Source organism: Physella acuta, unplaced genomic scaffold (genome assembly GCF_028476545.2).
Source record: "Physella acuta isolate Inbredline_101_S28 unplaced genomic scaffold, ASM2847654v3 ptg000229l, whole genome shotgun sequence".
NCBI classification, from domain to species: Eukaryota; Metazoa; Mollusca; class Gastropoda; family Physidae; genus Physella; species Physella acuta.
Genome location: NW_026731748.1, coordinates 2556 through 74644, shown reverse-complemented (window position 1 = coordinate 74644; position 72089 = coordinate 2556). Strand labels below are relative to the sequence as shown.

The window sequence follows — 72089 nt, the reverse complement described above, 5'->3', positions numbered from 1 at the left end:
TATTTATAAGTACCAATATCTGTTTGGACCATTAAAAATGTATGAAACGAAATTTCCTTCGACGTATGCTTTAAATGTGCCAAAAGCAATAGGATAACACATTGTTTAAGAAAAAAATTCATTCAGAACTTAATTCCATAAATAAAGGGTTAAAACATCGATATTTTTCCAAAATCTTGTCTAAACTATTACAATTTATTAAAACAGTTATCTAAAACGCGAAATAACTTCTAAAATTCGTTTTCTTACATTGCTTTTTTATAATGCAAAAATGTGACGTCGCAACATCTGAACCCCCCCCCCCCTCATCACACATCGTCACAAAATTACGGACCCCCCCCCCCCTCCCCCCTACGAGTGTGATGTCATTTATGGATGACCCCTAATGTGTAAAGAACAAAATCAATCTAAATTCTATATCCTTTGACAATACTTTTAATTTTTTTCGAAAAAAGTCTACAAATTACGTCACTTTGTACCAATTATTTCCAAAGATAAATGACTTACATAACAAACAAATAAAGCAGAAAAATAGTTGTTTTGATGCTTGATAAAAAAAGCAATTATCTAATTAGCATGGTTTGAAAAAGTGCCATAAAGTGCATTCTGGTAGGTAAAACACAGATATTTTAAATACTACCTTTTATTTATTTCATACACTGAATGTACTGTTTAATAATTATAATATTTGATCAACAACACTCAGTTTAGAAGCAGGGGCGGAACTACAGTGCCGCCAGACCCCGCAATGCGGGGGGGGGGGGGCCCAGACCGATTGGGGGCCCAAAAATCCTGGCTAAATTATTTTTAAAAAAAAGGAAAAAAAAAATTAGGTGGAGGTCGAGTTATCTTTCTTCTACAGTTACAAACAAACACGATAGTCGGCAAACGTCTTTGATAAAAATGCACAGACTATATAGCTCGAGAGACCGCCAGACATAAAGTCAACTTCAAAGACGCAGCCTACCGTTCTTTTTAGTGGCGTCGATTAGGAGAACAAAAAAGCATTGTTATATTGTTTACATTATTAAAATACATATCTATGATTGTGTGTTTAAACTACTGGCCTGAATTCTACAAAAAATATAATTATTTATTTCGATCTCGTACATTTATAATTGCGTTCATTTTTACTTTAACAACTGTATCAATAAACTTGTAAAAGTTTAAGTTATCTCCCTTCAGCGAAGCATCTGAAATTTGACTGTGCCGGTACACTTTGAAATCGGGCTGGGGAAATGTTGCGGCGACTATCCTGGTCTTCTAGACGACCGGAAAAAGTCGGCACTATTGATGTAGATGTTCATCGGCGCTTTCTTGTCCCCTTCCAATGAACCTTTCCAACTCTCTCCCCTGCCCCCTCTCACCCCTACCCCTCACCTCTACCCCTCACCACACCCTTACTCTTACAATAAGATGTAATGCATAGATTAACGAACCGTCTATGAACTACTGGGTGGCCGGAAAGAACCGCAACGGAAAAAAGCGCAACGGAAAAAAGCGCAAATCAAAAAGCGCAACGGAAATAAGCGCACACGGAAAAAAGCGCAAAGAGAAAAAAGCGCACACAGAAAAAAGCGCAAAGAGAAAAAAGCGCAAACGGAAAAAAGCGCAAAGAGAAAAAAGCGCACACAGAAAAAAGCGCAAACAGAAAAAAGCGCAAACGGAAAAAAGCGCAAAGAGAAAAAAGCGCAAACAGAAAAAAGCGCAAAGAGAAAAAAGCGCACACAGAAAAAAGCGCAAACAGAAAAAAGCGCAAACGGAAAAAAGCGCAAAGAGAAAAAAGCGCAAACGGAAAAAAGCGCAAACAGAAAAAAGCGCACACGGAAAAAAGCGCAAACGGAAAAAAGCGCAAACGGAAAAAAGCGCAAACAGAAAAAAGCGCAAACGGAAAAAAGCGCAAACAGAAAAAAGCGCACACAGAAAAAAGCGCAAACAGAAAAAAGCGCAAACGGAAAAAAGCGCAAACAGAAAAAAGCGCACACAGAAAAAAGCGCAAACGGAAAAAAGCGCAAACAGAAACAGAAAAATGCGCAACCAGAAAAAACACAAAGAAAAATGTGCAAAAGAGAAATTTAGCACAAAGACCATATGGACTAGATGACACATTTATACATGACTGTTAGGGCTGCTGTGAGAGTGTCGTGTTTGATCACGTGATCTACTACCATTTAAAGCGTACCACTACCATCTGCATTCCCATCACCACGATACAGGCGATAATCACTTTACACAATGCCTATTATTTTCTTGGTCAATAATTATTCAACTACTATTCTCGTATAAATAAACATCAAAATATCATTGATATCGACATTACATGAAGTATCTCTCAATTATCTATTTAATATTATCATGACGCACCTACCTACGCACCTTCCCACCTACCCATTTACCCACCTACCCACTTACCCACCTACCCACTTACTTACTTACCCACTTACCCACCTACCCACTTACCCACCTACCCGCCTACCCACCTACCCACCTAAAAAGTATCGACGAAGTTCGTTAGTTTCGTAAACTGCACTAGACATATTTTTTAAATGAAATTCATTGACATATTATGTTACATATATGTTATATTTTGCGACAACCTTAATTAGTGCGTTGGGCTAGTGTGAACACTCACTTCGAATTAACTCAATTACATGCTATTTATTTTAACATTACACGGTAAGCGTCACCCAACTGTTGTGATGTGAGGTGAGGACAGGTTCGACAATAAACCAACACGAAAGTACGAAAGAGACATAGATTGCCTATTAGAGAATGGACCCCTTAACTTTCCTAACCCCACCATATATATATATATATATATATATATATATATATATATATATATATATATATATATATATATATATATATATATATATATATATATATATATATATATATACCGAGGGGTCTATGGGGGGGGCGTTATGACCCCCCATAAACCCCCCCCCCCCTGCCTACGCCACTGCATATAAGTATTCGCATAGATTTAGAGTAGCGTCCCTTTTGTTTACATGTTTTCATTACCCTTCAAACAAAAGTCTATTTTAGTTATATTGAGATTAAAGAATGTAAATAAATAGTATACACAATTCTGTAGAATAGGAACGATTGGGAGGGAAGTGACATTTAGCGCAGTAAATTTAGAGGTTAGGTAGGGTATAATAAATGGTGGGGTTAGGAAAGTTAAGGGGTCCATTCTCTAATAGGCAATCTATGTCTCTTTCGTACTTTCGTGTTGGTTTATTGTCGAACCTGTCCTCACCTCACATCACAACAGTTGGGTGACGCTTACCGTGTAATGTTAAAATAAATAGCATGTAATTGAGTTAGTTCGAAGTGAGTTTTCATACAAGCCCAACGCACTAATTAAGGTTGTCGCAAAATGTAACATATATGTAACATATGTCAATGATGTCAATGAATTTTCATTTAAAAAAAAAGATGTCTAGTACAGTTTACGAAACTTACGAACTTCGCCGATACTTTTTTGGTGGGTAGTTTGGTAAGTATGTAGGCGGGTAGGTGGGTAGGTGGGTAGGTGGGTAAGTGGGTAAGTGGGTAAGTGGGTAGGTGGGTAGTTAGGTAGGTAGGTAGGTAGGTGGGTAGGTGGGTAGTAGGTAGGTAGGTAGGTGCGTCATGATGTGAAAAAATATTAAATACAAAATTGTTATTTAGGTGCGAATGAATGTTGTTACGAGAGATATGACGAATGCATGTTTGATGACGCGGATGAAAGAGAGTGAAGTTTTGCCATAGGAACGGGTTGTTATAGTATGCAAGCTAGGTAGTTCGGACTAGGGAGAATGTGAAAGATACTTCGTGTAATGTCGATAGTTTTATGTTTATACGAGAATAGTAGTTGAATAATTATTGACCAAGAAAATAATAGGCATTGTGTAAAGTGATTATCGCCTGTATCGTGGTGATGGGAATGCAGATGGTAGTGGTACGCTTTAAATGGTAGTAGATCACGTGATCAAACACGACACTCTCACAGCAGCCCTAACAGTCATGTATAAATGTGTCATCTAGTCCATATGGTCTTTGTGCTAAATTTCTCTTTTGCACATTTTTCTTTGTGTTTTTTCTGGTTGCGCATTTTTCTGTTTCTGTTTGCGCTTTTTTCCGTTTGCGCTTTTTTCTGTGTGCGCTTTTTTCTGTTTGCGCTTTTTTCCGTTTGCGCTTTTTTCTGTTTGCGCTTTTTTCTGTGTGCGCTTTTTTCTGTTTGCGCTTTTTTCCGTTTGCGCTTTTTTCTGTTTGCGCTTTTTTCCGTTTGCGCTTTTTTCCGTTTGCGCTTTTTTCCGTGTGCGCTTTTTTCTGTTTGCGCTTTTTTCCGTTTGCGCTTTTTTCTCTTTGCGCTTTTTTCCGTTTGCGCTTTTTTCTGTTTGCGCTTTTTTCTGTGTGCGCTTTTTTCTCTTTGCGCTTTTTTCTGTTTGCGCTTTTTTCTCTTTGCGCTTTTTTCCGTGTGCGCTTTTTTCTCTTTGCGCTTTTTTCCGTTTGCGCTTTTTTCTGTTTGCGCTTTTTTCTGTGTGCGCTTTTTTCTCTTTGCGCTTTTTTCCGTTTGCGCTTTTTTCACTTTGCGCTTTTTTCTGTGTGCGCTTTTTTCTCTTTGCGTTTTTTTTCCGTGTGCGCTTATTTCCGTTGCGCTTTTTGATTTGCGCTTTTTTCCGTTGCGCTTTTTTCCGTTGCGGTTCTTTCTGGGAACCGAACTACTGAACTGTAAACTGACCACTCCTGCACATTTTGTTAAAGACACTAGTCAGTAGTTGTTCATTTACCTGATGAACAGGGGCGGAACTACAGTCCCGCCAGTCCCCGCAATGCGCGGGGGGGGGGGGGGGGGGCAGGCCGTTTAGGGGCCCACCCACGGCTGACCAAAATTAATATTTTTTTAAATTTTGAATTTAATTTTCGTGCATTTTTGCCTTAATATTTGGTTTGTAAAAGAAAAACACTAGCTGCGGTACGATTATCTTTATTTTACAGTCACTATACCACGCTCTTCCGCAACTGATAAAATCCATTACACAAACTACAGTGTAAAATTTGAATGACTTCTTTGACTCGTTGCCCCCCACCTCTTTAATAGCTAAATAGAGGACACGTAACTGTTTGACCGATCCTCCAAAGTGTACTGTCGCGGATTAAGCAGGGGATGGGGACCAAAAAGGGGGTTCAAAAATTGTCGAATTTTTTTTACATATTTTAAACAGTTATTTATAGTTGTATTTTTTAACCATTGTCAAGGCCGAGTTCTATTTCCCTACAATCAAACACACGCTGTCGTCGGCAAAATTCTTTTTAAAAAACAACAAAGTCCATAGCACGAAAAGCCGCTACATATGAAGTGGGCTTTCGTCTTTGCGGCATTGGTAAGGGACCCGAAATCCATTGTACATTTTTCAATGTTAATGTGTTTGTGATAGTGGTTGAATTTGTATCTTGCATCCTACAAATAATAAAAAAAATAATATAATACTATACTAGAAACTTCAGTTTTATATACGGTTACTTGTTTTTGCTTTTACGAGAAATATCATAGTAAACTTTTAAAGTCTATACTTGGAATAATCTCCCCTGAGTAAGTTTTACAATGGGCGATGCTGACGTACATAGATCAAGGCGTTTTGTTGTCGCTTTCAAGTTTTTTTCCCGACCCGACCCCTATCCCACCCCTCTTTCTCAACCTCACAAGTATCGAGGAGATAAATGTATTGTTTATGAACTACTTCCTAACCGTACGATTCAACACTTCAGCACATTTTGTCAGACACTAGACAGCACTAGAATCTAGATCTAGATCTAGTCAACAGATATTAATTTACTTTCATAGTATTAGGCACACCTAATTCACAAAACAGGGCAGGTAAGATTATTTTTATATAATTATTTAGAAATTAATTACGTTTAGAATTAATTGAACATTATTAATAGTCAATTACTATTTATAAATGACGTCATTGAGGTGGGGGTGTGTGAGGGTCTGGCTTTTTGTTAGTCCCCCCCCCCCCTAAATCAGAAGGTTATCCAACGCGTGACCTGGCCACATACAGTTGTACATGTGAAAAACATTTTTCTGTCTATTTTGCATTACTGCATCATTCACCCAATCGCCATGAAAACTTGGGAAGCTGTTGAGTACAGCCCCGCAAAAGTTTCTGTCATAGGCCTAACATTTGTACATATTGGAGTGGGGACTCCTAACGGAAATATGTGATTTAGCGCCCCGTGATCCTGCATAAACGGATGAGGTTACTACTTGAATACAACCGGCGGCAGTGGCATCCTGAGCGCATCACATATGAGCAAGTTGGCCCCCCACAGACAGTCGTTTAAAAGTTCCCACAACACTAGGAATAAGTCTCGCTACAACACTCGATGACTAAATCTAATTAGGTGTCGCACCAATGTTTCTTCCTGAGTAGACTGTTTTCGGAGTAGGGGTGGGGGAGGGGGAGCTCTGCCGGAAGAAACAATGTGTTGCACCCAACACCCGTGCAGTAATGTAACCGGTAGCTCCAAGAGCCCCGTGACTCCCCTGACACCTGGGTCGTCGCCGAGGGACTTACAGCATGCCTTGGCGTGTCTAGTTGGTAGTGTGGACAAACCCGCGCCCTAAGATCCAAGAAATGAACTACCGACATTGTTAACATTTAATTCAACTTCTGGAAAACAGGGTACACGGTTGGTAACGTTTTGATGAAAGCCTCATAAAAACCGGCGTCAGTTTGGAGTGTTGGACTAGATTTAGAGAGTCCGTGCTTCTCACATGGAAAACTGAATGGGGCCAGCTCGTGTGTTGGAAAACCTCTGATTTATACCGGGTAAATTTTTTTTTTAAATTTAGTGCTGTAATAGATTGAAATAATTGTGAGGTCAAGGGAACTCACTCTTCTGTATTAGTTATATTTATAATATTGTTATCTTGAGTGATGTCCCTTGGGTTCCTTCCTCCCGTCCTCTCTGTGTGTTACCATCGTGGTAGTTAGACCCATTAAATGTGTTATATACAACCACAGGCTTCTGTCGTCAATCTATTATAACTGGCGACGAAGGATAAACATCTACTAGAAAGAGCACCTACTTACGCAAAAAAGAGGTTTGCTAGAGCTTATTAGCTAATTATTTCTAGAATTATGGCGCTGTATGGCCAAATAAAAGAATTTGATGCGAATGATGAAATCATTCAAGATTACCTAGAGAGGTTAAGCTTTTACCTAGAAGCAAACAACGTGACGATAGAAGCCAAAAAGAGAGCTGTTTTGTTAACAGTCATAGGGCCTCAACAATTTAGGCTACTAAAAGACTGATGCGCACCAGCCAGTCTAACTACCAAGAGCTTTAACGAGCTGAGCAAATTGCTAACAGACCACCATGCGCCTACCCCATCAAAGTTTCTATGTCGAGCTAGATTTGACAGTAGGACTCGTCAGCCAAACGAGTCAATAACAGAATATGTTGCTGCTTTACGTCATTTAAGTGAATTTTGTGAATTCGGAGACACGCTGTCTGACAGACTATGTGAAAAGTTTGTGACAGGTGTAAACAGCCCTGATATTCAAAGAAAGTTGCTGCTCGAGTCAGATCTAAAATTGGAAAAAGCAATACAACTTGCAATGTCATTCCAGCAGTCATCAGATGCGGCGAGATCTTTAGCACCTTCAGAGATCCATGCAGTAAACAGCATGTTAGTCAATAAATATCAACCCCATCAGAGCATTCCAACTTATGCTAAACAGCCTGCTCGTTCAAATCCTAGATCTAAATCTAGTAATAATTATCAAAAATGTCATCGATGCAAAGGTCCCCATGCATCTCATCGGTGCAAGTTCAAGTTAGCAACTTGTTATAAGTGCGGTAAGCAAGGTCACATTGCCAAGGCCTGCTTCGCAAAGTCTTCGTCTGTTGCTAAATCTAGCCAGTCAAGACAGTACCGCAACCAAAAGCAGCACTATGTTAACTCTCACCAAGACTACCTAACCCAACCAATGAACCACTCTACCTGTGAAAATGCTCAAACTGATTCGCAGCCGGATTTCAACCTATTCTCTGTGAAATCAATAAGTCATGCTCCCATCAATGTACTAGTTAATATCAACGGTAAGAGCATCAGCTTCCAACTTGACACTGGAGCATCTCTAACAGTCATAACAAAGAAAGAGTTTGACGCTGTCACAGGAGGATCAGTGCCTCTACAGCCGTGTCACAAGTGTCTAACAACATACACTGGTGACAATGTTCCGGTAATAGGAGAGTGTATGGTTCATGTAAGTTATAATGGTCAAAGTGTTAAACTTCCTCTTCTTGTGGTTGAAGGAAATGGACCGCCATTACTAGGTAGGAACTGGTTAAGTGATCTTAAGTTAAATTGGGAGAGTATTTGTTCATTGAAGAATGTAAAAGAATCTAGTCTTACTTCACTAGATAAAGTAATATCTGAAAATAAATGTGTTTTTGGTAACTCTGGATTACTAAATGATAGAACAGTGAAGTTAAGCATTAAAGACACAAATCCAAGATACTGCAAAGCTAGAGTTCCACCTTATGCAATGAGGAATAAAATTGAAAATGAGCTAAGTAGATTGGAATCTAATGGCATTATAAAGAAGGTAGACTATTCCGATTGGGCGACACCCATTGTGCCAGTGTTAAAGAAGGATGGTTCTATAAGAATTTGTGGAGATTATAAAACTACACTGAATAAGCAAATAGAGCTAAATAGGTACCCTATACCTAACATTGAGGAAATTTCTTTGAATTTGGCAGGAGGAGACAAATTCACTGAATTAGACTTTAGTCATGCTTACACTCAACTAGAACTGCATCCAGATTCAAAAGTCTATATGACAATAAACACACATAAAGGACTCTACCAATATGAAAGACTATGTTTTGGCATATCATCTAGCCCTGGAATTTTCCAAGCGGTCATGGACAGTATTTTTAAGGATATTCCAAATGTTTGTGTGTACTTTGACAATGTGTACATAACTGGTAAGAATGACACTGAACATCTTAAAACACTTGATAAAGTATTGAAAATTGTTGGTGAAAAAGGTTTAAAGATAAACAAAGATAAATGTCAATTCATGCTGACAGAAATTAGTTTTCTTGGTTATATATTAAGCAAACAAGGCATCAGACCTCAACCTGAGAAAACAAAAGCCATTAAAGAAGCACCCAAACCTGAAAATACCCAACAACTAAGAGCTTTTTTGGGCTTGATAAATTACTATGCAAAGTTCATAGGGAATCTGTCTGGTAAACTATCACCACTGTACAAGCTGCTACAGAAAAATGCAACTTGGCACTGGGGTAAACAACAAGAAGCTGCTTTTAATACAGCAAAAGAGGCTTTGTCTGCTGACACCTTACTAACTCACTATGACCCAGGGAAAAGACTTATATTAACATGTGATGCTTCACCAGATGGTGTAGGAGCAGTCTTGTCCCACATGGATGAGAAGGGTGACAGACCCATTGCTTTTGCCAGTAGATCTTTGAACCAGGCTGAGAAAAATTATTCTCAGTTAGATAGGGAAGGCTTAGGCATCATTTTTGGTGTTAAGAAATTTCATAAGTTTCTGTTTGGTAGGAAGTTCACCATCTTTACAGATCATAAACCATTGCTAGGTTTATTTGGAGAAAACAAAACCCTACCTGAGCATGCCTCACCAAGAATTCAAAGATGGGCTATCACACTAACTGCATACAATTATGAATTGAAATACAAACCTGGATCTGAGAATAGTGCAGATAGTCTTAGTAGATTACCTTTAAAAAACCAAAGCCTGAGCTATGTACCAGAAGATGTTTTTGTTCTCTTCACTATCATGGATAACTCCAATATAAATGTGAATGATATTAAGAGAGAAACACAAAAAGATGAGTGCTTAATAAAAGTATATGAGTACTGTAAGAATGGTTGGCCTGAAGAGTCAGTGAATGAGGACTTAAAGCCATATAAAATAAGAAAAACAGAGTTAAGTCTAGAAGATGGATGTATACTATGGGGGTCAAGAGTAATTATCCCCAAAATGTTACAAAAAGAAGTTTTAAGAACTTTACATGATACTCATCTTGGTTCTTCCAAAATGAAGAGTCTAGCAAGATCATGGTTCTGGTGGCCACATATGGATGCTGATATTGAAAAATATGTAAAACTTTGTTCAAGCTGTGCACAACATTCAAATCAACCAGCTACAGCACCTTTGCAAAACTGGGACTGGCCAATTGAACCATGGAAACGTATACATATAGATTTCGCAGGACCTTTCATGAACAAAATGTTCTTAATTGTTATTGATTCACATTCTAAATGGTTAGAAGTTAAAATCATGAACACAATCACTGCAAATGATACCATTATAGAACTTAAGGAAATATTTTCAACTCATGGATTACCAGATCAAATTGTTTCAGATAATGGGCCTAGTTTCACAGCTCATGAGTTTAAACTGTTTTGTGTGGCAAATGGTATTGAGCATATAACCACATCCCCCTATCATCCTGCTGGGAATGGTTTAGCTGAAAGAGCGGTAGGCATATTCAAAACCGCTATGGTAAAAATGAATACCGGTAACAAGTTTTCTCTTAGAGAAAGAATAAACAGGTTCTTAACCAAATACCGCACAACTCCTCATATAACAACAGGTGTTGCACCATGTGAATTGCTATGTGGTAGGAAAATTAAAACTCATCTTGACCTACTACATCCAACTGTTCAAAGGTCTGTTTCCCAACATCAACATACACAAAAAGTAAATCATGACAAATCATCCATTGAAAGAGAATTTGCAGTTAATGATAATGTGTATCTAAGAAATTATGGGAGAAAGGAAAAATGGATTCCAGGTCAAATTGTTCAATGTACAGGACCTGTGTCTTATAAAGTAAAAACAAATGATGGACTTATTGTCCGTAGACATGCAGACCAGTTAAAAATAACTTGTGCAGATAATAAGTGTGAATCTGTCAATCCCACCAAGTCTGATCAGTTCACACCAACTCAGTTTGTTCCACAACCAAGTTCTGTTGATATGAGTGAATCAAGTTGTCTAGAGTCAGAAAATGTAAATTCTGGAGTTAATGATTTAAATCCTAGACCTCCTGAGATAGAGAATCCAGATGGTCAGAATCTTGAGTCACCAAATCAGAAGCCACTGAGAAGGTCAAGCAGGACAATCAAAGTCCCAAATAAGTTAGACCTATGATTTTAAAGGTCAAAAGGACTTTGACATCATTGTTTTGTATTTTGATTATGTTGTAGCATATTGTGCATTGTTTGTAAGGATGTAATCTACCATAGTGTTCATGTTACAATATAATTGGTGATTTTAGGATACTATCAATTGTTCTATTGAGAGATGTGTTATTGTGTTCTAAGGGTAAAGGGATGTAATAGATTGAAATAATTGTGAGGTCAAGGGAACTCACTCTTCTGTATTAGTTATATTTATAATATTGTTATCTTGAGTGATGTCCCTTGGGTTCCTTCCTCCCGTCCTCTCTGTGTGTTACCATCGTGGTAGTTAGACCCATTAAATGTGTTATATACAACCACAGGCTTCTGTCGTCAATCTATTATAAGTGCGACCTTTGTTTTCCATATATATATATATATATATATATATATATATATATATATATATATATATATATATATATATATATATATATATATATATATATATATATATAGGGGCCCAAAAAAAAATTCTGCGGGGGGGGGGGGGGGGGGGGGGCCTTTTTTTTCTAGTTCCGCCACTGTTTAGAAGCCGGTTCAAAAATGTTTACGTTGATGTTTCTATTTGCGTTATTGTTTGCGTTTATGTTTTCGTTTGCTTTTGTGGTTGTGTTTGCGTTATTGCTTGTGCTTGTGCTTTTGTGTTTATGTTACGTTTGTGTTTTTTGGTTTTGGTTGGGGTCGGTTGTGCTTAGAGTTAGGTTTAGGGTTATGTGTTATGTGTTATTTTCTCAAACATTCATATTTGTATATAGAGATTTAATTGAAAATGTTATATATTTCCTAAACCCGGTCAATGCCGGGTATAGATCTATACTGCTTAATAAACACAGACATAAGTCACGGCCCTTTACAGATAGGTTTTTCACAGAGGCCAGTACAGGACGTAGATCTATAAAATAACGAAGTGTCTATTCACAGTCGACTGTGAATAGCCGTATTGGGGCTATTCACAGTCGTATTCACGTGACCATTTTTGATAGATTTAATGTTAAAAATACCTAACTAGGCATGAAGATGTGTGGTCGAGAGGTCATTGGGAGTGGCTGCCGTGCCAGAAGGAGTGGGTTCAAATCCATCAGATGACCTATTTCTATGTATCTTAATGTACGCCTCTCAATCGTAATATCAAAATATTTTTTCAGTTACTTAAGTTACTCATCGAAGGGTTACTTTTGTTAATTTTTGTGTGATTTTTTTTGTGACGTAATTGTTGGCATATTAGCAAAAAAAAAAAAAAAAAAAAGAGAGAGAGAATACACAAAAGTGTGATGGAAACTGAATTATAGCTGATAAAAAAGGACATCCTATTTCACCTGATATTTATTCTATGTGATAATGTGAATTTTTAATGATAATTGATAAGTGAATAGCAATGTGAACAACCAACTAAACTTTTCGATTTGCACCCCCGCTCAAGATTTCCATTTGCACCCCCCCCCTCCCTCAAACTTTCCATTTGCACCCCCATTTTGCCCCCCCCCCCCCCCCTTACGCTACTGCCTATGACCTACGTAGCCTGTAGCAGATATGTCTGATATGAGCCTAAAAGCTAAACTAAACTTTAATTGTAGGCTAATAACTCTTTTATAACAAAATAAAAATAGCACTGCTCTCTTAATGTATACCTCATTCCCCAGTCACAATAAATGCTTTTATTATTTAAAGATATTATTCACAGTCGTATTTAGCATGAAATGACAGCCGACTGTGAATAGCCGTATTGGGGCTATTCACAGTCGACTGGGAATAGCCCCAATACGGCTATTCCCAACCGGCTGGGAATAGCCTTGGCCTAAAATAAAGTTATGGGGGGATAGCTGCACTTTTTTTTTTTCTCATATGGGCGTTAGGCTTAATTAAAATTAATTTTATCTGGCAAGACGAAAGATAAACTTCCGTTTCAGCTGACATGTAGAGTTGATGACAGGTGATGCAGAACACAAATAAAAACAATACGTAGACATTTATTATTATTTGAAAGAATAGTTTTATTAAGTTATCTAGATTAATAGATTCAAAATGTGAATATTTTGAACTTACAATTATAATCAAATAATATTATCAAAATATTTTGTTTTAACAAAGAAGTTCATAAGATGTCCATTCCAAATCCACAAGCTATGGTAACGCCCACTGGTGATTGGGAATTTGACAGATTTGACGATGGTTCACTAAGTAAGTTGTGAAAGCAGTGTAAGATAAACCCAAGCAATTTTATGGGATTATATCTCTAGATCTAGATTTCTCTAGACCTACATTAAACATTTAATTGGGAGAATGTTTTCACCGGTCTTCAGTCTTCGATAATGATCATAATGATAATGGAATCTTCTTTAAAAAAAGGGGTGACTGGTGGTGGTTAACTGAATACACTATTCACACATGGTTAGCTAATTTCAATGCAAACCCGAACCCCAACCCTGGTCCTACCATATGCCTAACCCTAATTTATAACCATAAAATTAGTCGAGATTACAGTACTACTAACAACTCAACACCCCTTTTTTAAAGAAGATTCCATTATCGGACACCGGTATCTATAATCATCCATTTAATTTTGTTTGTTTGAAATCAATAATCAGGTATTAGTTATTAGGGCCCAATCTTCTTATTAAAGGAGTGTTGGGTTAGTGTAGGGTTCGATTCACAGCTTCAGGGTTTGTTGTTTTCGTGGCCTCTCATGGCCCATGCGCTTACTAAATACAGCGACCAGTTTTGCTGTACGTGGTAGTAACGTCAAACTAATGATTATGAAGCTATCATCAATTTTAGAAATAGGAACTATCCGTTTCTATTTAAGTATGTTATTTAAGAATTGTCAGGTGTACTTTTGACCTAATTTATTTGTTTGTCTCGCAATCGGCGCCTTAGCGAAACTAGCTCTATTTTCTTCTTGTCTTTTAAATCAAATAACTGTAAAATACCGCTCCTATTTTAAACCAGATTATGTCTATTTAAAACTTGAAAGCATTAATTTTACACACATTACAATTAATTGGTAATAATTTATGGTCTTTATGAGATGAGGTTGGCGAAAATGATAACCCCTCAATAATGCCGTTATATTATAATCTCTCTTTTGGTGAAAACGAGGTGCGGGAAAAAGTGTGCCACACAAGAATCCAATCATTTGGCTAGATTTATGACTGTTTTTTTTTTATGGCATACCAAAAAATAGAATGTTTACGCTTTCTTCATTGATGATCGTTTTTATTATTTTTTAAACTGAAAGTATGAATTGTTAGTTAGATTGCAGGTTTTATAACTTGGTAGGTATATATTACCCTTTTTCAATTTAAAAAGCATAGAATGCTGATTGTGTACAAATATACTCATAAAACACTGAAATATAAAAGTTCCAATTGCGATGTGCCACACCCCCTTAGGAAAGCACATGTTTATTAAGCTGTTTATCTCACTGTACAGCAGTAATTAAAATTAATTTTCAAATTTTTATTACTTATTTGGGTAAGATTAAGCACAATTTTACTTATAGTAAAAAAAAACAAAAGTAAATTCTGTTTAAATGAAGGTCACAGGTCAGATATTATTTCCTTCAGTCAAGTTCAGTGGAGGGTGCCACAGGCCAACCTGACTTTGGAATTTTTTTCAGTAATAATGACTTTGCACAGAAAGTTAAAATATGCTAAATTGGCTTAGTTTATTAGTGTGCTAGCTCTTATTAATACTTTTTTAAATTAAAAAATCGTTTTGAAATGTTCAACAAAATGCCTAGTTAGTGGTAGTTAAATTAAAATTATAAGCCGTTTGGTTGACAGCTTCCAGGTTTGTTTATATTATCTCAAGTCCCAAGCTCTCAAAGCATTTTATACGATGGCGGTGCGATTTCATTTTCAATAAGTGATAGAAAAATAAAACCAATGAATTTGAAGCCATCGTCAATTTAGTAATCAGAAATACCTGTTCTAAATCTAATTAAGCCTGTTTTTAGTGAAAGTAGCTCTGTTTATTCTTGTGTAACGTGAACTTAAAATCAAATGACTTCTTAACTACGCTTCTAATGTTAGCCAGCATATGGTAAGGCAACTGTTCAGAGTCTTAGCTTTGTATACATGACAAAATCCTCTCATAATTCTCATGTCCTTATGTGTGGTCACTATGCTAGAAATATCACTCCCCCCATAATGCCATTTTATTATAATCTTTTTGCCGAAAACAAAGCGTCAGTAGATCTCACATCCTAACGGAGTTGAAAGTGTAACTTTATATTAAATTAGGCGAGAGGTGGAGGGTGCAGTCATTTAAACGATGGAGCTAAATTTCTAGTAGAAGAATATGGGGAAATCATAGTTTGAAGCCGGCATTTCATTATTTTCATTGTTATTGAGTACAGCCCTTTAACTTTATTCTAGTTTAATGCACGATTAGGGTACTTGCTACAATATCTCAAAAATGTTTTTGTGCTACCATGCAGTAAATGATCTCATTAGTTTTTAAACCAGCAAATTAATTCATTCATTAAATAAATAAGCTATATCTAATTATAATGAAGGGAGATAGTTTGTTTTGATTAAGGCACGACACACAACACTATTCGTGTGTGGTATGTGGCCTGACCGACTGAAAGTAGATTGTTTATATTGTTTTGTGTTTATATTTAAATCAATGCAACTATATTTAAATCAATGCAACGAGCCCGCCGGTTGGTTGAGGCCACACCGGGAGGTGGGGGGGGGGGGGGGATTGATGAACTGTTTGGGATTCAAAGGGTCGATTCTAAATATCATCCCACAACTTTAGAATCAACACATGTACCCAATACACAGTTTTTTATTTAATAATCTTCAAAAGCCATTCCTCTAGGGTCATTATTTTCATGAAAACGTCGTTTTCCAATTCGTTGTCAAGATACTGGTAGTTAGTTCACGAGAACTCGAAACAGCCCTTTTTTAAATTAATTCTTTGAAAAAATGGCTGTCCATTTTTAAAAAGGGTCATTTTAGGACCCATTTTAAAAAACGTAAAAAAAATTGTAACTACACGGAGAAAAAATTTACCTAGTAGGGCATGCTGAAATAATAGGCTGACCATGGCATTGGAATTTTTTTTCAGTAAAAATGACTTTGCACAATAAGTTAATATATGCACTTTATTTGACTTATTTTACTAGTACGCCATCTTTAATCTTTAACCCTAAGGTTTTTATCAAAATGCCTATAACTTAAGTTAACTAAATACACATATGACTTGCTAATTTCAATGCTAAGATTGGGTTAGGATTGGGATGTGTGCAGTAGCGTACGCAGGGGGGGAGCAGGGGGAGTGGCCGCTCCCCCTCTGGCCATTTTCAGCAAAGTGGCGCCTTTTTGGAAACTTTTTAAACTCAAAGTTTTAAACAATGATATTTGTTAAAAAAATATTTTTGGTCGGCACATCTTTGTAAATCACAAGATTTCTTTTCATGCAGCAATTAAGCATTATTGTACTAGTCTAGTAGTGTCTACGTTTACAACACGTATTAACAGCTGCATCAGTTTGCCATTCTAAAAATAACCATTACGATGCATTGCAATGTTTAAAAAACCTCTACGGGTAGTACCACTTGGCAAGAGGGGTGTTAAGCTTAAGGCAACTGTATAATGTATTTGCTTACGAATAATTGAATTAGAAAATGTTATACATAAAACTTCACACATAATTACTTTATATATACAGTTTGAATCGTGTGATTAATTTTTAAAAAAATTACAATACAGAAACAAATACAACTGATGTGGCACCTCTATTTAAATTTACTGATGAGCAAACTGCGTAGTGGTGGGGAAATTTTGACAAGGTCAACAACGTCAACACTATGAAGTAGTAGTATTCTTACAGTTTGCGCGATAGTGATTACGATTACAAATTATATGAAACAGTTACAACCCCCCTCCCCCATGGACCCCTCTGTAAAAAAATATTGTCATAATACCACTGCTACTTATTTAAATCTATTTCTGTAATATATATTTGTGTAATATATATGTGTATGTTTAGAACAGTCATCTAAAAACTGACTCTATGTTCACTCTGAGTTGGTTATCTCCCCCCCCCCCCCCCCCTCACACACACACACACACCTCACCACCACAATTGTGTAGAGCGACATTAATGTCACACCTAGGTATACACTGGGTTGGATAATTGACCTAAAGTGACCGGACAGTGGTGAATGAAGTTGAACCCACCCTCCCACCCCGAACTGATCTGTTAAGCACATGTAGAAAAACGCGTAGTGATGTACCAAAGTACCATGCCGCCAAAAAAAAAATAGCTTTTTAAACGTAAAACTCTGTGAATATTGTTTTTGCAATTACCAGTAAAAAGGTGTGTGATCAATACAGTGATCTAACCCTTACCTATCACTATGTTAAAAAATGATCTTTAAAGAACACAAAGAAGCAGTAGTTAATTAAAATATATGATCTGAACTAAAAGACTGACATTTAGTTAAATGTAGGCTTTTATTCCGAATGTTTTCTATTATATCGAAAAGCGTGGTTTTATACCCACTTTGATTTTAAAAACATTAATTATGCTGTAATACTTTAGCATTTATGATGACAATATATTGAATTATGATTATAGACAAAAACATTTTGTAAACACGAATAGTGTTAAACAATTTGATTATATTCTAAAGTAATTATTTATTTGTTTTGATATTTATAATTAAATGTGTAGATATATACAGATTTATATTAAGAGAGTGATTATTTCCCCTATTTCACTTGTCTTAAATAATTTCCCAGGAATTATGATGTAAGAAATTTGTTTACAAGAATTACAAAACAGATTGTGTTACGTTCATTGTTTTTGGTTGTAGTGTGTGTAGATTTTTTTTTTTTTGTTTTTATACAATTTTTCCCACGTTTTCTTTAACTTGCTTTCGCCTCTGTTTGTTTGTTTGTTTGTTTTTCCAATCAAATCTTGCGATCGAAATTTCGGGCACTTCCCAGTTAGCTAGCGCGCTGAAATTTTCAGGGAAGCTTTGTTTCGGATGACAATAGAATATTCAACTGTTATTATTACTAAATTGATCCATGGAAACATTTTATTGATCATTTTATACCCCTATATAATTGTACAAAAAACGTGGGGGGAAAAGGGACATAACCCAGTAACTGTAATTTGATGAAAACAAGGTTCGGTACTCTCCCTCTTTTTGCTTACTGAGTAGTTATCACGCGGTGTTTGTCTACAAACAACCAGAACGTAACAACTGGTGGCCAGTATGGGGGAGACGATATGGTCGAGTGGTTGGGCACACGATTGCTAACCCACTCGACACGGGTTCAAATCTATGTGTTCTAGTCAGTAACGTATTCACACAACGTGTTTTTTACGAGTTGTCTTTTTACGAGTTGTCTTCGTTTACCCAAAAAAAAAGTGAAAAGATAAAATCGATAGCAAGATTTCAATGCAAACAAACAGACAAAGACTAAAAAGTAGAAAATAACAATCATTAAAAAAGTTTAAAAAAAAACCCACGTTTTCTGATTGAACTAAAAAGTAGAAAATAAATGCTATACATCACAATAATGCAAGCGATCACTCTACTATAAGCGATGAAAAACGTGGGGCGCCGTGATTTTCTTACAGTTTCTAATACTGTTGACTCTCTACAAGCTCCCTAATAAAAGTCAATAGTATTATCTAATCAATAGTAATATAACTTTTACTTCGGTGCCCCACGTTTTTCATCGCTTATAGTAGAGTGATCGCTTGCATTATTGTGATGTATAGCATTTATTTTCTACTTTTTAGTTCAATCAGAAAACGTGGGTTTTTTAAAACTTTTTTAATGATTATTATTGTTTTGTCGGCCTACATTGTGTTTTTTTTTTTCTTATTTCTTCAGAGTGCTACTTTCAATTTATTTTACATCATAGCGAAGTAATGACATACAGCTAATAATATATATATATATATATATATATATATATATATATATATATATATATATATATATATATATATATATAATACACGTATATATATAATACATGTATATATATATATATATATATATATATATATATATATATATATATATATATATATATATATATATATATATATATATATAATACACGTATATAGAATGCGTTAAAAATCGGCACCTTTTTTTGCTCTTTTTGCTTCCCCTACAGCGAAAACCTGGATACGCCTCTGGATGTGTGGTTTAGGGGGGGGGGGGTTGTGTAAGGGTGTTGTGGGGTTTGGTTTGTGGTTCATGGTGTTTCCTTTTCTGTTTTTCTCTCCCCTTAATTTTCTTTTATATCTGGTTTTGTTAATTACATTTTTGAGAGTATTTCAATGTATCTTCTGGTTTTATGAAGGGCCATTATCAAATTGGGTCAGGGTTAGGGACTCAGGTGAGCATCTAGAGTTTAAAAAATTGATTACTTTGATAACCTAGTGTTCATTACTTAAGATATTGGTTAGTGTTTAGATTATCTATGGTTCATTAGTTAAGAATTTTCATTTGTGTTTTTAGATTATAAATTGTTCATTACTTCATTATGTCCAATTATATAATTACGATTGTTTCAAAAAGTTACAAAAAATGTAATCTTGTCTTTTGCATTTCTTTACTACTGTGCAGAAATAGTTGGTGAGCTACAGTTAAAGAAATACGGAAATTTCCTTGAAGAGTATGCAACTCAGTTGAAGGAAATAGAAGATGCTCTTGATGACACCATTGGAGATGCGTGGGACATGTCACTTGATCCGATCTCCATGCAGGTAATATGTTATATGGGATCTCAGTGTAGGTAATATTTTATATGGGATCTCAGTGTAGGTAATATGTTATATGGGATCTCAGTGTAGGTAATATTTTATATGGGATCTCAGTGTAGGTAATATTTTTTATGGGATCTCAGTGTAGGTAATATTTTATATGGGATCTCAGTGTAGGTAATATGTTATATGGGATCTCAGTGTAGGTAATATTTTATATGGGATCTCAGTGTAGGTAATATTTTATATGGGATCTCAGTGTAGGTAATATTTTATATGGGATCTCAGTGTAGGTAATATTTTTTATGGGATCTCAGTGTAGGTAATATTTTTTATGGGATCTCAGTGTAGGTAATATTTTATATGGGATCTCAGTGTAGGTAATATTTTATATGGGATCTCAGTGTAGGTAATATTTTTTATGGGATCTCAGTGTAGGTAATATTTTATATGGGATCTCAGTGTAGGTAATTGTGATGGTACGAAATGATCTTTGTTTGAAGTTCTTCTAGTTGCACCAGTTGTGAGGGTGGGGATTTTTAGAAGGCGGAACGAATGAATCCAATAACACACAGTTCAGTTCCAAATACAAAGTTCTTTATTAAAATTATAAAAATCAAGTTTCTATCTAACTAGCCTGTTAAATAATATCTATTACCACTACTATTACTAACTCTACTAACACGCCCTTCCATGACCAATCCTACCACTATCTACATTCTAACTGTTCTCTACATAACTACGTCTGCTCCATTCTACAACCTAACACCTTCTGCCCTCGCTAGCTAATCATCATCTCCCGGCCTAACAGTGGTCAGCTGACCGTCCCACGTGACCGGTCAGCCCTGTGCGCCCATTGGCCTCTCTAACCAACCAACTAGGCCTATAGTCTGTTTCTGCTAACCTATATCTGCTAAACATGTCTGACGTAATCTTGCGTCATCACAGTAATATTTTATATGGGATCTCAGTGTAGGTAATATTTTTTATGGGATCTCAGTGTAGGTAATATTTTTTATGGGATCTCAGTGTAGGTAATATGTTATATGGGATCTCAGTGTAGGTAATATTTTATATGGGATCTCAGTGTAGGTAATATTTTATATGGGATCTCAGTGTAGGTAATATTTTTTATGGGATCTCAGTGTAGGTAATATTTTATATGGGATCTCAGTGTAGGTAATATTTTTTATGGGATCTCAGTGTAGGTAATATTTTATATGGGATCTCAGTGTAGGTAATATTTTTTATGGGATCTCAGTGTATGTAATTATTTTTGTTTTATAATAAATGCGATCTCAGTGTAGGTAATATTTTTTATGGGTTAGGGTTGTGAGTGGTGGTGTGGAGTGTGTACAAAGACAAAAGCCGCATGTATAAATATATAAATGTTTATTTGTACAGTGACACACATGCACACAACACGTCGTTAGAGTCATTCGTCCCCGGGCTTCCCATCCCCTGTCATATATAGTCTGTCTTGGCCTTGGGGGTCAGGCCATGGTCAACCTAAGGTGTCAGCATCTTGTGGCTGCAAACCACGGTCATCTTCCTGCGCTATTAACAGTCCGGTCTGTCCAGGTCATATTGACCTGTGGGGTTTTCCCTCTGGTCCGTCCTGGTCTGTCATTTGATACCAGTGGTACTGTCGAGGTCACAACAGTAGGTGCTAGTACTGTTCTATATTTAGGTATTAGTTTTGATCTTTTTGGGATCTTAAACCAGGTAGCCTATTCATATTCCAATGAAATGAAAGCATTTTTTGTGAATTTCATTCTCCTGCTTCTGCGTTCTTACGTTTAGTGTTGGAAGGTATCCCACCCAACACAATTAGGTATACGTGTCAACTTGTTTTGCGCCATATAGATCTAGGCCGTTGACTACAATTTCAGCCTGCTTTCCTTTTTGGATTTGCTTCCATAGTTTTTGTCCAACAGAGAGCAAACAACAAGGCAGCAGTTGTTTGATTTTAGAGTTGTCACTTTTAGAAGAGTTGCTGTCCCCAGCTGTCCATCCTCATCTGCACAAGTGTTTGAACCTGAATTTTTTGGTTTACCAACCAGGAGCTCTACTGACTCAACCAGTTTCTTATAGAAAATTTGTTATTAAATCATCAAACATCACAATATTTTATTTGAATGTATGGTGAATGCTTGATACAGTTTTTATTTTGTAAAAGTGACTGTAGTGTATTTAAAAAAAAACTAATAGTGAAATTGTTATTTTGTATAGATTCTGCCATATGAACAGACAACTCTACTTCAGTTGATTCGTACAGACAATAAAATTCTCAACAAGGTTTTGACTGTCCTGGCTGCTCTCTGCGCTGAAATAGATGCCTTGAGACATGAAGCTAGAAGCAAATTTTATAATGCATTACTCTTATATGGTGAAGGGGGTAAGCACATTTTGTTATGTATTACACTTGTTTAGGTTGCCACTTGACCTACATTTTTAAGCTGTTGCCTTGGTATGGCTGCCATAAAAGACCTATCCACCTATTAGTTTTTTTTACAAAGTTGAGCAGTGATTTTAAAATTGTTTATTGCTTTTAGTTTTATCAAGCAAATTCTACAACAAAACTGATTAGATTATAATAATGCATGTTTAGTGTATCCCTTTAAATTATAATGTAGTCTAGTTAGTCCCAATTTTTGTGATTGTAATATTTTCAAGATTGTTCTTCTATGTAGAGCCTGACACTGGACTAGAAGAGGGAGAGGCACAAATTCAAATAGGGAGAATGTTTTCGTTGTTGCAGGTGATTCATTTTAAATGCAATTCAAAGTTCCATCATTTGGTTTTCTTTTTTCTTTATTTATAGTTTTTCGGCTCCATGATTATAACTGTCTATGTAGAATCAAATGTCGAATTTTAAGCTCTTTAGAATAAAGCGGCGATAAACACTTGAATTAGTTTGTTGCTTCCGTATTTCATCATATAATTCAAATCCCATAATTGGATTTTGCAGTTGTTTTGTCTGACTTCAGGTCTATTCAATTGTCTTGTAACCTTGCGGAAGTTGTGTAGAGGCTGTTCGAATTAGTCTCTAACTCTAATATAAACCATGTATTGACTGTTTAGGTTAGTCTCTAATATAAAGCTGTGTATTGACTGTTTAGGTTAGTCTCTAATATAAATCTATGTATTGACTGTTTAGGCTAGTCTCTAATATAAAGCTGTGTATTGACTGTTTAGGCTAGTCTCTAATATAAAGCTATGTATTGACTGTTTAGGCTAGTCTCTAATATAAAGCTGTGTATTGACTGTTTAGGCTAGTCTCTAATATAAAGCTATGTATTGACTGTTTAGGCTAGTCTCTAATATAAAGCTGTGTATTGACTGTTTAGGTTAGTCTCTAATATAAAGCTGTGTATTGACTGTTTAGGCTAGTCTCTAATATAAAGCTGTGTATTGACTGTTTAGGCTAGTCTCTAATATAAAGCTGTGTATTGACTGTTTAGGTTAGTCTCTAATATAAAGCTGTGTATTGACTGTTTAGGTTAGTCTCTAATATAAAGCTGTGTATTGACTGTTTAGGCTAGTCTCTAATATAAAGCTGTGTATTGACTGTTTAGGTTAGTCTCTAATATAAAGCTATGTATTGACTGTTTAGGTTAGTCTCTAATATAAAGCTATGTATTGACTGTTTAGGCTAGTCTCTAATATAAAGCTGTGTATTGACTGTTTAGGCTAGTCTCTAATATAAAGCTGTGTATTGACTGTTTAGGCTAGTCTCTAATATAAAGCTGTGTATTGACTGTTTAGGCTAGTCTCTAATATAAAGCTATGTATTGACTGTTTAGGTTAGTCTCTAATATAAAGCTGTGTATTGACTGTTTAGGTTAGTCTCTAATATAAAGCTATGTATTGACTGTCATGCAGGAGCTGTCCTGTTTTGTCTCAAGATGTTACGAAGTTACAAAATTTGTTTTGAAACAACTTTCTTGTCTCTATACAAACAAGTAAGTTATTCCATTTCTTAATCCCACATAATTCTCCCTTTCCTAACAATATTTTCTGTAATTCCTATAAAATATTGAATTTGATAATTGAATTTATTAGAATGTTAATTATTTCAGACCAGGGCCAAAAATGATTGATGTTAAAGATGTTCATTTTCAAGTATGTATTGAACAATTATGTTCATCGTAGTGTACATATTTTATGTCTCTAATTATTACATTTACTATTATTGTATGAAAGTGTTATAGCTCTAATTATTACATTAATTATATGGTTATGAAAGTGGTGAAAACTATTCCATTATGTCACTGGTCAAAACTTTATTGGCAGTGGTCTAAAACATTATTGGCGTTGGTCAAAACATTATTGGCGTTGGTCAAGACATTAGTTGCGTTGGTCAAGACATTAGTGGCAGTGGTCAAAACATTATTGGCAGTGGTCAAAACATTAGTGGCAGTGGTCAAAACATTAGTGGCAGTGGTCAAAACATTAGTGGCACTGGTCAAGACATTAGTGGCAGTGGTCAAAACATTAGTGGCAGTGGTCAAAACATTAGTGGCAGTGGTCAAAACATTAGTGGCACTGGTCAAGACATTAGTGGCAGTGGTCAAAACATTAGTGGCACTGGTCAAGACATTAGTGGCAGTGGTCAAAACATTAGTGGCAGTGGTCAAAACATTAGTGGCACTGGTCAAGACATTAGTGGCACTGGTCAAGACATTAGTGGCACTGGTCAAAACATTAGTGGCAGTGGTCAAAACATTAGTGGCACTGGTCAAAACATTAGTGGCAGTGGTCAAAACATTAGTGGCAGTGGTCAAAACATTAGTGGCACTGGTCAAGACATTAGTGGCACTGGTCAAAACATTAGTGGCAGTGGTCAAAACATTAGTGGCACTGGTCAAGACATTAGTGGCACTGGTCAAGACATTAGTGGCACTGGTCAAAACATTAGTGGCAGTGGTCAAAACATTAGTGGCAGTGGTCAAAACATTAGTGGCAGTGGTCAAAACATTAGTGGCAGTGGTCAAAACATTAGTGGCACTGGTCTAAACATTAGTGGCAGTGGTCAAAACATTAGTGGCAGTGGTCAAAACATTATTGGCGTTGGTCAAGACATTAGTTGCGTTGGTCAAGACATTAGTGGCAGTGGTCAAAACATTAGTGGCACTGGTCAAGACATTAGTGGCAGTGGTCAAAACATTATTGGCAGTGGTCAAAACATTAGTGGCACTGGTCAAGACATTAGTGGCACGGGTCAAAACATTAGTGGCACTGGTCAAGACATTAGTGGCACTGGTCAAAACATTAGTGGCAGTGGTCAAAACATTAGTGGCACTGGTCAAGACATTAGTGGCACTGGTCAAGACATTAGTGGCACTGGTCAAAACATTAGTGGCAGTGGTCAAAACATTAGTGGCACTGGTCAAGACATTAGTGGCACTGGTCAAGACATTAGTGGCAGTGGTCAAAACATTAGTGGCAGTGGTCAAAACATTAGTGGCAGTGGTCAAAACATTAGTGGCAGTGGTCAAAACATTAGTGGCAGTGGTCAAAACATTAGTGGCAGTGGTCAAAACATTAGTGGCACTGGTCAAGACATTAGTGGCACTGGTCAAAACATTAGTGGCACTGGTCAAAACATTAGTGGCAGTGGTCAAAACATTAGTGGCACTGGTCAAGACATTAGTGGCACTGGTCAAAACATTAGTGGCAGTGGTCAAAACATTAGTGGCAGTGGTCAAAACATTAGTGGCAGTGGTCAAAACATTAGTGGCAGTGGTCAAAACATTAGTGGCACTGGTCAAGACATTAGTGGCACTGGTCAAAACATTAGTGGCACTGGTCAAAACATTAGTGGCAGTGGTCAAAACATTAGTGGCACTGGTCAAGACATTAGTGGCACTGGTCAAAACATTAGTGGCAGTGGTCAAAACATTAGTGGCACTGGTCAAGACATTAGTGGCACTGGTTAAAACATTAGTGGCACTGGTCAAAACATTAGTGGCAGTGGTCAAGACATTAGTGGCACTGGTCAAGACATTAGTGGCACTGGTCAAAACATTAGTGGCAGTGGTCTATACCAGGGGTCTCCAAACCGCATCCGGCCCGTGAAGTCCTCTCATCCGGCCCGCGGAGATTTTTTTGTCTGAGGAAAAATCGTTTGTTGGTGATGGCTGAGGAACTTTGCCCAGAAAAATCAAAGACATACCTGGAAGAAACTGGCCCCCGAACTGAAATTTGACAGTTAATGCGGCCCTCGGACTAAAAAGTTTGGAGACCCCTGGTCTAAACATTGGTGGTGGTTGTCATCTAGGCTCCTCAATTCCCTAGATTTGGGCGTGCACGTACCTACTTGGCAAAAAATGTCATACCTGTCACACACACACACACACACAGACACATATGCTTTTTTATCCATACCTATGTTATGTATTTGAATGGTATAGATATTTATGATTTCTTTTGATTGATGTAGGTAGTGTTTGAACATTTGGGAGATTTATTGACTGTTCTCATTACCTTGGATCACATCATAGATTTTCATCCAACACTTAAAGATCATTGGACACTTTACAAAAGGTAAGTAATAAAAGCAACATGCTTAGTTGTATGTGGTGGAGTTTTGGATGAAGCTTTGATATCTTGATAAGTGGTAACTATGTATTGCTGAATGTATGGGTGAGTGTTGCATTTAGTAGTTGGATGTTTGCTGTATGTATGGATGGCTGGTGGTAGAAGGGTTAGGCTGGGTGGAAGTACGCTCAACTTCTAAGGAAGGATCTTGGACTCAAATCTTTAGGGGTGTATGACATAAGGCCGACAAGACAAAAGTCCGACAGCCAAAAGACAGACAGGACATAAGGCCAACAGACCATAAGGCTGTCAAACCATAAGGCCGACAAGCATAAAAAATACTAATATCGCAAAAGTTGTGTTACTGCATAGCTCCTATATTGACAATCATCAAAATGAGGCATGAAAAAAGGTAAAACGTTAAAGAGAAGAGACGGTGCTAGTTGCAATCCTTATAAGGTGAACCATCGGGTCAAGCGACTGGAGATTACGAGTGTGTCTTAAATACAAAGGATCTTCTTCTTCGTTCTTAATTTTTAGTGTTGGAAGGGATCGAGCCTTATCTGCCAGAGGGTTTGAACTCGAGACTTTTTGTATTTATCAAACATGAGCTTTTTGCCGACTTGACCACGCCTCCATCACAATTAAGGATACGTGTCAACTGGTTATGCGCCATTCAGGCCATTGACTCCGATTTCAGCCTGTTTTTCTTTTTGGATTTGCTTCCATAGCCTTTGTCCAACCAAGAACAAACTACAAGGCAGTAGTTGTTTAATTTTGGAGTTGTTTCTCCTAGAAGAGTGGCTGTCCATAGCTAACAAGCCTCATCTACCCGAAGGTTCGAACTCGAGGCTTTTCGGTTTAGCAACCATGAGCTTTATAATCGAGGTAAGATAATCATCAAAGAACCAAGTCAAAAGCCGCCGGCATCATCGCCCACATGCAACAAGGCGGAACGCCAAGAGACAATGCTAGTTGCGATCCTTATAAGGTGAACTATGGGGTCCATGCCACTTGAGATGACAGGAGTGTACAAAGAATAAACAGACAGGTGGCGTTAATTACCACTATATTTTGCAAAGAAATCAAAGAAACCGAATGAAGTAGGACAATCGTTTGCCTTGACTAGACTACATTCGTCCATTGCGAATTGCATGAAAAAAAGTGTATATTTTATAGGTTGGATTAAATAAATTCTGTTGTGATTATGATACAAGTGTGCCAAAATTGGTGCGTTATTTTTGTTTTTTACAAGCTTTTATTTAACTCACTTCCTCTGTCTGTCGTCAGTCGACAGTCTGTCGTCAGTCTAGATCGAAACGAAGGAGTGAAAATTCGGAAACTTCTACTTGACCGATACGATTCACATTTGGCACGTGGGTCAAGACATGAAGACAATGCAATCTGAAACTAAATTTGACTTAACTGGATGCCTAATTAATTTTTTATGAATTAATTAAAATTTGGACCGAATCAATAGGCATGTCTATCCAACCACACCACATGCATCATCACGTTCAATCGCTGCGCCATCACCTTCAGTAGACGCGCAATGGTTTTTAGTCATGTAACACTATTGTAAATAATACATGTAAAGTACTGAAAAAAAAATTCATAAAAAACGTTTTAATAACAAGCTTTTATGTAATGATGCACTAAAAAGTAGAAAATAAATTATACACTACTATTTAAATTACTATAAAGAAAAGCGTGGGTCTCTTCTCAAATATTAGTAAAGGTATCCAATAGGTACTAAAGTACTAAAGTGACCCACGCTTTTCTTTATAGTAATTTAAATAGTAGTGTATAATTTATTTTCTACTTTTTAGTGCATCATTACATAAAAGCTTGTTATTAAAACGTTTTTTAGGAATTTTTTTGTGTAAGCTTACCCCTATGATTTCCCTAAATATGTACCAATATATCAGCAACAAATAATTGGTTACATCATGTGTTTTATTTTACCCTATTGTATGTACCTAAGAATATTTATTAGAAACTTAAAAAGTCGTATATAATTACATATTTTAGATATTAAACAAGGCTGTAATTGTAGTTTGTATTTATAAAACTTGTCGGCCTGTTGTCTTGTCTGCCTTTTAGGTGTCTGCCTTTTGGATGTCAGCCTTTTATCTTGTCGGCATTTTGTTTGTCGGCATTTTGTTTGTCGGCATTTTGTTTGTCGGCCTTTTGTCTTGTCGGCCTTTAGTCTTGTCGGCCTTTTGTCCGGATCCCAATCTTTAGGACATCCCTGAGTCCAGCCATCTCTGTGGGACCTCTCTGTGTCCACCCATCTCTGTAGTACACCCAACTAATATTAGAGCCTCTATGGTCACAGCTACTCCACCTGCCCATTTTACCATAAGTTCATAAAATGTAACTCTGACTATTGTATGCATGAGTGATGAATGTGTGGTTGAGAAAAGGTTGGATGGTGGCTGGTTCAGTGGTGGTGTGGTTAAATGATGGGTGGATGTATTTGTAAATTAAATGATGGGTGGATGTATTTGTAAATTAAATGATGGGTGGATGTATTTGTAAATTAAATGGTGTGTAGTTACATGATGGGTGGATGCATGTGTAAATGGTGGATGTTTGTTGGGTGGCCACCCTAACCCTTACACTACATATGTTGTGTGCATGTTAAATAGGATGGTCAAGTCAGTGCATCATGACCCAAGCAAGTTTGGTATTGCTCAAGAGAAAGTGCGACCTTTTGAAAAATTAATGATGATGATAGAAGGCAAACTGCTAGATGGGATGATATTCCAGGTATTGAAATCTATTGATGCATTCCTTTCTTGTGTTTCATATAGGAGCTACGTGCTTTATTACACATATTTCAAAACAATATTACCATTTTAATGCCACAGGGTCTAAACCACAGTTGTCACAGTTTTCTACTTTTGAGAAAAATTAGATTTTGTGTTTGAGATCCTTTGTGGTTTTCATTTGTATTCTTACTTGGATTAAAATACAATCAAATGTTCTGTGTACATCACTAGGAAAGAGTTAATTTACTTGATTATATGTTAATCTTAAATAGTAAAATAGGTAGCTTGAAACTGAGCTAATTTTATGACTTGGATGTTATAGAACTGTGTGGAGCAGCTGTTTGATGATGAGAAAGTGAATGTTTCAAAGAATGGAATCTTTGCAGAGGAGTTTGCTGTCAATATAAGGGACTGGCTGATAGAGCTGGATGCAAGGATTGGTGAGTGACATTAGGTTTGCACTGAGTGACATTAGGTTTGCACTGAGTGACATTAATTGTGCACTGAGTGACATTAGGTGTGCACTGAGTGACATTAGGTGTTCACTGAGTGACATTAGGTTTGCACGGAGTGACATTAATTGTGCACTGAGTGACATTAGGTTTGCACTGAGTGACATTAGGTTTGCACTGAGTGACATTAATTGTGCACTGAGTGACATTAGGTGTGCACTGAGTGACATTAGGTGTGCACTGAGTGACATTAGGTGTGCACTGAGTGACATTAGGTGTGCACTGAGTGACATTAGGTGTGCACTGAGTGACATTAGGTGTGCACTGAGTGACATTAGGTGTGCACTGAGTGACATTAGGTGTGCACTGAGTGACATTAGGTGTGCACTGAGTGACATTAGGTGTGCACTGAGTGACATTAGGTGTGCACTGAGTGACATTAGGTGTGCACTGAGTGACATTAGGTGTGCACTGAGTGACATTAGGTGTGCACTGAGTGACATTAGGTGTGCACTGAGTGACATTAGGTATGCACTGAGTGACATTAGGTGTGCACTGAGTGACATTAGGTGTGCACTGAGTGACATTAGGTGTGCACTGAGTGACATTAGGTGTGCACTGAGTGACATTAGGTATGCACTGAGTGACATTAGGTATGCACTGAGTGACATTAGGTGTGCACTGAGTGACATTAGGTGTGCACTGAGTGACATTAGGTATGCACTGAGTGACATTAGGTGTGCACTGAGTGACATTAGGTGTGCACTGAGTGACATTAGGTGTGCACTGAGTGACATTAGGTATGCACTGAGTGACATTAGGTGTGCACTGAGTGACATTAGGTGTGCACTGAGTGACATTAGGTGTGCACTGAGTGACATTAGGTGTGCACTGAGTGACATTAGGTATGCACTGAGTGACATTAGGTATGCACTGAGTGACATTAGGTGTGCACTGAGTGACATTAGGTGTGCACTGAGTGACATTAGGTGTGCACTGACCATGACCCTACAACTGTGTCATGTTTGTGGGAGAAAAAAACAAGGATCTACATTATTTTGAATTATAGTCAATAACTATGTAGCTCAGCTAGGCTACTTCAGATAGTTTTTTTATTTTTTTATTTAGAGTAACTTCTTGTATTTAAAATATTAGCTCTATTAAACTATTAATAAGTACAATAAATAATAGTGTGACACTGCTTTAACTATGATGCAACTTAAAGTTTCGTTCCCAAATAATTTCCTATTTTTTCAAAGTTAGGTCATATCTCTGTTATTTGCAGCCAACATACCACATAATATATGCATTGTGCAGCCAATAGATCACTTACTAGTTTTATCTTAGGTGAAAGTAATGAAACTGAGCATCGATACAAGTATGTTGGTGCAATTGGGCTATTCATCATTCATTTCCAAATTTTCCGTGTTTTGGATAAACGCATTTTCAAGCTGATATGGGATATGTATCGCAAGGTTTGATATAAAAATATATATATGCTAATCAAATATATTACTTACGTGCTGTTTTACAGATTAGATATTTGGTTAAATGATCATATAACTGAGTTAAATATTCTCTTTACAAGTATTTTTCTTCTTTTCAGATTCCTTGTGTTCACCTGATTGGGAATGTTGTATTTTCTCCCAATGAATTTGTCCTTCTAAGGTTGCCCAATGCCAGTCAACTTCTAGAACGTAAGGCTGTACAGGCTGCCTCACAGCAAAGTCAGGCTTGGCTCACTGCTCGTAACCAGATGTTAACCAGGTCAGAACTTGATGGGTAGAGTTAGGCTATTCTAACAGCTTGGTTGGGTTAGGCTATTTTAACAGCTTGGTAGGGTTAGGCTATTCTAACAGCTTGGTTGGGTTAGGGTATTCTAACAGCTTGGTAGGGTTAGGCTATTCTAACAGCTTGGTTGGGTTAGGGTATTTTAACAGCTTGGTAGGGTTAGGCTATTCTAACAGCTTGGTTGTGTTAGGGTATTTTAACAGCTTGGTAGGGTTAGGCTATTTTAACAGCTTGGTAGGGTTAGGCTATTCTAACAGCTTGGTTGGGTTAGGGTATTTTAACAGCTTGGTAGGGTTAGGCTATTCTAACAGCTTGGTTGGGTTAGGGTATTCTAACAGCTTGGTAGGGTTAGGCTATTCTAACAGCTTGGTTGGGTTAGGGTATTTTAACAGCTTGGTAGGGTTAGGCTATTCTAACAGCTTGGTTGGGTTAGGGTATTTTAACAGCTTGGTAGGGTTAGGCTATTCTAACAGCTTGGTTGGGTTAGGGTATTTTAACAGCTTGGTAGGGTTAGGCTATTCTAACAGCTTGGTAGGGTTAGGGTATTCTAACAGCTTGGTAGAGTTAGGGTATTTGAACAGCTTGGTAGGGTTAGGGTATTCTAACAGCTTGGTAAGTTTAGGGTTAGGGTATTCTTACAGCTTGTTTCCAATTATTGAGAAGACTTGAACATTCTTAATAGAGTTAGTTAAGCTAACAGTTTAACTTAAAATGTTTAGTACTTTTTTCTTTTGAATCATACAATTTTAACACCCTCATTACCATAATATACTCAAATTGTAGGAATTTGGAATTAATATTATTAAAAAACAAATTGTGATTAAAAAAACATTCACAATACCATCAAGTCATTCACAACACCACATAATCATTCACAATACCACATCATCATTCACAATACCACATCATTATTCACAATTTCACATCATCATTCACACAATCACAATATCATTCACAGTACCACATCATTGTTGTATGCATGAATGTGTGTCATGTTTGTATACTGCATGTGTTTTTTCCCATGCATGTGTCTTATGCTTGTATATTGTATGTGTTTGTGTCATGCTTGTATACTGCATGTGAGCATTTCTCAGGGTGTATTCACAAAGATATTCACATATTCTATTTTGGTTTGAGAAAGGTATTTTGTGTGTTTAAAATGGATTATTCTAGCTTAATCTTGAACAGAGCTTGATGTTAGTTCACTTCTTGATTTTTTCCAAGAGATGTACAGACCTTAAGTACATCAGTAGCTGCATGGATGGTGCGCATGGAAACTACATTTGAAAAAGGAGGTACACTAATGGAGGACTTAAATAACAGATGCATTGTCTTTATTCAGGTCAGTCTTATTTTTTAGATGTTTGTCTTTATTCAGGTCAATTTTGTCTTTTAGCTGTGTGTGATGTAGATGATTTTTTAAATATCACTGTAATGTATATATGTGTAAGGTTAGGGGATCTACCCTTCTAATGCAGTATGATATGAACACAATTCTAAGTTGTACTACCAAACAATCTACTCAACTCTAACCCCCTAACTAATTCACTGCTCTACTGATTTCTAACACTTAACTTTGTCCCACTTTTTCTAACTGCTGCTTAACTCTGACCAATTGCAAACTCCTGACTCTTAGAGTTAGGACAGTCTCACATCTCATTTCTCATTGGTTCTCATCTGCTAGCTCACCCTAACAGAGCCTCGGTACAAGTCCAATTAAAAAAACATTTACATAACTTTACATTTCACCCTAATAGAGCCTCACTACAACAAGCCTAACTTTACATTTCACCCTAATAGAGCCTCACTACAACAAGCTTAACTTTACATTTCACCCTAACAGAGCCTCACTACAACAAGCCTAACTTTACATTTCACCCTAACAGAGCCTCACTACAACAAGCCTAACTTTACATTTCACCCTAATAGAGCCTCACTACAACAAGCCTAACTTTACATTTCACCCTAACAGGGTTTGCTTCATGCGTACAACATAAGTCATCTGATACGGACTGTGATGAACCTGCATGTCATCTTAAGCAAACCAATGACCAAAGCAGCCGTTCTTTCATTGTGTAGACTTGTTGAGTTGCTAAAGGTATTGACTTGTCTGTTTGTACCCCAAACCTAACCGATGACTTAAGCTTTTTTTTCTACAAAAATTTAGTTGTCCCTTGTGACTATAGCCAGTGGTCATGTTATGGGAATCAAACAGTGATCAGTTTTTCTGAAATGCGACATGTTATATGTTATCAAATGCACAGAGTATCATTATAAATTAATAGATCTATAATGATGAGAAGTGCAGGGCAAAAAGTAATGGGTGTAAGATGTTCCAAAAATAGGTGAACTCTGCTGCATCTGCTATTTGACAGTCTACTCAAAAGGGTGTTTCTTATCTTGTGGTAATTTAATTTAAAATATTTAAAAACTGAGCTGAGAGGCCATGATTGGATGGTAGAGCGTATGACTGCCTATCAGAAAGTCTCAATTGTTCAGATCCTTGGCTTGAGTCTGTAGGACATCCCTGAGTCTACCCAGCTCTGATGGGTACCCCGCTCATATAAGAAAAGTAAATACATCTGGGCATAGTGCTGACCCCGCTATCTCTTCATATGCTGTGGCTATAGAAGCAGGTGTTACTTCATATGCCATATGGACCGACAAGTCCAAAATTGTAATTGTACTTGTTTTTATTTTAAACAGCTAAATGAATTATAAGTTTTATTAAAAAAAGACTACTCAAATTTTATTTTAGTATTGAAATGACTATATTATTTTTAAAAATCTATTTTAGCATATTTATATAGCATTCACACTCATATTTCAATCATTCTTTGTTGAATACACTGTTATTATACTTATATATACCTAAGTCTATAGAATACATGTTTGTTATACTTGTATTTATCCTAGTCTATTGAATACACATTTCATCGGAGGACTATGCTTGTGACAGAATCTATCAATCACATTATCCAGTATCTTAGCTTCAAGGCTCTTAGTGCAATTGGCACAGCCAAGGTAATGCTCAACATGCCAAATTATCACACATATCAATACATTTCACATATCACATTCTTAACAAAAATGTGTTTAATCATCTTTAAATGTTGTATCATTGCATGTTGAGTTATTATAATTATTGTGTCCATCTATTACTTGTTTAATTATAATGTCCATCTATTACTTGTTTAATTATAATGTCCATCTATTACTTGTTTAATTATAATGTCCATCTATTACTTGTTTAATTATAATGTCCATCTATTACTTGTTTAATTATAATGTCCATCTATTACTTGTTTAATTATAATGTCCATCTATTACTTGTTTAATTATAATGTCCATCTATTACTTGTTTAATTATAATGTCCATCTATTACTTGTTTAATTATAATGTCCATCTATTACTTGTTTAATTATAATGTCCATCTATTACTTGTTTAATTATAATGTCCATCTATTACTTGTTTAATTATAATGTCCATCTATTACTTGTTTAATTATAATGTCCATCTATTACTTGTTTAATTATAATGTCCATCTATTACTTGTTTAATTATAATGTCCATCTATTACTTGTTTAATTATAATGTCCATCTATTACTTGTTTAATTATAATGTCCATCTATTACTTGTTTAATTATAATGTCCATCTATAACTTGTAATTATAATGTCCATCTATAACTTGTTTAATTATAATGTCCATCTATAACTTGTTTAATTATAATGTCCATCTATTACTTGTTTAATTATAATGTCCATCTATTACTTGTTTAATTATAATGTCCATCTATTACTTGTTTAATTATCACCTCTCAGATAAACTTGAGTGAAATAATGTCAAACTCGCATTTTTTTTATGTCCATACAGTTTTCTTCTCACCATAAATTTTGCTTCCTAAAGTCTACTTTTACCATTTGATCATCTCCATCCATTTTAAACCACTCCCTGTATACAAGTGAAGGTGTGTGTGTTTGTCTTTTATGCATAACTACACATAGCATCTGATCAGCATCAAACTTCTGGAATTTTTGAGAATACACCTTTAAGGTCTCCTTCATTAACATTTTTTTGGAGGTGCGATGCACAGGCAGTAGTATGCACATATGTGCCCAGAGTTCCCCAGCAGCTAACAGCACCTGTGATCCATTGATTGGTTGTCCTGCACAGTGGTCAGCGTTAGGTCAAACTGTACCAGGTGCATTTACAGGTGCCAGGTGCATTTACAGGTGCCAGGTGCATTTACAGGTGCCAGGTGCATTTACAGGCACCTCAGTTTTAAAAATTTCACACACACTTCTAAAAATACATGGTTGATACGGAAACGTATCATGTCTGATATTTTATACAGAAACGTATCATGTCTGATATTTTATACAGAAACGTATCATGTCTGATATTTTATACAGAAACGTATGTCTGATATTTTATACAGAAACGTATCATGTCTGTTATTTTATACAGAAACGTATCATGTCTGTTATTTTACACAGAAACGTATGTCTGATATTTTATACAGAAACATATGTCTGATATTTTATACAGAAACGTATGTCTGATATTTTATACAGAAACGTATGTCTGATATTTTATACAGAAACGTATCATGTCTGTTATTGTACACAGAAACGTATCATGTCTGATATTTTATACAGAAACGTATCATGTCTGTTATTTTACACAGAAACGTATGTCTGATATTTTATACAGAAACGCATCATGTCTGATATTTTATACAGAAACGTATCATGTCTGATATTTTGCACAGAAACGTATGTCTGATATTTTATACAGAAATGCATCATGTCTGATATTTTATACAGATACTTATCATGTCTGATATTTTATACAGAAGCGTATGTCTGATATTTTATACAGAAACGTATGTCTGATATTTTATACAGAAATGCATCATGTCTGTTATTTTACACAGAAACGTATGTCTGATATTTTATACAGAAATGCATCATGTCTGATATTTTATACAGAAACGTATCATGTCTGATATTTTACATAGAACGATATGTTTGAAATTTTATACAGAGAAGTATCACGTCTGATATTTTATACAGAAACATATGTCTGATATTTTATACAGAAACGTATCATGTCTGATATTTTATACGGAAACGTATGTCTGATATTTTATACAGAAACGTATCATGTCTGATATTTTATACAGAAACGTATCATGTCTGATATTTTATACAGAAACATATGTCTGATATTTGATACAGTAACGTATCATGTCTGATATTTTATACAGAAACGTATCATGTCTATTTTATACAGAAACATATGTCTGATATTTATACAGAAACGTATGTCTGATATTTTATACAGATACTTCTCATGTCTGATATTTTATACAGAAATGTATGTCTGATATTTTATACAGATACGTATCATGTCTGATATTTTATACAGATACGTATCATGTCTGATATTTTATACAGAAATGTTTGTCTGATATTTTATACAGATACGTATCATGTCTGATATTTTATACAGAAACGTATCATGTCTGATATTTTATACAGAAACGTATCATGTCTGATAAGAAATACAGTGAGCAAAGGCTGGATGTGTTGTCTGCACTTGTACTGGCAGAATCTGCTTTCAATGGACCAGGTAATTTTCATCCTAAACATGTGATAATTATGTATTTCTGATGCTTTAGAAAGTAAAGAAAGATGATAAATGTTTAGTTTTTATGCTTTTAAGAAAAAAGAAATGTGATAAATATTTTTTTTATTCTTTAGGCAGTAAAGAAAGACGTCTGATTGTTAAACTAGCAATGGCAGTTGGAACAAAATTGGTAAATATTTAGTTTGGACTATAAAAACTTTATGGTTAGGGTTTAAAGAAAGATGATAAATAGTTTGGACAATAAATTCTTTAGAGGGTTCCACTACCAAATACTGTGAGGGTTCCACTACCAAATACTGTGATGGTTCCACTACCAAATACTGTGAGGGTTCCACTACCAAATACTGTGAAGGTTCCACTACCAAATACTGTGAGGGTTCCACTACCAAATACAGTGAGGGTTCCACTACCAAATACTGTGAGGGTTCCACTACCAAATACTGTGAGGGTTCCACTACCAAATACTGTGAGGGTTCCACTTCCAAATACTGTGAGGGTTCCACTACCAAATACTGTGAGGGTTCCACTACCAAATACTGTGAGGGTTCCACTACCAAATACTGTGAGGGTTCCACTACCAAATACTGTGAGGGTTACACTACCAAATACAGTGAGGGTTCCACTACCAAATACTGTGAGGGTTCCACTACCAAATACTGTGAGGGTTCCACTACCAAATACTGTGAGGGTTCCACTACCAAATACTGTGAGGGTTCCACTACCAAATACTGTGAGGGTTCCACTACCAAATACTGTTAGGGTTCCACTACCAAATACTGTGAGGGTTCCACTACCAAATACTGTGAGGGTTCCACTACCATATACTGTGATTTAGTCATGATCAGGGTTGAATCAACTTGACAGAATACTTGACAGGTTGATTTACACTTCAACTGTCATCAACTCAGTAGACAATTAGAATAGTCATAGAGAGACACCGATACCCTCTCACATCACAAGCCTAGATCCAACTGCTTCACTATCATTTTCTACATCAAACCTCACCAAATTTCGTAAATGTCAGACTTACTTACATTCAATTTCTCTACACCACCGATCATTCCACCTTAACCTAACTATTCTTGTAAACATAACTCATAACATAACCCCCACCCTATCCCTCTAAGCTAATTTTATTTAAATACAGTTCATAAACATATTTCAATACAATTTCCTGACACACTATGCCTAACAGTTGTAGTTCTAAAGCAGGGGTCGGCAACCTGCAGCTCGCGAGCCGCATGCGGCTCTTTTGGTGTCCAGTTGCAGCTCCTTAGCTCCATGCACAAATATTAATAATCATTTTATTTTATCTTCAAAACTCATTAAAATATTAGTCTGCATCACCCGGTAATAAACGATATAACAATAGATATAAACAATAAACATTCACTATTATATTAGAATATTTAGTTACTCCCTATCTCAGTGTACTTCCTATTACATTGTCCATTCCGAATTGAAACATTCAAGTTCATAGAAACTAATCCAGCTAAGTGTAAAACTGAAAGGAAAACCCAGTGTATGTCTTGCTTTTTTTTTTCAATACAAGGTGAGCCGTAAATTACTTAATTACGAAAAATCTGAAAAAAATATCGTTAAGAAACCAATGCTACTATTCAATCACTTCAGCATTACTATAAATAAAAGGAAGGATGTTTTCACTGAGAGATTTGAGCTATTCAAAACAAATGCAAGTACTCTGACTTTCATGGTAGATCCTCTCAACACAAATTCTAATGAGATTATTTCATATATTCAAAGCTATTTATTTTTAAATTATATGTATATAGTATGATATTTGTTTAGGATATTTTATATATATATATATATATATATATACATACATATATATATATATATATATATATATATATATATATATATATATATATATATAATATATATATATATATATATATATATATAATACTAAACAAATATACTATTGACATAAAAAAGTTAGTGGCTCTTTAAAAACCGGTTAATGTTGTAAATTGTAACTTTTGGTTCTTTCGTCTCAAAAGGTTGCCGACCCATGTTCTAAAGTCATGATGTAGTTTTAAACTTGACAGATTAAAATATTTCAATATGTCATTCAGTGGTGTAGCCAAGATCGTCTTATGGGGGGGGGGGGGGTGTTCAAATTTTTTCCAACATATATATATATCTATATTATATTTCTATAATATAATGCTGCTGGTAGTGTGTCAGTCCTTCCGTCATCGCTATAGATTTAAGAACCATAAAGAACCATAGAAGTAAACATCGCACCATGCAGTGCTCTTACATTGCATCGCATTGTCTTATTGTAAGTAATAGAGTGGGGTTTATTTATATAAGAACTTAAATTTATTTTATAATTGCTACAATTTTTCACTCTATCACATAACGTGAAGAAAATATTAAATACACGCACATTGCTAAAACATATTAAACTGATATATATAATATTCGTTTAGATTCCTAGAAAAAGTAGAAACATTTTAATAACAATAGGGTCGAAAAAACTAATCAATTAAAATATTTAATAGTTAAGCCAGGGGAGTTAATTTAAAAATAATCCAACTCACACTAATAATAAAATATATGAATGCAAAATCTGCGGAAGTCCAAAAGAGAATTATTGTTGGAATAATATAATTAGCAAAATGTGAATGCAAATTCTGAAGACGTGTAAAAGGACTTAATTGTTGGAATATTATAATTAGCATAGATTGATAAAAGGCAATCTTTTATTTATTTTATTCACTGAACTGTTTATTAATTATAATTTTTAATCAACTATTCCACACTATTATCCACGCGTCATCGTGTTCATTAGGTGCAAATCTCTTATGATAAATTTTTAAAATTTAAAGTATTTGCATTTGTGTTTGCATTGTGTTTGTGTTTTCATTTGTGTTTTTATTGGCATTTGTTTTTTCTTTTGTGTTTGTGTGTTGCGTTTGTTTTCGTTTGTGTTTGCATTGTGTTTGTTTGTATTGTGTTTTCTTTTGTGTTTGTGTTATGTTTGTGTTTTCTTCCGTGTTGTGTTTTCTTTTGTGTTTTTGTTGTGTTTGTGCTGTATTTAGTTTTGCTCTGTTCCCAAGTTGGTACATTTAAAAAAGATTTATCGTGGGTGAGCATGGGTATGCAGCTAGTATATATATATATATATATATATATATATATATATATATATATATATATATATGTATACTAGCTGTATATCATTGCTTCGCTACGATGTAAAATAGATTGAAAGTATTACTGTGAAGAAATAAGAAAAAACGCACAATGTAGGCCGACAAAACAAAACAATTTATCACTCTAAACAAACAAAAATGAACGCAAGACAATTTATTTTGTAATCCTTATAAAAAAACAATTTGACATAATGATTTCTAGAATATTAATTAAGACAAGCTAACTAGTGGAAATAATCACTCTCTGAATATACATGTCAGCGGTAGATAATACCGAAAAAAAAACTTTATTATTCCTACGGGTACAACGTGAAAATTTATTATCAACTAGAAAAACACATTGTTCAGTTTACAAACAGAGATTGTACACAGCAGTCTCTTCGCGGGGCTTGAGTGGTCCCGATACAGGTCTTGAGTGGTCCCGATACAGGTCTTGAGTGGTCCCGATACAGGTCTTGAGTGGTCCCGATACAGGGCTTGAGTGGGCCCGATACAGGTCTTGAGTGGTCCCGATACAGGCCGCAGTTGTTGACACAATGTTGGTTCTCCGCCGCCTCAGCACAACACCTCTCAACTCCAACTCACAGGTTTCTCGTCTCTGGTTTCTTAACGTCTCCACTTTAGCATGTAGGTGTAGGCTGGTTCGCTAAAGTCTCCGCTTTAACATGTAAGTGTCGCCATGAAGCATACATGGAACAAATGTTAATGTATAAACAATGAAACAATGATATACTTATTGCTGAATCTGATATCCAGTCTGGTCTGTTAAAGTCTCCGCTTTAGCACATAGGTTTCTCTATGAAGAGTACGTGGAAAGATGTCATCAATCCTTTTACAATGATAAACTTCTGGTAGGGTTAACCAGGTAGGAGCCGATCTGCCCGGAGCTCCGTGTCTCAACCCTGTAACATCGTTCATGGGTTCTCGTGTCGCACTTCCTGCGCACACACTCTGACATGTAGCCAAATGGGGGGAGGGGGGTGGGAAGAAAGGAAGAAGGGGGGAGGTGGTTGCACGAGATGGTTTTACCGTCACAATACATATGTGTAATTCTACAAATTTAATTATAAATGTCAAAACAGATCAATAATTACTTTAGTATGTAATATAGTTGCTTTACACTATTCGTTTTTACAAAAATATATATATATACAATATATATATATATACAATATATATATATATATAAATATAAATATATATATAAATATAAATATATATATATATAATATATATATATATATATATATATATATATATATATATATATATATATATATATATATATATATATATATATATATATATATATATATATATACAATATATATATCTATACAATCAGAATTAAATATATTGTCATCATAAATACTAAAATATTACAGCATAATGAAAGTTTTTGCAATCAGAGTTGGTATAAAAACACGCTTTTCAATCTAATACATAAACTAAATCTAATAGGTGGAACATTCTGAATAATAGCCAACATATGTCTAAAATATTGGTCTTGCAGTTAAGATCATTCAATTTTTAATTAGCTACTGTTTTTGTGTTCTTTAAAGATCACTTTTACTTTCTCGTATATACGAAGTATAGAGAAAGTATTGTAATCGTGCAAAAAAAAATAATCGAGATTTTTACAAATCTCGACGTTTTACACCTCACTGATACGGAAAAACATAATTTTGCAATCTTGTCCGTGTGTCTGTGTGTGTGTGTGTCTGTCTGTGTGTAAACACGATTACTTGAGTACCGTTAGAGCTAGGTTGATGAAATTTCATATATAAGTTTTTTATCGAAATCGTAGATCCGTATCAACTTTTGAGCGATTTCCGATAACCGGAAGTGGTACTTTTTCTACTTTGAATTTTTCAAAAGCCTATAACTTGAGTACTATTTCAGATAGATAAATGAAATTTCACATGTAAGTAAAAGATATAATTCTCTACCTTCTGTCAAATTTTGAGTAATTTCTGTTGACCGGAAGTAGTAATTTACGCTATTTCCGATTTCTCAAAAAACGCATGCAAATTTAAAAAGTAATAATAATATTGCGCACTATTATGCACATTTTCTTTTGGCGTTTGCTTGGTGCGCAATTCTTTTTTCTACGAGATTCTATTCTATTTTTTTAAATTTTAAGTAATTAAAAATCATGTCTGTATTCCGAGTTATATAAAAATATTCGAGAAAGTTTAGGGGAGATCACTCCCGGTTTATTTACATAATGATAATGTATGGGTTAGATCAATGTATTGATCACACACCTCTTTACTGGTAATTGCAAAAAAAATATTTACAGAGTTTTACCTGTTTCAAAAGCTATGATTCTGGCGGCATGGTACTTTGGTACCTCGTTACGCATTTTCCCAAATGTACTTAACAGATCCGTTGGGGTGGGGGGGGGGGGGGGGGTGGGGGGGGAGGTTCAACTTAATTCACCACTGTCTGGTCACTTTAGGTCAATTATCCAACCCAGCGTATACCTAGGTGTGACATTAATGATGCTCTACACAACTAAGGCCTGTCCCATTTTAGGGGGGTGGGGGTGGGGGTACGAAACGAACTCAGAGTGAACATAGCGTCAGTTAGATGGCTGTTCTAAACATACATATACTATTATACATATATACTGATTCAGAAATAGATTTAAATAAGTAACAGTGGTACTATGACAGTAACAAATTTTTTACAGAGGTGTCCATTGGGGGGGGGGGGGGTTGTAACGGCTGAATGGGTTGGGTCAGCACCAAGGCTGCACTGATCTTTATTATTTTTACACATATCTTAATCAGTTTTACACAAATTTAAATAAGTTTTACACACCGCCTAATTAGTTGCAGACATTGAAATGCAAACAATTGTCTCCACAGAAAGCATTCAAGGAGGATGAGTTTCAGAGTCTGGATGACACAATTCGAAGGCTTGATTTGATCAGTGAACTCAGGCCCAAGTATTCCTTTTTTTTATTGCTAGAGACTTAAAAATGTTTGAATGTGAAACAAATGGCATACATTTGGTTGGATAAAATTTTTTCAATGTCCTTGGTTTTTTATTTTGTCCAATATCAAATCATTCTACCTTTAGGAACTTTAGCTCTCATCCTTATGAACAAATGAAATGTGAATATTAAAAGAATGAACCAATATGAATAAGATTTATAAAGCAGGATTATTAAAAAACCTATTTCAGGATCCGAGAGGCTTGTGACTGTAGTTTCATCTACTGGCATCGTGTCATCTTCCCATTATATCTGGATGATTTGTGTGAAAATGTGACTGACACTCATAGAATACATGTAAGTTTGATAGAGATGACATAAAAGCCTAAAAACCTTTGTATTCGTTGAAATAGTTAAATTAAACCTTACTCTTGGTTGAACCAGCAAATAGTTAAGTTAAACTTTATTCTTTCAGTACATGTTTGCTGCACTTAGAGACTGTGTATCTCAAATGAAAGTTGCACGCCATCTTGAATCAAGTGAAAAACTTCTTGAAGCTTTTGATAGAGAAATTATGAGGAACGTAAATGAGGTAAGTAGCATGGCTTATAAAATTGACATTTCAATTGAATTTTTATCAACCAGCATTTGTTTTATCATCCAGCATTTGTTTTATCATCCAGCATTTGTTTTATCATCCAGCATTTGTTTTATCATCCAGCATTTGTTTTATCATCCAGCATTTGTTTTATCATCCAGCATTTGTTTTGTCATCCAACATTTGTTTTATCATCCAGCATTTGTTTTATCATCCAGCATTTGTTTTATCATCCAGCATTTGTTTTATCATCCAGCATTTGTTTTATCATCCAGCATTTGTTTTATCATCCAGCATTTGTTTTATCATCCAGCATTTGTTTTATCATCCAGCATTTGTTTTATCATCCAGCATTTGTTTTATTATCCAGCATTTGTTTTATCATCCAGCATTTGTTTTATTATCCAGCATTTGTTTTGTCATCCAACATTTGTTTTATTATCCAGCATTTGTTTTATCATCCAGCATTTGTTTTATCATCCAGCATTTGTTTTATTATCCAACATTTGTTTTATTATCCAACATTTGTTTTATCATCCAGCATTTGTTGGAGCCATTGTGTAGATCTATTGAGACTGACCTGCGGCTACATATCCATCTTCACTTGCAACTGGATGACCGTAACCCTTTCAAAGTTGGTCTCCGTGACCTCTCTCATCTGCTCCAGGTCAAGCCCATTCGCTTTTTCAATAGGACTATTGATATGAAAAGTAAGTTTGTTGTAGTTTTCAATGAGGCAATTGATATAAAAGTAAATTGTAGTTTTCAATAGGACTATTGATATGAAAAGTAAGTTTGTTGTAGTTTTTAATGAGGCAATTGATATAAAAATAAATTGTAGTTTTCAATAGGACTATTGATATGAAAAGTAAGTTTCTTGTAGTTTTTAATGAGGCAATTGATATAAAAGTAAATTGTAGTTTTCAAAAGGACTATTGATATGAAAAGTTTGTTGGAGTTTATAAACTTTAAGGCTACACTGTCAAGTAACACTCATGGAGGTAGCAGATCCAGTATAAAGCTACAGGTGATGGTAAAAAACTACAGGCTTACAGGTGATGGTAAAAACCTACAGGTTTACAGGTGATGGTAAAAAACTACAGGCTTACAGGTGATGTTAAAAACCTACAGGTTTACAGGTGATGGTAAAAAACTACAGGCTTACAGGTGATGTTATAAAGCTAAAGGCTTACAGGTGATGTTATAAAGCTACAGGCTTACAGGTGATGTTATAAAGCTAAAGGCTTACAGGTGATGTTATAAAGCTACAGGCTTACAGGTGATGTTATAAAGCTACAGGCTTACAGGTGATGTTATAAAGCTAAAGGCTTACAGGTGATGTTATAAAGCTACAGGCTTACAGGTGATGTTATAAAGCTAAAGGCTTACAGGTGATGTTATAAAGCTACAGGCTTACAGGTGATGGTATAAAGCTAAAGGCTTACAGGTGATGTTATAAAGCTACAGGCTTACAGGTGATGTTATAAAGCTAAAGGCTTACAGGTGATGTTATAAAGCTACAGGCTTACAGGTGATGTTATAAAGCTACAGGCTTACAGGTGATGTTATAAAGCTACAGGCTTACAGGTGATGTTATAAAGCTACAGGCTTACAGGTAATGTTATAAAGCTACAGGCTTACAGGTGATGGTAAAATGCCCTGTACTTTGAACTTTTTTTTTCTGTAATTCAGGTCATGTGTCCCACTATCTGAACAAAACTTTCTACAATTTGACCACTGTGGCCCTGCATGATTGGAAAACCTATGGAGAAATGAAAAACATGGCTGAACAAAAATATGGTCTTTCTTTGATGGAGTCTCACCTCCCAAGCCAAACTCTGGAGCAGGTTAGGTTGTTACTTCATCATTAGTTTTCATACCCCAATACAGGAGCAGGGGTTACTTGATTATTAGTTTTCATACCCCAGTATAGGAGCAGGTGTTACTTCATCATTAGTTTTCATACCCCAATACAGGAGCAGGTGTTACTTGATTATTAGTTTTCATACCCCAGTATAGGAGCAGGTGTTACTTCATCATTAGTTTTCATACCCCAATACAGGAGCAGGTGTTACTTGATTATTAGTTTTCATACCTCAGTATAGGAGCAGGTGTTACTTCATCATTAGTTTTCATACCCCAACACAGGAGCAGGTGTTACTTGCTTATTAGTTTCCATACCCCAGTATAGGAGCAGGTGTTACTTCATTAGTTTTCATACCCCAATACAGGAGCAGGGGTTACTTGATTATTAGTTTTCATACCCCAGTATAGGAGCAGGGGTTACTTGATTATTAGTTTTCATACCGCAACACAGGAGCAGGTGTTACTTGATTATTAGTTTTCATACCCCAGTATAGGAGCAGGGGTTACTTGATTATTAGTTTTCATACCCCAATACAGGAGCAGGGATTACTTCATCAGTTATCATTAGTTTGAAATCAGCATGTTGTATTGATATTGTTTTTGTTTGAGTTAAATATATTTTTGCCTGCAAAGCTACATCAACATTTGAAGGCAGTGTTAGCACTAAAAACACAGAGCTGTATTAAACAAAGCCAAATTTGTGAGTAGAGTTTTTAAAATACCAACATTTAATACCAGTGTTTAATGAAAAATTCAACTAATTGTTGCAGGGCTTAGATGTTTTGGAGATCATGAGAAACATTCATGTGTTTGTTGCCAAATTTTTGTACAACTTGAACAATCAGGTATTGAGACAAAGTGTACTTTTCCTATAACTCTAAATATGATACCTTTCTTAAAGACTTAAGTATTGCACTTTTCATATAGACTTAAATAGTGCATTTTTATTTTAGATATTAATATAGCATTTTTCTTTTAGACATAAATACTGCATTTTTCTAAAGCATCCCATTCAACCTTAACTTCTGAATGGTTCAATGACAAGTGATTTTTCTATGTCATTCTGACCTAATGTTCTTACTTCATTTAACTGTAATAACATCTCATGACACATCATCACATTTTTCTTTCTGTTTGAAATGTCTCCTAGTTTATACATACAAAAAAAGGTTAATTGTAAAGTCTGTTTCAGATCTTTGTTGAGAGAACAAGCAATAACAAACACCTGAATACAATCAACATAAGACACATAGCCAACTCCATCAGAACCCATGGAATTGGAATCATGAATACCACGGTTAGTTCTCTCTATTGTTTCATCAGTTAGTTTCTTAGGTTCCATTAGGTTGTGTGTTAGGTTCCATTAGGTTGTGTTAGGTTCCATTAGGTTGTGTGTTAGGTTGCATTAGGTTGTGTTTTAGGTTCCATTAGGTTGTGTCTTTGGTTTCATTAGGTGATTACATATTTAATTGTCTGGCAAGTGTTGATATTTACTCAAAGGTTGCTTCTCCTAACCTTTATGCATGTTGTATGGAAAGCATGGAATAAAGATTATTGACTAAAAATTGATGAAAATTAAATTTGTTTAAAATTTTCAGGTCAATTTCACTTTCCAGTTTTTGCGCAAGAAGTTTTACATTTTCTCTCAGTTTATGTATGATGAGCACATTAAGTCAAGACTAATTAAAGATTGGAAGTTTTTTAGAGAGAATCATATGGAAACAGATCAAATGGTGAGTATTCAATATATATATATACATTTAAGGTTAGTGTAATTTATATTATAACACTGTGTTTACACTTGAAATATGAATACTATACATGTCCAGAAAAAAACCACATCAAGTTAGTTTTATATGAAAACATTTCTCACATGGAACATGTATATTTATTTGTTGGGAATTTTTATTTAGCCATGTATAGTAAATATGTAGCAAGTTTAACTGTGTGTCTGGGGACTGATCACACTAGATATATAATCAGCTGAGTGATATAGAATCAGCTGAGTGATAGGATGTGTTGGAATCAGCTGAGTGATAGGATGTGTTGGAATCAGCTGAGTGATAGGATGTGTTGGAATCAGCTGAGTGATAGGATGTGTTGGAATCAGCTGAGTGATAGGATGTGTTGGAATCAGCTGAGTGATAGGATGTGTTGGAATCAGCTGAGTGATAGGATGTGTTGGAATCAGCTGAGTGATAGGATGTGTTGGAATCAGCTGAGTGATAGGATGTGTTGGAATCAGCTGAGTGATAGGATGTGTTGGAATCAGCTGAGTGATAGGATGTGTTGGAATCAGCTGAGTGATAGGATGTGTTGGAATCAGCTGAGTGATAGGATGTGTTGGAATCAGCTGAGTGATAGGATGTGTTGGAATCAGCTGAGTGATAGGATGTGTTGGAATCAGCTGAGTGATAAGATGTGTTGGAATAGGCTGAGTGATATAGAATCAGCTGAGTGATAGGATGTGTTGGAATCTGCTGAGTGATAAGATGTGTTGGAATAGGCTGAGTGATATGATGTGTTGGAATCAGCTGAGTGATAGGATGTGTTGGAATCAGCTGAGTGATAGGATGTGTTGGAATCAGCTGAGTGATATAGAATCAGCTGAGTGATAGGATGTGTTGGAATCAGCTGAGTGATAGGATGTGTTGGAATCAGCTGAGTGCTAGGATCTGTTGGAATCAGCTGAGTGATAGGATGTGTTGGAATCAGCTGAGTGATAGGATGTGTTGGAATCAGCTGAGTGATAGGATGTGTTGGAATCAGCTGAGTGATAGGATGTGTTGGAATCTGCTGAGTGATAGGATGTGTTGGAATCAGCTGAGTGATAGGATGTGTTGGAATCAGCTGAGTGATAGGATGTGTTGGAATCAGCTGAGTGATAGGATGTGTTGGAATCAGCTGAGTGATAGGATGTGTTGGAATCAGCTGAGTGATAGGATGTGTTGGAATCAGCTGAGTGATAGGATGTGTTGGAATCAGCTGAGTGATAGGATGTGATTGAATCAGCTGAGTGATAGGATGTGTTGGAATCAGCTGAGTGATAGGATGTGTTGGAATCAGCTGAGTGATAGGATGTGTTGGAATCTGCTGAGTGATAAGATGTATTGGAATCAGCTGAGTGATAGGATGTGTTGGAATCAGCTGAGTGATATAGAATCAGCTGAGTGATAGGATGTGTTGGAATCAGCTGAGTGATAGGATGTGTTGGAATCTGCTGAGTGATAAGATGTGTTGGAATCAGCTGAGTGATAGGATGTGTTGGAATCAGCTGAGTGATATAGAATCAGCTGAGTGATAGGATGTGTTGGAATCAGCTGAGTGATAGGATGTGTTGGAATCAGCTGAGTGATAGGATGTGTTGGAATCAGCTGAGTGATAGGATGTGTTGGAATCAGCTGAGTGATAGGATGTGTTGGAATCAGCTGAGTGATAGGATGTGTTGGAATCAGCTGAGTGATAGGATGTGTTGGAATCAGCTGAGTGATAGGATGTGTTGGAATCAGCTGAGTGATAGGATGTGTTGGAATCAGCTGAGTGATAGGATGTGTTGGAATCAGCTGAGTGATAGGATGTGTTCGAATCAGCTGAGTGATAGGATGTGTTGGAATCAGCTGAGTGATAGGATGTGCACTGATCTGAAAATTTAAAACAAAGCAAACATTTTCACTCACTGGGTGAAACAAAACAAAAATTGTGTTTTTTTGTTCTATATACCAAAAACAAATATAGTAGGCCCCATATGTATAAGTAGCTTGAGCCCTTCATACTTGTCACAAGAGGGGGGGGGGGGCTTGATGTAATATCCTTTGATTACATGCAAGAGGTACTGGTTACACCTATGGCTACACCTCTGAGTACAACTCTGACTATAGTTCTTCACTAGAAATGTTGTTCATTGCTACCATCAGCCTGTATTAATGAAGGAAAATTCAACTGTTTTCCTTGTGTGTTGATCTTATCTTTGACCTCTATATCAGTATCCATTTGAAAGAGGAGACAAGTTTAACAAAGGAATCCGAAAGCTGGGCCTAACACCTGATGGTGACAGTTACCTGGATCAGTTTAGAATATTGGTCACACAGATTGGTACGTTTTTATTTCATTGGTCACACAGATTGGTACGTTTTTATTTCATTGGTCACTCAGATTGGTACGTTTTTATTTCATTGGTCATACAGATTGGTACGTTTTTATTTCATTGGTCACACAGATTGGTACGTTTTTATTTCATTAGTCACACAGATTGGTACGTTTTTATTTCATTGGTCATACAGATTGGTATAAAAAAGATTAGCAAAATTATAGTTTTAAATTACGTTAATTTTAGTGTTGCAATATTAGTGTTCTTTAAGGAAAAAATAACGAACAAACAATATCTCAGGCAAGTAAAGCTAAGGATTTTGCTGTTGTTAGGTAATGCTATGGGTTACATACGAATGATCCGATCGGGAGGCCTTCATTGTTGCAGCAATGCCATCCGTTTTATACCTGACCTTGAAGATATTGTCAGCTTTGAAGATGCCTGCAGAGAGGAAAATCTTTCCCTTGAAACCCAAGCTGCAGCCAAGTAAGTGCTTTCAGCTGTGCACAGATCATTCACAAAAATGTTGTATTTGTTTCTGCTACACAATTAACAATATAAAAATTTCCAAAAAATAAAATCTAATTTTAGTTTCAGGTTTTATTCCTCTCTAGAAATTTTAGATAATGTAATAAATAATCAAGTTTCCATTCTAGAAACTTGAATAATGTAATAAATAATCTTTATTCCTTTCCAGAAACTTGGATAATCTAATAAATAATCTTTATTCCTTTCCAGAAACTTGGATAATCTAATAAATAATCTTTATTCCTTTCCAGAAACTTGGATAATGTAATAAATAATCTTGCCAAGAACTTTGCAGAGGGTACTGAATATTTCAAGGTAAAGTCAACTAATTCCCTACTTGTTGGTTCTAAAATAAAATAGCTTTAACCCTTTGAGCCCTGGCCTCCCTGGCCTAATTTCTCCCATTTCCTGAGCTCCCAGGCCCAAACCAATTTTCACTTATCTGCTTCTAACTTTGCCTATAACTTTTGAACCGTTTGAGATAATCAAACCACATTTGATATCCAGACTCAGGATCACACAACAATGCAGCAAGATTCTGAAATTCTTTATTTTTTTTTTACGATGTATGAACAGAACAATGTATATACAAAGAACACATAGTTATTATCAACACGCCAAGGAGACTTAAGTTTTATAGCACCACGTGCATCAGAATGTACTTGAACAGTTTCATTGTCACTGTCAATTTCAATGTCACTGTGTTCAGTCTCAAATTAAACGTCACTATCATCACAATATAGACCAGGAATATTATCTTTCTTCATCAGAATCGATAAGTAGTTGTATTGCCTGAGATGCAGTCATTCTACTTCTTTTGTTGATATTTCGGTCTTTTGCTTCATCTTTTGCACCAACTTTATGTGGTGAAGTCGATGGCTGTGGCTCAGCTTTTCGTTTCGGCGGCATTGCTACGAAATGTAAACACTTTCACTTTTCCTAAAATCTATTTTTAGAATCATAATCCCACAATAAAAAGACATATGCGCAGTTTTAGTCAGTCTTACGCTAATTATATTAAATAAGACGGTATACCGGCCGCTAGGAATATGAAGCTAGATCAACGGGCCGGAAAACCGGCTTTTCGGACATATATGCCTAATGTTGAAGCCGGTTTACCGGCCTGGCAGGCTCAAAGGGTTAATGGTTACATTTGTTTGACACTGCTATTATTACATCAGCTGTAAGAGAGTTGGTAATAGCTAGTGGCAGAACTAGAGGGCTGCTGGGTCCTTCATTACAAATTTGAAGGCTTCAAGTTACCTGGATTTATTTCTTTTATTTTACACCCGAAAAAATAATCTTATTCACTAAAAACTGCAATTAGAAATAATAGACTACAGTTTTTTCATTCAAGTTACAAATATGAAATTAATTATCAGTAACTTAATACACAATTTAGTAGCTACACCTAACTTTTTGCAAACCCTGTTCCAAAACATTTGGCTATCAACTATTAATCTTGGATTAATCACCAGTTTCAGAAAATGAAAGTTTCCAAACAAAAAAAAAACATGTTCAATTGAGCTGCAGTTGAAAGATGTTTGTGACTAATTCATGATTTTATCATTTATACACATGACAGATGTTGGTGGATGTTTTTGCACCTGAGTTTCGTAATCCAAAAAACATGCATTTGAGGAATTTTTTTGTCATCTTGCCACCATTAGTAAGTTGAGTTACTTAGTGTTTATCAATTTACTTTAGTTTAAGTAATTAAGTTTAGTTACCTAGGTTAGTGTTTGTCAGTTTATCTTTATGTTAAGTAATTAAGTTTAGTTACCTAGGTTAGTGTTTGTCAGTTTACTTTAGGTTAAGTAATTAAGTTTAGTTACCTAGGTTAGTGTTTGTCAGTTTACTTTAGGTTAAGTAATTAAGTTTAGTTACCTAGGTTAGTGTTTGTCAGTTTACTTTAGGTTAAGTTGACTAACTTTTCTTTCATGTACTTACTTAGGTTAGTGTTGATTGATTTACTTAGGCTAGTGTTGATTTACTTAGGTTAGTGTTGATTTACTTAGGTTAGTTTTGATTGATTTACTTAGGTTAGTGTTGATTGATTTATTTACTAAGGTTAGTGTTCATTTACTTAGATTAGTGTTCATTTACTTAGGTTAGTGTTGATTGATTTACTTAGGTTAGTGTTGATTGATTTACTTAGGTTAGTGTTGATTTACTTAGGTTAGTGTTGATTGATTTACTTAGGTTAGTGTTGATTTACTTAGGTTAGTGTTGATTTACTTAGGTTAGTGTTGATTTACTTAAGTTAGTGTTGATTTACTTAGGTTAGTGTTGATTGATTTACTTAGGTTAGTGTTGATTGATTTACTTAGGTTAGTGTTGATTGATTTACTTAGGTTAGTGTTGATTGATTTACTTAGGTTAGTGTTGATTGATTTACTTAGGTTAGTGTTGATTGATTTACTAAGGTTAGTGTTCATTTACTTAGGTTAGTGTTGATTCACTTAGGTTAGTGTTGATTTAGTGTTGATTGATTTACTTAGGTTAGTGTTGATTGACTTACTTAGGTTAGTGTTGATTGATTTACTTAGGTTAGTGTTGATTTAGTGTTGATTGATTCACTTAGGTTAGTGTTGATTTAGTGTTGATTAATTTGCTTAGGTTAGTGTTGATTGATTTACTTAGGTTAGTGTTGATTTAGTGTTAATTGATTTACTAAAATTAGTGTTGATTGATTCACTTAGGTTAGTGTTGATTCTCTTAGGTTAGTATTGATTTACTTAGGTTAGTGTTGATTCTCTTAGGTTAGTGTTGATTTACTTAGGTTAGTGTTGATTTACTTAGGTTAGTGTTGATTTACTTAGGTTAGTGTTGATTTACTTAAGTTAGTGTTGATTTACTTAGGTTAGTGTTGATTTACTTAGGTTAGTGTTGATTGATTCACTTAGGTAACCGTTATATACTGAAACACAAGTTTCAGTTGCTTGACCTATTCATGTGTAAACTTGTTAATAATTTTCACTCTTCTTGTTATGATGTTGTGCCATTTTTTTCCTAGACCATCAATTTTGTAGAACATTCTATCAGTTGTAAAGAGAAAATGAACAGAAAAAACAAAGTTGGAGCAGCTTTTACTGATGATGGGTTTGCGATGGGTTAGTTGAGGCTTTGTTTTTCTTTATTCCCTGAATGAGAGCTATCTTGAGCTTTTAGTTAACCCAATTTTCTATAAACATGAATTGGTTATACTGTATATTAACCAAAGTAGGTTGCAATATTTTAATCAGAAATGTGTTGCAAAGTTGAAAACAGACACGTTAGAAATTTTTAAAAAGACATCTATTACCATATTGTACTTTCTTACAGGTGTGGCCTACATACTCAAACTGCTGGATCAGTATTATGAATTTGATTCTCTACATTGGTTTCAATCTGTTCGAGTCAAACTCACCAAAGACAAGGTAACCTTTTAAGACTATAACAACGCTCCCAGCTGGGCCCATACTCTAACCATTCTTCTGACCAGCAATTATATTTTCTCTTTTTATTCAGTTGTTTTGCCAAATCTAAGTGTTCAATCCCCTACCTTGGTCACAATAAGGGATGGAGTGGCCTTGTGATAGAGAGCTAGACTGCTAACCAGGCAGTCTGGAGTTTGAATCTGGTTTCAAGTCAGTAGACCGTCCCTGAGTCCACCTAGTTCTGATGGGTACCTAACTCACATTAGTGAAAGTAAAGGCGGCTGGGCATAGTGCTGAAAACACTATCCCTTCATATGCCGAGGTCACAGAAACAGCTGCTCTACTTCACTTGCCCCACAGACCGTCAGGTTTGGAAGGGGAACTCTCTTTTGGTCACAATATTTCTAGAGTGGCCATTTTTAGATTGTTCATTTCTTGTAGTTTTCCCTTTTATTTGATTGCTGTATTTTATAGAAATTATTTTCTAAAACTACTTGGATATTGGCCTCGCCTTTACAGTCAAGTATACACCTTTAATAAATGATGAACCAAAATTAAAAGTATATATTAATTTAAAAGTAAAATAATAAACATAAGTCCAACACATCACCATTAAGGGTCAGGTGGTCGAGTCGGTAAAGCTGATGGTTGCTAAACCAAAATGTCTAGAGTTCGACCCTTTGAGCAGATGAGGCTCTTAGCTGGGGACAACCACTCTTCTAGGAACTCCAAAATCAAACAACTGCTGCCTTTTAGTTTGTTCTTGGTTGAACAAAGGCTATGTAAGCAAATCCAAAAAGAAAACAGGCTGAAATCAGAGTCAATGGCCTCAATGGCATGTATACTTAATTGTGTTGGAGGAAATCCCTTCCAACACTTAAATTAAGAACGAAGAAGAAGTAGAAGACCAGTAGCCCCAGATTTGTTAACTGTCTAAACATACATATTGGCAAACTTCATTTTAAATAGGAATAGAAAAATAGCCCATTAAATATATTACAAATCATGCATAGCAAATCAGTAAAAACTGTTGTAAGAGTCTTGACATAATTTAAAAAAAGCCTTTAACTCTAACAGTTATAAATTAAAGTGAAAAGATCATTGTTAATTTGGGTGTCAGTTTGGGTGTAAAATGTTTGACACCTTATACATTTTTAATGTTCTAATACATGATACATTCAATTTTAGAATGAAGTATTAAAACAGTCAGGCAACAGGAATGATGAAAAACTTCAACAAACTACATCACTAACTGTCAAAAGACTAGAGCAGTACCTTCAGGCAAGTTTCATCAAGAATTCATTTTAAAAGTATAGTTTTTTTTTTCAGAATTAAATGTTGACATTTTAAAAATTTATAGCATATGTCAAAGAAAAATCTTTTAAAATTTTCTTAGGTCAAAACATTCATCTTAAGGTTTGGGGTCAGATCTTGTAACTTGATTTAGTAATTCCTTCAAAAGATGCCAAATAGATCTAAGTACATCTCTGATGACAAATCACATTTTCAATCTAATTATTTGAAAGTTTTGTGATTATAAGTTAATTTAAAATTAAGATTGCTATAGCAGTTGTTGTTTACAAATCTGAGAACTGACACTGATAGCGATACTTATTAGGAGAAGAAAACTCATTTAGAATTTAATTTAATGTGAGCTACTTTTAATAGTGTGGGGTATCGGCTGGCTTAGGCTGTTACATTATGTCTTGTTAGTGATTGTTATGTCCCTTGTATTATGTGTATCATCTTCTGTGGTTTAAAAAATGTTTTAATAAGGAATTTATAAAAGCCCTGAAAGAAGTAAAATAAAGCAAACACTCCTTTCTTAATATCATCATCATCATCACTCCTTTATGGCCCCTGGGGGGCAAAGGGCTGCAACCACACATCTCCAGCGGACTCGGTTTTGGGCTGCTCCTCTAATCTGTGCCCATGAGAGCCCAGCTGTTTTTGCCTCTTCCTCAACCGTTCTCTTCCATGTTTTCTTTGGCCAGCCGACCCTCCTTTTCCCCTGGGGATTCCAGTCCAATGCATGTTTTGCAATGTTTTCTTTTTCTTTTCTTAACGTGTGTCCGATCCATCCCCATTTTCTGGCCTTAATATCTTTCTCTATTGGCTGTTGCTTTAAAATTTGCCACAGGTCTTTGTTTGATATTTTGTCTGGCCATCTTATTTTGAGTATATGTCGTAGGCATTTGTTTACGAACGCCTGTAGCCTATCAGTATTTGTCTTCGTAACCCTCCAGGTCTCCGAGCCATAGAGTAGCACTGCCTTAACATTTGTGTTGAAAATCCCAATTTTGCTCCGGAGTGGCAGGGCCGTGGACCTCCACATCGGGCGCAGCGAGTTGAAGGCACATCTAGCCTTGTTGATACAGCATTTTATGTCCTCGTCTGCTCCCCCGTCCTTATTGATCACGCTTCCCAGATATGTGAATGTGTTTGTTTTTCGTAAATCTTCTCCATTTAGCTGTATGGGCAGGTCCTGGCTGTTATTGATTCTGATGACCTCTGTTTTGTTTTTATTGATTTTTAGTCCAATTTTGGAGGCTTCTTCAGACAGCCGATTTAGTTTGGCTTGCGTGTGTTGATGCTTATGAGATAGTAGGCAGATGTCATCGGCAAAATCAAGATCCTCCAACCTTTTTGTAAAACTCCACTGGGTTCCTGTGTCGTTTTTTGTGGCCCTCAGCATGATCCAGTCGATTACCATCAAGAATATCATTGGCGATAGCATACATCCCTGTCTCACTCCCGTCGTCACCGTGAATGGTTTTGTTAGCTTTCCCTTGTGTATTAACTGACTGGTGGAGTCTTCATATAGTTTCTGTGTGATAGATATAAATTTTTTGGGTATTCCATAGTGGCTCATTAACTTCCAGATCCTTTCTTTAAATATTGTTTGCTTTTTGAAAGTGAACAAATTATAGAAACCCAACATTTGACTGATATTAAAAGAAAGTAAAGCTAGCTAGTTTTATTTTCTTATTTTTAGCTCATATAATCCCTTGTGATTATAGAGATTTTTAGTTTTATTTTACAGTGTATATTTGTTCAGAGTTAATTATTTTATAATTATGTCTTTTCAAATTTCTTTTTATTGTGTGTATTAACTGAAAATTAAGTTTTGAAACTAGTTTTATAAATTGTCTTTTCTCTGTGATTTACAAGCAATACTACTGTATTATTGTAGCATATAGAAAAAAATTTCCCAAAATTTTCTTTTTACAGGAATATGAGTTATTATTCTATTCATTGAGCAGTGCCAGAATCTTTTTTAGGGCAGATTTGACAGCCGAAGAAGAGAAACAGGACAATGGAACAAAAGGTGTGTGACCTTAGCTCAGGGGGTTTTCCTTCATTTTGTAGATTTCTTAACTCATTTATATATGTTTTTAATTACAAAATCATTCATCCACTGAACATAAACACGTTTTTTACTTAGACCGGGTCACACAATTGCAGAAGAACTCCCTGGTGCAGTTTGAGCTTTGGCAGAAGTACTAGCCTTGATCCCTCATACCAACTGTCATGTGGGCGCCACCCTTTGGCTGAAGTACTAGCCTTGATCCCTCATACCAACTGTCATGTGGGCGCCACCCTTTGGCTGAAGTACTAGCCTTGACCCCTCATACCAACTGTCATGTGGGCGCCACCCTTTGGCTGAAGTACTAGCCTTGACCCCTCATACCAACTGTCATGTGGGCGCCACCCTTTGGCTGAAGTACTAGCCTTGACCCCTCGTACCAACTGTCATGTGGGCGCCACCCTTTGGCTGAAGTACTAGCCTTGACCCCTCGTACCAACTGTCATGTGGGCGCCACCCTTTGGCTGAAGTACTAGCCTTGACCCCTCGTACCAACTGTCATGTGGGCGCCACCCTTTGGCTGAAGTACTAGCCTTGACCCCTCGTACCAACTGTCATGTGGGCGCCACCCTTTGGCTGAAGTACTAGCCTTGACCCCTCGTACCAACTGTCATGTGGGCGCCACCCTTTGGCTGAAGTACTAGCCTTGACCCCTCATACCAACTGTCATGTGGGCGCCACCCTTTGACTGAAGTACTAGCCTTGACCCCTCGTACCAACTGTCATGTGGGCGCCACCCTTACAATATTAAAATGTTTAAATGACAGAAGCTGCTGGGGTTTGCACTCAGATGAAGGTTGTAGTCATGCATAAAAGACAGACACACAGGCTTAATATGCTGACAAGTATTTCATGGGCAAATTATCTCATAGACAATGAACTCAGACAAAATATCTTTATAATATCTTAAATAATATTTAAGATGATTTCAGTCAGTTTGTAAATTTTTATTGATAGTCTTATAATTTTGAGAAAAGGTTTGTCGCATAGGTTTGTCACGTTACATTAAAATTTTCAAATTGTTATTCGTAATATAATTTTGGATGATTAAAACTAACTTTTGATAGGCGGTGTAGGTGGGCTTGCCAATTACTAGGCTATCCTTTCCTAGGACAATAGAACTATCATCTTAAGTCACTAGTTATATTTCTATCACATCTGAGTGATGAGGTGACAATTGCTTGTTTAAATGACAGTGGCCACAGTGGAGCAAAGTTATACATAGTGTGCATGTAAACAGAGCAGTATTAGTGCTGATTTTGTTACATTGCAGAAAGGTATCTGCACTTTTAAAAAGTCAGATTGATGCTAGACAACAGCCAGCACAGAACGTTAGTGTAATGTTTATGTTGATGCTGTAATAAAAACATTGGTTTTATGTTATCAACCTGGATACCCAATAATCTTTTTACAAATATTTAATATGTTTGGAACATTGACTTGGTATAACTCCCATCATTTTATTAGTTTTAGACAATTCAAGTCTCATACATTTTATGTAAAATGATTCACTTTGCGTTTAATTGTTACATTTTCAAATCAAATGCTTTTTAAAAATAATGTAAGATTTATCTTATTCATTTTAGTATATCTCACAAGAATTGTGTTTTTTAAAAAAGGAGTAAAAACATACCAACCAAAATGAAATGTTCAATCAACTAAAATCACCCTTAATACTATAAAAAAAAATTCTGTGAAAGATATTATTTGAGACATTTTTTTTATGAGACCATTTATCCATGATACTATTTGTCTTGCCCCTTTTTTTCTGGAAGTCCACTTTTTCCATCTGAGAAAAAGTTCCTGCTAAAAAGAAAAGATATTTTTTGGCCAACCGACCTTTTTTGAAAAAACATAGGAAATCTTTTCAGTTGATCAATTTTTCTGTTTGCTACCCATATTTGAATGGTCCCATCGTCCCCTCCTGCTTTATGACTGTTTTGCTGGTTTTACAGAAGAATTCTGTTCACTCACTAACTAGCCTATGTCAATCAGGGATGTGTAATAGTTAGTCTACAGCGTGTAAACTTACTGTAGCCGTGTGAATGTGCTACAGCTATAATAATATATATAAAATTATTTATTGAAAGTGTGATCAGGTATGAACATTGTGCACCTCTCAACTTTACCTAACAATTTTTCATAATTTCATAAGGCTAGTTAGAAGTTGCAGGTAATCGTAGAGATGGGTGAGGCTGTAGACCGAACTTTTTGATGACATTTGTTGTGTGGCTGTCTAGCCAATATGGATTGGGGTAAAATTTGGCTTGTTAACATGATGTCATTTATGTACGACCGCTTGGACGCGCCTTATATATAATTTTACAAACGTGGTTCTTTACAGCAACTATTTTTACTGATCTCTGAACTTTAAAAAAGGCTGAAAGTTTTTGTGTCGACCTAGACTATTTGATTCATGGTTGTGCTGACTTTGAGGCCTACAACGCAAGACAGCACAAGCATATTCAACAACTGCTTTTATTGAAATATCTAATTAAATTTTAACATGGTTATTTTGAGTTTTATTTCTACATTTTTGGTGGAAAAAACCCACTTGATCTACGTCTTAACTTTTAATACAAAATACTGATGAAGGCTTACTATGAGATGTGTTTACTCAATCGATCGGGGCCTAGATCTTATGGTCTTTAAACTCATGTAAAAAATATATATTCTTTAAAAACATTGAATTTTTGCTGCTAGCACTGCAGCAAAATGGAGTTTGTGTTTGCGTGTTGTGCTGTGTTTGGTTTTGGCTTGTGTTAGTGTTTGTGTTTGGTTTAGCATGGGTATGCATTTTATATATATATATATATATATATATAGATAGATAGAGAGAGAGAGAGAGAGAGAGAGAGATACACATGTACACAAACATAATTATTTTGAAAAAACATGATAACTTATGTACATAGTCAGTCTAAATTCAAACCAGAACTGTTAACATATAGTTTATACCTTTTATTTTGATAAGATTATAACTAGTAAATAAAGTAAAAAAAAAATGTTTTTTTTTTAAACAGATGGACTGTCTGCTCAACAAACTACAGGTAATTTATTTTAAAATTTGCATTTATTAAACTTTATGCCAAGGTTTTTTTATTACCCTCCCAAGATTTATATTAATTTTGAATTTAATTGATGAATTCATCAACAATCATTTCCTTTTTTTATAAAAACAAACCAACCATTTAAATGTAAAACATTTTATTAAACCCCCATCAATTAATAAACCAATTGTAATAGTTCTTCCCTGTTTTTGATCTGATTTTTTCTTCTAGTCATACATTTTTTGTACTTTCACCACCCCTAGTGTACAAAATAGCAGCATACATCATAAAGCTGAACATCTATTTATTTTAATTAAACTCAGCTTTACTTAATCTTTGACCTCCCACAAATATTTCTTAATCTAACCTTATCTCCCCTTTTATTTTAAAAACCATCCTCCAGCAACGTGAGGTAGGTATCCCTTTTTAATATTTTTTTTTACACTCAGAAATGTAAGCATTTCAAAGTAAAAACTACTGCTTTTTACAAGCATAACAATAGATGGTTGTGAATTAGGAACCATATAGCTGTTGTAATCTGGGTCTGATCTGGGTCTGGACTGGTTTGGGCTTTTTAACTCCTAATTTTTAAAGGAGTTGAATAGAATAGAGTGAATCCCAGTCTAGTTCTAAAGAATCAGTCTCATGATTATTTTTATTCAATTAATGTAATAATTGTTATTTTGTAATATCACTAACCATAAAAATTATACAAAATCTAAAGAATTAAAAGTAACTTTTTTAATGCAATTATTTTATTAGACTGCACGTTCGTTATAGAAAAATTAAGTGAAAAGAATTTGCACATAGACATTGTTAAGAAAATGTGTTGGTAAATTAAAGCTACTTCCTGTGAAAGTAATTTGCAAGAAAGTATTTTCAACCATTAGAACCTTTAACAATCAGAATATATCTGTCATTACTAACAGGTGTAAATAGACTTAGTTAGTTCTTGTTTATTAAATGTTCCTAAATCAATTTTTAATTTCTTTGTAGTTATTATCAAATCTTAACCCTAGCTTTTTTTGTAACAATATATTATACTAAATATGACATTTGGTAATAGTAAAAACCAAATACTATTAAAAGGCTGCTGCTATCAATGGGAAATAAAATAGCTAGTTGCTTGGTGATGATATTTATAAGCTGCCATTTAACTTTAATGGCATGTAACCCTAACCCTAGGTCTATATGCTTAAATTTATTTTGCTGATTTTTATCCTCAAATTAATTTTATATATGGATAAGCTTGTTCACTTTGTATATTTTTATCAAATTTTGTATCCTAAAGGAAGCTCATTATTCATTTTGTAACACTCAGAGGCAACCCTAATCTTGAATGAAAAAAAAGAAGTATCCTTCTAAATGTGTTATTTCAAAAGCATCTATTGAGTCTATTATGTTTGTTCCACATAATTTTAAAAGCTACTTCTGTGTATGTTCCACATATTTTTAAAACCTGCTACTGTGTATGTTCCACATATTTTTAAAACCTGCTACTGTGTATGTTCCACATAATTTTAAAAGCTGCTACTGTGTATGTTCCACATAATTTTAAAAGCTGCTACTGTGTTTGCTACAGGGGTGGTAACTCCATCAACTCAGCCTCCTGATGAAATATCTTCAACTACAGGACCTCCCCCTCCAGCTGGAGGACCACCCCCTCCTCCTCCACCACCACCACCTCCGCCACCTCCACCAATGTAGTGAAATAAGAGGTAGTAGATATACTTTGAATGAATCTGCAACTGTCGTTACTTTATATATATGAGACATTCTGTGGTAAAAACCTTTGTTCAGTTTAAGATGATAGAACAATTTTGTTTGTAACTTATTTTATTTAAGCAGTTAATAAATGTAACTTTTAAATACATCTTATTGGCTTGGCCAGATTTTGAAGACAAGTAGTGAAATTAAATCTGAACTAACTAAACCATATGATCATAAGGCTGGTTACAGTGTCTTGTTTTTCTTACAAGATGTTCAGAAACTAAAATACTGTATTGAATGGATTGTGCATTTTCAAATATATTATTATTAATAAGATAAAAATATGATGTTAAAAGCATCAATATAATTATCAATACTAATAATTTCGCTGTCTATCTATCTATCTATCTATCTATCTATCTATCTATCTATCTATCTATCTATCTATCTATCTATCTATCTATCTATCTATATGTGTATCTATCTGACAAGAACGCTATAGAGAAAACACAAGCAAATTAAAAACTTTCACCGTAAAACGGAAACGAAACATGACGTCACATTGGAGCATATAGTAGAAATTAGTCTACAGCCGGAGAGTGCACACACTTATATGACGTCATTGATTATCGAGTAACCATTGAATTAAAAAGCCAATTTTGTCTAATCTTAAAAGTGGTTTGCGTGAAGAGTTTCTTTCATACAATTCTTTGGGTAGGAGCGAAGCCCATCCCCCGCGTAATAACGTCTAAGCCGACCCCCCCCCCCCCCAAACTCAAAAGAAATGTCGTCATCGATACTCTATAATAAAATTACAGCCTAATTAATGTGTCTAATCTAAAAAGTAGTTTGCGTGCAGAGTTTCTTTCATGCAATTCTTCGGGTAGTGGCTAAGCGCGACACCAGTGTTTCTTTCAGACTCTTTCCTCCCCGGGGGGAGGAACTTTTTCTAATCTAAAGAAAGTGTTTAGCCCCTACCAGGTTCTTCCTTTAGTTTGTGTGATCTACTAATGCGACCAGTGTTTCTTTCAGACTTTTTCCTCCCCGGAGAGGGGTGGGGGTACTTGAAATTTTCGGGGGCGGGGGTAGAATTTTCGGGAAAGGGGCGGACACTGGAAAAAGTATATAATTATATTTCGTTGAATGGGACGGTAGACATGTTTTAAGGTGTGTGTGTGTGGGGGGGGGGGGGGTTGGTTTTAGTTTAGAGAAAATAGACAGCACTATCAACCTAGCGCCCGTTGTATCCTTCCTCAACGGGCCATTTTTCTCGTATAACAAATGTTAATGATGCTGACAATTTAAATTAAATTTTATTTGGAAGTTTTATAACTGTGTTAAGAAATATTTATGGTTCATCCTTAATGTTTTTATTATTTCTCTTGTTATTGTTATTTTGTTACTGAAAATTATTTGAAAATGTATGTAAACATATAATATATGGCATAATTCTATTAAAAACTTGAGATGTCCAATTAAAGAAAAAATAAAACGTGTTCACACTTTGCTTTACCATTAATGTCCTCTGTTTTTATTGTTTCTAACACAAAAAGAGGCCAGTCCTGAGTCCTAATTTTCCAGCTGATGTCGTTTAAAAAACTGTCCTAACCATGTGGTCAATATTATTTAACTACTTGCGTCCCCATCCCCGCGCGTTGCCACGGGGTAAAAAAAAAACAACCCAGGATAGCCCGGGCAAATCGCACACTACCATGACGTGGTCGAACGCGTCTGATTCAGTTTAGTGAACAACTGTAATACTACTTCTTATCCATATTATATCACACTTTTTAAAACGAACGTATGGACCATAGCGCTCACGGAAAAGCCTGGAGAACCAAAATAGCACCCCGCGGGACACAGAGGACGCGCATGATTCGATTTAGTGAGCGACTTTAGTAGCCCACTGTATCCATAGACAATCGCGCTCTTCAAAACGAACTTAGGCGGCATAGTAATGCATAAAAGACAGACACACACAGACATATATGTATATATATATATATATATATATTTATATAAGTAGTATATAAGGTCCGCTTTGGTTATCATTTTTGGCGGAGGGTGAGGCGCAAAGGTTATATAGGACTGGCGGAGCAGGTGGTGGTGGAGCCGGAGCTACAACGAGATATAGTAAAATACTATGCCAACTGGCGGAGCAGGTGGTGGTGACGGAGGTACAATGAGATATAGTAAAATACTACGCCAACTAGCGTTGGCGCAGGAGGTGGCGGAGGGTGAAGGGGGAGTAGGTCAGGTGAGGGGTGACCTTGTGACGTAATCACCACCGGTGACCTAGTTACGTAATCACCATTATTTTTTTATTTTAATGAGTTTGTTTTTAATGAGTTTTTAATTTGTTTGTTGTTTTTAATTAGTTTAATTTTTTTATTTTGTTTATAATTTGTTTGATTTTAATTAATTTGATTTTAATTAGTTTGAATTTAATTATTTTGTTTATAATTTGTTTGTTTTTAATTATTTTGTTTTTGAATTTTTATTTATTTTTAAATTTTTGTTTAATTTTTAATTTATTTTAATTTTTATTTATTTATTTTTAATTTTTTAAATTGTAATTTTTTTTAATTTTTTTAATTTTTTAATTTAAATTTTTAAATTTTTGTTTAATTTTTAATTTATTTATAATTTTTAAATTTAAATTTTTAGTTTTTAAATTTTTACATTTAAATTTTTAATTTTTAAATTTAATTTGATTGTTTGTTTTTTGTTTATTTGTTTTTGTTTAAAATAAGCCAGTAGACAAATGCTAATTTAGACAAAAATAGGTTTTTCTTTGTGTCGGGGTTTCCACCAACCATTAACTACACCTGGGACACATCAATCAACACATCAAATAGCTTTGACTCGCTCGCCGGTTTCGCCCGTTGGGCGTTTGACAGGTGCCGCGCAGTGATTAATGGCTTTTTCCCCAGCCCAGGTTGATTTATGGCCGACAGGTGTGGGTTCACAGGGTGCATTGGTACGTGGGTCGGTTCTCTGGAATGCGAGGCTGAAGTGTTTTATGGCCGTAGAATCTCTTTGTCGGGTAAAGTAATGGCTTTACCATTCCCACAGGCTTGTCTCTCTCCACCGCGGTAGGGTTAGTTCTAAACCAAATTTCTTTTTCCTTCCTCACGCAGCTGTAAAAGTAATTACTAGAGTGGTGCTGTTTTTGTTTTCACCTAGGGAGGTTTCAAAGTTGGTACATGCATGTTTTGGAATTGGTGGAGGCAGAGTTTATACTAGAGTGGGACAGGGTTTTGTTTTCAACAACGCAGGTTTCAACGTCGAAGAGTTTTGTTTTCACCGAGGCAGGTTTCAAAGTTGGTACATGTATGTTTTGGAATTGATGGGGTTAGAGTTTATACTAGAGTCGGGGGAGTTTTGCTTTCACCGAGGCAGGTTTCAAAGTTGGTACATGTATGTTTTGGAATTGATGGGGGTAGAGTTTATACTAGAGTGGGACAGATTTTGTTTTCAACAGTTTCAAAGTTGGATGGGAAAGTTGTCACACCTTTTAATCAGATATCACAATAAAGCACAAAAGAGCATTTAAATGTATATAAAATTTTATTTACTTAAAACAACTCCTGTGAGTGTGTGTGTGTGTGAATGTGCATCCCGTACAAAAGGACAGTCTGGATAATAGCGTCGATGTTCCTCTTCTACCACATCCCCCGTTTCCCAGCCCCTCAACGTATTCAAACAGAAAACACACTTGACAGGGTCGCCGGGTCCAATGAAAACAAAACCATTTTTAGCCAAACTGGCAGGATCCACAGGGTAGACGTCGGACCAACACCCCGAAAATGTTTGGATTCTTTCCTTCTCATCATGAAACATGAGGTCACTGTCCCTGACAGGAGCTGGGTTGGGTGCTGGTGGAGTCTCATCAAGGGGTTCAATAAAGGTTCCACCTGTCGTCCGCTGTACAAACACTCTCTCATACCCCAGACTCATCTCCCCTTGATTACGGGGATATATACTTACACCCAACACAGAAACTCACCCTCCGCCAAAAATGATAACCAAAGGGGACCTTATATACTACTTATATATATATACACACACATACAAACAAGCGTGCCCGTCCCCAAGCTTTGCCGCGGGGGCTAGAACAAACTCCGAGGATTGACCGGGCGCGGTCGGACGCGCCTGATTCAATTTAGTGAACGACTATAATACTACTTCTTATCCATACTTTATCACACTCTTTAAAAACGAACTTATGCGACATAGCGCTCAGGGGATAGCCCTCGGCGCCAAATCGCACCCTGCCGGGGCGACGGCTAACGTGCTTGATCTAATTTAGTGAGTGACTATAACGCCCCATCTTATCCATAGCCTAACGCACTGTTTTAAACGAACGTAGGCACCATAGCCCTCATGGGATAGTCCGGGGCACCACATTGCACACCACCCGGCTGCCGCCCATGCTAAATTGAAATTGTTTTTTTTTCTTCCCAGGAACCTCCCCAGGAATATTCTCAACAACTTTCCTAAGTTTCATGTCGATCAGATGAAAGATTTAGTAATGCATAAAAGACCAATAAACAGGCATATATATACGAATGTGTGCGACAGTCCGCAAAATATTTAATAACTAGCGTACCCGTCCCCGCGCGTTGCCGCGGGAATAGAAGAAAGTCTGTCGAAATATATAAAAAGGGCTTCATCAATGCGTTTTCAATCATATATTCTTAGACACTTGACCTTGTTTTCTAAAAACTGAGTTATTTAAATGTAAACAATGCCTGCGCTTGGATCATAAATATCGGGACAATAGTTTACCTACACTACCGCATAAAAACCTTGAGTGTACGTTAGTTACTCACAGAAACAATGAGGTAGAACATACTTCGGTGACCGCCCATGTGTCAGTGACGTATAGCGGCGCTCCATGGAGCCCCCGATTACACTACCTCAGAGGCATCGCGTAAGGTTTCTGTAAAAAAAACACATCTTTTTTAATTTCGCAAGGGCGTCGCCCCGAGAGGGTGCGATTTTTCTCTATATGATACGGTATATTAAATTAAAAGTCGATTGCGGTTCGACACCGTTCATCCGATCGTTATTAAACTTTGGGGAGTTGATTAAAAAACTTCAGGTGAGGTTTCTGTATTAAAAATCTTTTTTTAATTTCGCAAGGGCGGCGCCCCGGGAGGGTGCGATTTTTCTCTATATACACTATAGAAAAATAAAAGCCGAGACACAGTTCATGAGTTGGAGGGGGGGGGGGGGTTAATTTCTCAAAACCCGATTTATCAAAAAACGCATGTAAATTTATAAAGTACTAATAATATTGCACACTATTATGCACATTTTGTTTCTGTTAAAGACCATTACCTGTGTGTTTAGTAATCATCATAAACCCGGCATTGCCCACCCAAACCACAACCAACCAAAACCAAAACAACAAAACGGAAACATAACGCTAACACAATTACAAATACAAACGAAGACAAAAACCTAACAACAAACACAACCACAAACACACAAACACCATACGAACACAAAGAAAAAAACAAACGAAAAAGCAAACGAAAACAAACCAAATCCAAACGCAAAACCAACCACAAACACAAACCCAAAGAAAAAAACACAAACGAAAAAGCAAACGAAAACAAACCAAATCCAAACGCAAAACCAAACACAAATACAAACACAAACCCAAAGAAAAAAACACAACGAAAACGAAAAAAGAAAGAACAAAAACGAACCAAATCAAAACGCAACCCCTAACGCAAACCCAACCTAAACAGAAAGAAAACACTAACGCGAACATAAACGCAAAGTGCTCACAGTCTAGCCCGGGGCAGAAACGCCTGTTTCAGCTTAATAATCGACTATAGTACCCCAACTTATTCATAGTCTTTTGCACTCACTTAAACGAACGTAGGTGCCAAACCAAACCAAATGAACAATTATAATACTCCAAGCTTATTCGTAAAATACCTACAACATTTGCACTTGATCAATCCCCGCTAATTATGTAATTATTTTTTCTCAACACCAAAACAAAGTAATAAAAAGTAAATTCTTTCCACTAATGCAATGTTTTTTAAAGGGAAGTAATTGTGTTTTCCTAATTTATCAAAGGGAAGTAAGTGCTAAAGGACTAAATATAAATAATTTTCAGACATAATTAGAATTTTTGTAAAAGATGATATTTTTTAAAAAAATTGTGTTTAATGATCATGCCGACAATTATTAGTATCAGTTTGAAAAATGAAAATTATTTCCCAACACTTTCAATAGTAATTTTTTAACTTATAAATTTAGACTATGAGCCCGATAATAGTCTAACACTTAAATCCATAGAAGTATGTCAACGACAAACAAACTTATTTTTACATACAGAATTGAGCTTTATATATTAGACTAGCCGTCCCGGCCAGGCCCTGCTCTGGCTTCTGTGAAAAACATTTCTGTTTAAGACCATTACCTGTGTGTTTAGTAATCATCATAAACGCGGCATTGCCCACCCAAACCACAACCAACCAAAACCAAAACAACAAAACGCAAACATAACGCTAACACAATTACAAATACAAACGAAAACAAAAACCTAACAACAAACCCAACCACAACCATAAACACCAATACAAACACAAAGAAAAAACAAACAAAAAAGCAAACGAAAACAAAAACCTAACAACAAACTCAACCACAACCACAAACACCAATACCAACACACAAAAAAAACAACGAAAAAGCAAACGAAAACTAAACAAATCCAAACGCAAAACCAACCAAAAACACAAATACAAACCCATAGAAAAAAACACAAACAAAAACGAAAAAAAGAAAGAACAAAAACGAACCAAATCAAAACGCAACCACTAACGCAACCCCACCTAAACACAAAGAAAACACTAACGCGAACATAAACGCCCGGGGCGGAATCACCTGTTTTAGCTTAATGAACGACTATAGTACCCCAACTTATTCATAGTCTTTTGCACTCACTTAAACGAACGCTCCTGTTTCAATTTAATGAACAATTATAATACTCCAAGCTTATCCGTAAAATACCTACAACATTTGCACTTGATCAATCCCCGCTAATTATGTAATTATTTTTTTCCCAACACCAAAACAAAGTAATAAAAAGTAAATTCTTTTCCACTAATGCAATGGTTTTATAAAGGGAAGTAATTGTGTTTTCCTAATTTATCAAAGGGAAGTAAGTGCTATAGGACTAAATAAAGACATAATTAGAATTTTTGTAAAAGATGATATTTTTTTAAAACTTGTGTTTAATGAACATGCCGAAAATTATTACTTTCAGTTTGATAAATGAAAATTATTTTCCAAAACTTTCAATATTAATTTTTTAACTCATAAATTTAGACCATAAGGACTTTAATTATCTAACACTTTAATCCATCGAAGTATGTCAACGACAAACATATGTATGTTTACATACAGAATTGAGCTTTATATATTAGACTAGCCGTCCCGGCCAGGCCCTGCTCTGGCTTCTGTGAAAAACTTTTCTGTTAAAGACCATTACCTGTGTGTTTAGTAATCATCATAAACCCGGCATTGCTCAACCAAACCACGACCAACCAAAACCAAAACAACAAAACGCAAACATAACGCTAACACAATTACAAATACAAACGAAAACAAAAACCTAGCAACAAACCCAACCACAACCACAAACACCAATACAAACACAAAGAAAAAACAAACAAAAAAGCAAACGAAAACAAAAACCTAACAACAAACCCAACCACAAACACCAATACCAAAAAAAAAACAACGAAAAAGCAAACGAAAACAAACCAAATCCAAACGCAAAACCAACCAAAAACACAAATACAAACCCAAACAAAAAAAACACAAACAAAAACGAAAAAAGAAAGAACAAAAACGAACCAAATCAAAACGCAACCACTAACGCAAACCCACCTAAACACAGAGAAAACACTAACGCGAACATAAACGCCCGGGGCAGAATCGCCTGTTTTAGCTTAATAAACGACTATAGTACCCCAACTTATTCATAGTTTTTGCACTCACTTAAACGAACGCGCCTGTTTCAATTTAATGAACAATTATAATACTCCAAGCTTATCCGTAAAATACCTACAACATTTGCACTTGATCAATCCCCGCTAATTATGTAATTATTTTTTTCCCAACACCAAAACAAAGTAATTAAAAAGTAAATGCTTTTCAACTAATGCAATGGTTTTATAAAGGGAAGTAATTGTGTTTTGCCTAATTTATCAAAGGGAAGTAAGCGCTATAGGACTAAATAAAGACATAATTAGAATTGTTGTAAAAGATGATATTTTTTTTAAACTTGTGTTTAATGAACATGCCGACAATTATTACTATAATTTGAAAAATGAAAATAATTTCCCAACACTTTCAATAGTAATTTTTTAACTCATAAATTTAGAGAAATGCGCACGATAATATTATAACACTTAAATCCATCGATAACCAGCGACAAACAAACATATGCGTTACAGAATTGAGCTTTATATATTAGATTCGAGAAAGTTTATGGGAGATCACTCCCGGTTTATTTACTTGAAAACAAGTATCTAGATCTGTGTCGTCATAGGCTTTGACACAAATTAATGATTTAGACTGATTTAGTTACACGATCGGAGTCTAGAACTATTTGTTTTTAAAATTATGCTTTTATTGTTTGCAATGTTTAAAAAAATAAACTTGAAATACCGTGAAAGGTTTTATATAACTGACCCCCCCCTCCTCCCCTTCCGATTACAAAAACAAATCTCCCTCTTTTTTTACTTTCTCGTATAAACTAAGTATTCTATAGAAAAAGTCTAGTAATCGTGCAAAAAGAAAAATCGAGATTTTTGCAAATCTCGACGTTTTAGGGCTCCCTGAGTCGGAAAAACATAGTTTTGCAATCTTGTCCTGTATGTATGTATGTGTGTGTGTGTGTAAACACGATAACTTGAGTACCGTTACAGCTAGGTTGATGAAATTTCATATATAAGTATTTTATCAAAATCGTAGATCCGTATCAACTTTTGAGCTATTTCCGATAACCGGAAGTGGTACTTTTTCTACTTTGAATTTTTCAAAAGCCTATAACTTGAGTACTATTTCAGATAGATAGTAAAAGTTCTAATTCTCTGCCTTCGATCAAATTTTAAGTAATTGCCGTCGACCGGAAGTAGTAATTTACGCTATTTCCGATTTCTAAAAAAAGCATGAGAATTTATAAAGTACTAAAAATATCCCGCACTATTATGCACATTTTATTTGGCATTCACTTGGTGTGCAAATTTTTTTTACGAGATTCTATTATATTATAAAAAGTTTAAGTAATTAAAAATGGATTAAAATATTGTCTATGTCCCGAGTTGCCATCCCCCGTAGTGTTATTCTATATAACGAGAAAAATGGCCCGTTGAGGAAGGATACACCGGGCGCTAGGTTGATAGTGCTGTCTCTTTTCTCTAAACTAAAACCAACCCACCCCCCCACACCACCCCCACCCCCCCACCTCCCCCCCCCCAAAACATACCACCCCACCCCCCCCACCCCCCCCCCCCCCCACCACCACCCCCCAAAAAACATGTCTACCGTCCCATTCAACGAAATATAATTATATACTTTTTCCAGTGTCCGCCCCCTCCCAGAAAATTCTACACCCGCCCCCGAAAATTTCAAGTACCCCCACCCCTCTCCGGGGAGGAAAAAGTCTAAATTAACCCCCCCCCCCCCACTCACCCCAGCCCCCCCCCACACACCACCCCCCCCCCCCACCCCCCACCCATCCCCGCTAAAAAAAACATGTCTACCGTCCCATTCAACGAAATATAATTATATACTTTTTCCAGTGTCCGCCCCCTCCCCGAAAATTCTACACCCGCCCCCGAAAATTTCAAGTACCCCCCACCCCTCTCCGGGGAGGAAAAAGTCTAAATTAAAACCACCCCCCACTCACCCCCCCCCCCCCACACACACACCACACCCCCCCCCCCACCCCCCACCCACCCCCTCTAAAAAAAAACATGTCTACCGTCCCATTCAACGAAATATAATTATATACTTTTTCCAGTGTCCGCCCCCTCCCCGAAAATTCAACACCCGCCCCCGAAAATTCCAAGTACCCCCTCCCCTTTC

The 72089-nt window shown here is 35.8% G+C and overlaps 2 protein-coding genes across 5 annotated transcripts; one reads left to right on the top strand and one right to left on the bottom strand.

The window, feature by feature from the left end:
• Positions 1 to 13063: 13063 nt before the first annotated feature.
• LOC131938026 (WASH complex subunit 4) lies at positions 13064 to 63481 on the top strand. Of its 4 annotated transcripts, XM_059295850.1 has the most exons (36): positions 13064 to 13178; positions 13337 to 13426; positions 19860 to 19999; positions 22229 to 22394; positions 22690 to 22757; positions 23882 to 23961; positions 24079 to 24121; positions 26442 to 26545; positions 29191 to 29311; positions 29636 to 29753; positions 31113 to 31240; positions 31372 to 31532; positions 32781 to 32898; positions 33529 to 33654; positions 34473 to 34580; positions 37105 to 37195; positions 37327 to 37382; positions 43275 to 43354; positions 43594 to 43699; positions 43818 to 43934; positions 44482 to 44650; positions 45633 to 45787; positions 46577 to 46651; positions 46999 to 47103; positions 47405 to 47539; positions 49790 to 49898; positions 50226 to 50379; positions 50673 to 50736; positions 52007 to 52090; positions 53438 to 53534; positions 53746 to 53840; positions 55029 to 55121; positions 57072 to 57168; positions 60231 to 60257; positions 60661 to 60669; positions 61840 to 61938. In XM_059295850.1, the coding sequence occupies exons 1-35, from the start codon at positions 13172 to 13174 to the stop codon at positions 60666 to 60668; spliced, it is 3495 nt and encodes a 1164-aa protein (XP_059151833.1). In that variant the 5' UTR covers positions 13064 to 13171; the 3' UTR covers position 60669; positions 61840 to 61938. The 4 variants fall into 4 exon arrangements, with proteins under 4 accessions (XP_059151833.1, XP_059151830.1, XP_059151831.1 ...); XM_059295847.1 differs by lacking the exon at positions 60661 to 60669 and having other exon boundaries at positions 61840 to 63481; XM_059295848.1 differs by lacking the exon at positions 60661 to 60669 and having other exon boundaries at positions 13103 to 13178; positions 13340 to 13426; positions 61840 to 63481.
• Positions 63482 to 65122: 1641 nt separating this feature from the next.
• LOC131938028 (baculoviral IAP repeat-containing protein 7-like) lies at positions 65123 to 65927 on the bottom strand. Its single transcript, XM_059295851.1, has 2 exons — positions 65595 to 65927; positions 65123 to 65149 (listed from the first exon to the last, which is right to left on the bottom strand). The coding sequence occupies exons 1-2, from the start codon at positions 65925 to 65927 to the stop codon at positions 65123 to 65125; spliced, it is 360 nt and encodes a 119-aa protein (XP_059151834.1).
• Positions 65928 to 72089: the final 6162 nt, after the last annotated feature.

Excerpts from the sequence above, each read along its gene's own strand:
- LOC131938026 (XM_059295847.1), top strand. Across the intron at positions 37,196-37,326 it reads ATCTGCTTTCAATGGACCAG|GCAGTAAAGAAAGACGTCTG; the intron begins GTAATTTTCATC and ends TTTATTCTTTAG. Across the intron at positions 52,091-53,437 it reads TTGTCATCTTGCCACCATTA|ACCATCAATTTTGTAGAACA; the intron begins GTAAGTTGAGTT and ends TTTTTTTCCTAG.
- LOC131938028 (XM_059295851.1), bottom strand. The coding sequence starts at position 65,927 with ATGAGTCTGGGGTATGAGAGAGTGTTTGTACAGCGGACGACAGGTGGA. Across the intron at positions 65,150-65,594 it reads ATTATCCAGACTGTCCTTTT|GTGAAAACAAAAACAGCACC; the intron begins GTACGGGATGCA and ends AAACCTCCCTAG.